This window comes from Trichosurus vulpecula, chromosome 2, assembly GCF_011100635.1.
Source record: "Trichosurus vulpecula isolate mTriVul1 chromosome 2, mTriVul1.pri, whole genome shotgun sequence".
NCBI classification, from domain to species: domain Eukaryota; kingdom Metazoa; phylum Chordata; class Mammalia; order Diprotodontia; family Phalangeridae; genus Trichosurus; species Trichosurus vulpecula.
The window spans coordinates 171472900-171544988 of NC_050574.1; the positions used below are offsets into that span (position 1 = coordinate 171472900).

The following is a 72089-nucleotide window of genomic DNA, read 5'->3' on the forward strand; positions in this document are numbered from 1 at the left end:
ATTGACATGGGCATTGAGCTGAAACTGATGGTTGGTCTTATTTGCTAATGGAATTTTAAATCATTGTAATCATTTATCTTTCTATAGCACTTTCAGGTTTCCAAAGGGCTTTCCTCACAACAACTCCATGAGAAACATAATGCAAGTGTTATTATCTTCATTTTATAGATGAGGAAACTGAGGCTTTGAGGGATGAAGTGACCTGTCCACAGTCACAAAGGTAGCTGGTATCAGAGAATGAAATCAAATCCGGATACCTTTAGTCCAATCCAGTGAGTTTCCCACATTGAGCATACACATACACAGAAAGTCTTTTCTCTATTTCTGCCACTTATGGATGCATGTATGAGGACTGTTTAGATCGTCATGTTGAAAGCCTCTGTGACTAGCAACCAACAGCTGTTTTTAATACTGTGGATATCACTTAGTATACGTTAAGGAACAAACACCATAGTAATAATGAGATTGTGTATCCAATCTACTGGAATAATGAGGTTGAATGAATGCTTGCCTTGTTTCTTTGTGATCAAAAGTTATTTCTGCCATTTGTACAAAAGTATATCTCCTGATGAGACAGCTAGATGGCTCTACCAGAAAGACAGAGTGCTGGGCCTGGAGTTAGGAAGACCTGAGTTTAAATCTGGCCTCAGACATTTACTAGCTGTGTGACCCTGAGCAAGTCACTAAACCCTGTTTGTCTCAGTTTCCTCCTGTGTAAAACGAGCTGGAGAAGGAAATGGCAAACCACTCCAGTATCTTTGCCAACAAAACTCCAAATGGGGTCACAAATAGTCAGATACAAGTGAAAAACAACTGAACAACAAATGTCTCTTGATTTCTATTAAACATAGTTATTTTCCTAGGAATGGAGGAGTACTACCATAGTGACATAGTACAGTGAAAGCCCCAAACAGCTGTGACTCAAAACTGTACTGAGTGTCCCAAAAGTCTTAGTGTAGTTCTAACTTATAAAAAAAATTTAGGAAAGTTTTGAGTTATAAAAGTTTAAGACTGCACTAAAACTTTGGGGAAACTTTGTATAATAAAAAGCTCATCCTTTTTCTTATCAGCCAATCCTCACAGTAAGTGGTTTCTGAGTCATTAACCTCTAATTTGAGGGGCTGTAATGGTATAGTGGAAGGAGTGCTGGGCTTGTATTTTGGAGATCTCTTTTTAAATCCTAGCTCTGACACATTTATAGCCACTTCTCTGTTGTTTACCCTCTGTCTCAGTTTCCTCATTTCTGAAATGAGATGATGATATTTATAATATCCACCTCACAGAGAATAACTTTGAGGAACATATTTGGGAAACTGTGAAGTATTATGCAAATATGAGCATCTACCCTAAGCTAGGAACAGAACTAAACATACTTTCACCTAGGGCAAAAACATTTGGGGAGGGAGGAGATTGGTGGATGGAGGACAGTGTGACTAAAAAGGGTAGGACTCTTGGAAAAGCAAAGAAGAGTTAGGGATGGCTAACTCAAGGCTGGGTGTCAGCCAGACACACTAGAGGAAGTCACAAAGAGAGAAAGAGCAACTGAGGGCCAGTGAAGGTCCGTGCTCCCTCCTACCCTCAAAACCATATTCCCTCCCATTTTAGCACTGAGGTGATGCTTTCAGTAAATTCAGCTTATTAGCCCACAGGAAAAAAATTTCTCCCAAACTTTTATTACTTGTACTAGCCACCAGATGGGAGTCTTGTCCCATAGACCTTTATTTCTGGTTAAAGAAGATTTGGAAATACTTCTGAAAAAGCTCTATATTTAGAGGAAAGGAACTTTAGAGATTATTTAGTACAATCCCCTTATTTTATAGATAGGACCTGAGGGCTGAGATATGATGAGACTTTTCAAAAATCATATGAATACTAAAGAATCAGAATTTGAACCCAAGATCTCTGGTTCTAAATCTAGTTTTCCTTCCACAACATAGTAGCTGCCTCTCAAAATTAATAGTCTTTTATTATCTCCCCAAAGTAACTCATTTTTTTGCTTTCTCTGTATCTATGTCCTCATCTGTATCATTTCTATCCATATAATCTTCATTTATCTAGCTCTATATATTCATCCACCTGTCTCTATCCATCTATCTATCATCTATCTATCTATCCATCCTTCTGTCTGTCTGTCCATCCATCCATCCATCTTTCTATCCATCCATCTATCCATCGATCTATCTATCTATCTGTTTATCCATGTGTCTGGTATCTATCTATCTGTCTGTCTATCTATCTACCTACCTGTCCATCTGTCTATCTATCCATCCCTCTATCCATCTGTCTATCTGTCTGTCTATTCTTCTCTCTCTCTCTCTCATACACACACACACACACACACACACACACACACACACCTGTCTGTCTGTATGTATGACAAGCAGTGTAATATATGAGATAAAGGGATATTCTAGGTGTCAGAATGATCTGATTTCAAGTTCTGTTTCTGATGCAGGTTACTCAATGACCACAGGCAGGGCAGGTGAAACTGACTCATGGTTTTTCTTACACAGAGTGTTTTATATTTTTACCTATCATCTTCCATGCCTGGACTGAGCTCCTTCTTTCCATCTGTCTCTTAGAATCCCCAGCTTCCTTAAGGGCTCAGCTGTAGCACCACCTTCAATAGGAAGCCTTTCTTCATCCTTTCCAGCTGTTAGAGTTCCTTTCCTTATCTCATATCCAGATGTTATGGATATACTCATTATATACATGTTATCTTACTAAATTGTAAGCTCTTTGAGGGTAAGAATTATTTCATCTTTTTGCCTTTATATCCCCCCGTGCCCAGCACAGATGCCTGGCACAAAATAAGTGGTTAATAAATGCTTACTGCTTTATTGATGGACTTCATCTGTCAGACAAATTTTAGAAAACTCTATAAGACACTGCAGCTAGGTGGAGAAGTGGATAGAGCACCGGGCCTGGAGCCATGAAGACTTGTCTTTTTGAGCTCAGATCTGGCTTTATTAACTGTATGATCCTGGGCAAGTCACTTAACCCTGTTTGCCTAAGTTTCCTCATCCGTAAAATGAGTTGGAGAAGAAAATATCAAACCACTCCAGTATCACTGCCCAGAAAACCCCAGGCAAGGTGAGGAAGAGCTGGACACAACTGAACAACATCAGCAACATAAGACACTGAGTTACCGAGTTACAAAGGACTTACTGGTCCACATTGGGAGTTTCCGGAATGATAAAATCACAGGTCTGGACTAAATGTGTACAAGAGGCAGTGTGGCCAGTTGGGTAGAAACTTGGTCATAGAGTCAGGAAGGCCTATCTGTATGTGTTGTTATAATTACATCAACTTGTACATCTCAATCCATTTCTCTTTGTGCCATCCTGGTGAGTGAAACAGAACATGAGATGAATTGAGGGAATTCAGTCTAGGAATAGCTTATTTATTCAAGGTGGCTAAACAACCCGTTCAGGATTAGTAACTGAAAGTTTGGTCTCTAGGCATTGTATATGTGTACATGTTTAGGCACACTCCTGACACACATTGTTAACCGACTCCGTGAAAACATGATATTAGGTGGAACGATGTAATGTTTATGTGTGTGGGGGGAGGTGGCAACGAAGCAGTTAATTCCATAATAGCAATAGTATAAATGGGCACTAAAGCTACGACATAATTTTTTAAAGTGACTGTAGGGAGTGGGGCAGCTAGGAGATACAGTGGATAGAATGCCGTGCTTGGGGTCAGGAAGACCTGAGTTCAAATCTGGCCTCAGACATTTACTAGCTGTGTGACCCTGGGCAAGTCACTTAATCCTGTTTGCCTCAGTTTCCCTATCTATAAAATGAGCTGGAGAAGGAGATGGCAAACCACTCCAGCATCTGCCAAGAAAATCTCAACTGAGGTCACAGAGAGTTGGACACGACTGAAACGACTGAATAATAATAACAAAATGGAGTGGTTCAGTTATAATGCACTAATAATGTTGTTGCAAAATCATATCTCCAGGGAAAACCTTATGTGGGGAATGAATGTCTGTGAATGACATTCAGGTTTTCTTTACTCTCTGCTCTATGTTCATAAAAGAGTCAATGAGGTCGTAATGGATAGAGAACCAACATCAGTATCTCAACTCAAGTACTGCTTCTGAGGCTGGGCAAGTCCTTTAACCTTTTAGGACTTTGGCAACTCTAAAATGGCAAATTGCAGGGTAGTACCAGTCTATATTGATGGAGGGAGTTTCCTCACTGGCAATTCCTTGTATCATTTGAAATCATAGGGATGGACCAACATGTTCAATTTTGTACTTACCCAACTCCTCTGGAGTAGCACTGATTGGAGGGAAAGTTATTAAAGAGGCAAATTTTGATTTGGATGCCACTCCCACTCCTATTTCTGTCTCCTTTCTCCTTTTGCCCTGAGGAAGGGGTGTTGGGCTGGATCTAATAAATCATTAACAGCCTGGTTTAATGCCTAACCCTCCCAGGAGTCTTTGAAGGATTTGGAGAAAAAGCCAGGTTGATGGATTCAGAGTCATGAGATCCACATTCAAATTTAGATTCTGCCAACTATATGGAGCTAGGCAAGTTATGTGGCCCTTCCATGTTTAAATTTCCTGGTTTATAAAATGGGGAGAGGTTGGACTAGAAGACTTCTAAGATCTTTTCCAATTCTAAATCCATGATCTTACAATCTCAAATATTCTTCTAATGGTAAAATTTCAAACATTGTGAAGCTAGGTTGGGGGATATTTTTTTTTGATGGGGGGGGACAGGGAGACTTTGTGGAAGTAGTGACTCCTCCATTACTGAAAATATTCAAATAAAGGATGAGGTTGTTGCAGAGCAGGGTTTTTTAATCTTTTGGTTTGTTTTATTTTGTTTTGTGACCCTCCTCAATAGTTTGGTGAAGCCTATGGACTCCATCTCAGAATAAAGTTTTATTAAATGTATGAAATAAAAATATAGGAATTATATGTGAAGATATAAAATGAAATACACAGGAAACCAATTATATTGAAATAAAGATGTATTTTTTCCTTACCCAAGTTCATGGACTGAAATCTATCTATGAGCCCTTTGGTGGTGGTGGGGATGGTGGTGCTACATCTGTGATTCTTGGTTAAGAACTCCTCTTGTGGGGATGGTTTTTGAATTGAGTGTAAGAAGAGATCTTGAAGATCACTTGAACAAGGTTCCTTGTTTTGTTCAGGTGAAGAATTGAGGACCTGGAGAGGTTGTGTAACAGGTTAGCCAATGGTTGAGTCAATGTAAGGTAGTAGATTGTTGCAGTTCATCCTTCATTCTCAAAGAAGACCAATCACATCAGAAGGGTGATGTCTTGACTTGCATTTAAGTGAGGCAGAGCTGTGCCAGGTAACTCTCTCTTCCAGGGTCATTGGAGTCCAATAGCAAGACATAGGTCAAGGCTACTGGTGATGGCCCCCACGATAGTAAATAGTATGGCAGACTTAGCAGCAGGAAGACCTGGGTTCCAATCTTCTTTCTACCCCTTACTGAGGGAGACCATTGATAAATCTCTGAGACCTAATATCCTCATCCGTAAGATGGAGATAACAATAACGATACCTACAGTACTTCACAGCATTGTTTTGAAGTTATAAAGAAATAATAAATATATGAAGTGCTATACACATGTTAGATGTTATGTCTAAGGCCACTTGGCTAGTTTACTTCAGAACTGAAAATAGAATTCAGATCTCCTGACTCAGCATTTATTCAATTACAACTACTTTTCTACCATTAGGCAGATAGGTGGCATAGTGGATAGAGTACTGGGCCTGGCGTCAGTAGGACCTGATTTCGAATCCAGCCTCAGATACTTACTAGCTATGTGACACTGGGCAAATCGTTTAACCTCTGTCTGTCTCAGTTTCCTCATCTGTAAAGTGGAGATAATAATAGCATCTCCCCTCTTCCCCACCAGAGTTGTGGGGATCACATGAGATAATATTTGTAAAGTGCTCAGTACAGTTCCTGACATATAGCTGGCTCTATATAAATGCTAGCTCTTATTATTATTATTGTTAGCATCATGATCATCACCATCATTGACCTCTTGTCAGTCATTAGCATTTTAGTGTGAATGGGGGATCTAGGAGTAGTTTGTCATAAGAGGCAAAGGAGGAAGGGAACATGAGTTGAGTGCATGATAGCCGTCTTCAAATGTCTGGAGCTTTTGGCTTATGGTACTTGGTCCAAGAAGAGAAAATTAAGAGCAATGAGTAGAGATGAAACATATTTTGGCTACATATAAGGAAAAACCTCCTAACTGTTGGACCTGTGCAGAAGTTGAATGAACTGGCCTAAAGAGGCGTTCCCTATCTCTGGAGGTCTTCAGGTAGACAATGAATGACGATGAGGTAGTTTTGGGAGGATTTATTCAAGTTTTGGTTGGACTAGATGGCTTCAAAAGAACCCTTTAAACCTGAGGTGACTATTATTTCAAGGCTTTCCTTCTTCAAATATCTTCTTTCCCCCCACAAAATAGCCTTCTTCCCAGGGCAGAAAATTTGAGAGCCATTGACAAAATTTGGGTGGCCCTTCCTTCTCATATGATTTGGAGCTGGTACAGGAGGATGTGTGACAGGAAAGGGAAGAGTTTTATAAGTAGGCTACTACAAACATTTTAAACTATCATCAGTCATTTATACCCTAGTATGAATGAAGATCTGAGATCAGGTTTCAACTTATCATAGTCAGACAGTTAGCCATGCTTAGGGAAGACTGTACTAATATAACTGTTTACTTACGTTATCCTTGTTCCCATTTCTTATAGCCTTCCTCTCTCTCCATTTAACTTTAGGCTTCCTTTGGGCTGATGCCTATGATTCTGCCCAGAAATTCCATCTTCAAAGTTTCATTCCTTTACCTTAAGATTTATTTGATCTGTTAAAACTGAAATTAATCATGGGAAGTATAGCATTAATTTATTATACACCTTGTTGTGAATAAAGGCTTTTACAATAGTTTTTATAGTGAGAGGGGATGGAAATGGGGGCACCAGGAACCTAGAATCTAAGGCAGGGGACAGCATCAGGGAGGAAAGGTAGAGGACAAAAAGACTGAAGGATACTACTGTGTTTTCCTACAGCTTTACTTAGAATGTACATTTAATTTATTTCAAATAAACAAACATATGTATATGTATATACGTGTGTATATACATATGCACATATGCATGTACATTATATATATTGCTGTTGTTGTTGTTGAGTTGTTTCAGTTGTATCCAACTCTCTATGACCACATTTGGGGATTTTTTGGCAAAGATACTGGAGTGGTTTGCTATTTCCTTCTCCAGCTCATTTTACAGATGAGGAAACAGAAGCAAACAGGGTTAAGTGACTTGCGCAGGATCACACAGCTAGTACGTGTCTGAGGACAGACTTGAACTCAGGAAGAAGAGTCTTCCTGACTCGAGGCCCAGAATTCTATGCACTGTGTCACCTACCTGCCCTATGTATTCATATATATATGTGTATATATGTGTATGTATATATATTTGTGTGTGTGTGTGTGTGTGTGTGTGTTTTAATAAAGGACCTGTTCTGTGTTAGGCTTAGGGATACAGAAATGAAAGAACATGCATTTTCTCCTCTCAAGAAGCTTATATTGAATTTGAGGAAAGACAAGTATACTGATATCTATCATCCATGGGAGATTATTATAAGTGTTATTAAAAGTTATGCTGACTCAGTGATGCTTGTCAATCGGTATTGGGGGGAGGCATCACCCAGTCTGTATGTTTTTATTACCTGATATTCATTATGTAGTAAGTCCCCCTCCCCTCCCTGTTTGTATTTGGAAATTGTCATGTGCATGCTACCTTGGGGGGATGGCAATTGCCCATCTGCTTTTGCTCATGTGGACCTATCTGGATGGTTTTTATGTCATTATGAAAGTTATCAGTAAAAGCTGGCTCCATCTTGAAGTCACTGCTGATCTCCAGTCATCAGCCAATCAACATGTTGCTACCTTGAAGTACTTTTAATAAACTCCTTTTAATTCTCTTTGTCCTAAGTTTTGTTTTCTTAATCAGGGCAAAAGCCCAAACAAACAATTTCCCTTTTAACGGTGCAAAGGAGAGATCTAGGAAAAGTACCATGAGAAATTAGAAAATTATTGAAGGAAGAGGAAGAGGGGTGGCACCTGAGTTGTGTCTTGAAGGAAAGTTGTGATTTTACTGGGCAGAGTTTGGGGGCAAAGCAGTAACTGAAAAGGATTGGACAAAAATGAAGGGGAAGGGATGGAGAGTAAAGAGTTGTCTAGGTTGGATGGAGTATAGATTACATATGTAAAGGAGAGTAGTTTTAGATAAAGACCTAAACATGAGCTGGATTCACACTGAAGGGCCTTGACGATGAGGTAGTTTATTTGAGTGATTATTTGGTGATTAGGAGAACTACTACAGGTATTTGGTTAGAGGAGTGATATGAGCTAAGGCTTCGTTAGGAAGATGAAGGCAGAAGTAAGGAATTGGGGGCATGTGTATGAACTGGTAGTAGGAAGAACATTTCTGCTTATACCTCTCATCAGTTTTTCATGATGGAGTCAACCACATGGGTTATAGACTTCTCCAGGGTAGAACTCACATCTCAAATTTACTCTCTATACAAGTATCTAATAAAGTGCTGTGTCCTCCACGGGCTTAATCAGTCCTTATTGATGATGATGACAATATTTGTTCTATTTCCTCTGGGAAGAGAAATGATTGCATCAAAAGATGAGGCCATTTGCCTAGTAGCATAGAAAAGAGTAGGTTTTGGCTTCCTTTTCTATAATTTTGTCCATTGAGATGTTACTTCACTTTTCTATCCTCTTTTTGCAAAAAGAACTGAGATTCTTGCCAAAATGGCTCAGATCTTGGTCCTTTCCTTTCCTACTCTTGAGTCTTGCAAGATTTCAGTCATTCTGTTTTTGATGAAAATTTAATTTCTTTGGGTATGAGCAAAGCCTTCTACGCTAAATGCCTCTTGGGTCTGAGAAGTAGAGAGAGGGAAGAGGTCCAAAGAGAGGGATTTCAAATGAAAACTAATGCAGTATTTTGGTTTATGGTGATGGTGGGGGCATCTGGGAATGTGGTTTCTTCAGAGTAGCAGCAGTCCATGTGTGGAAATTCTTTCCACTGAAGCAACTTGGCACCTCCTCTGCAACCTAGTCTTGGAGGCACTGAAGGGTTAAATGACTTGCCAGTGGCTAGGCAGCTAGTATGTGTCATTGGCAGGGCTTGAACTCAAATCTTCTTGGTGCCAAGGCTGGCCTTCTATCCCTTATGCCATGCTAACCCTAGCAGTAATGCAGATACAATTTAACACTTCTGTGACTGTGATTCTTTTCTCACAAAACAAACTGTCCAGAAACAGTAGAACCTAATACTTTTTCGGGGTGGGGGTAGAAGGTGGGGGTGTGTGTGTGTGGGGTGAGCAGCACAAAGTGAATAAGAGACCTAGCACAGACCTAGATTAGAAGTCAATTGGTTCTTGGTAAACTGTTTTTAAACTTCTATAGGAATGGGTATGCATTTTGAAAAGACTGATCTCATAGTTCTCCCCCTCATATACTCTCTCTTCCAAAGTGGCTAATTTGCTGTTCCTGACATAGAATATTCCATCCCTTCTTTGCATGGATTTCCCTGACCTTCCCATTCCTCCTCTCCCTCATTACCTGGAATGCTCTTCCTCAATTCTGCTGCTTGGAATCCCTAGCTCCCTTCAAGACTCGCATGTTACCTCCTACTTGAGGCCTTTCCTAACTGACACCTCTCCCACCCCATTTTTAGTGTTCTTCCCCAATCCCCTGCAAGATTACTTTGTGTTTCCTTATCTATGTACAGGTATCCCAACTCATCTCCTTGGGACGGGTAATTTTTGGTCTTTGTATATCAACTCTTAGCATATAGTAGGTACCGCCAGTTGAATTGAATTATTGGAAGGTGGGGGAAGTGAAAAACATTTAAAGTTTTATCTACTTTTCAGGATACTGATGGGGTTGCTTTGTGTGCTAGGGACTGTCAAGAACAGAAGAACTCAGAGAAAGACTTTCTGACAACTGCAAAGGGTACTAGTTTCCTGTCTCCCAGAGCCTGGACCAAAAACCAACCCCACAGAATCAAATGATTTATGTTTTGTGGAATTCTCAGGATACTCAGGATATTACACTACACACTACATTTCCTTCCTGTCTGTGCTTCCGATGGTCGGGTCTTTGCCATCTTGTCTCTTATCCTGGGACTTCCATCAGCATTTAGAGCCTTGTTGCCCTGGAATATCTCTCCTCTCCAGCTCCCTTCTCCCACTAGTGAAGTCTTCCCTGCGCCTCCATTTTGGGGAACAGACCCACCATGCTTTATTTCCCTCAGGCAGCCTCTGTTTCTGACTCCTAAGACTTTACTCTTTTACACTCTTTTTAGAGTGTTGTCTTCCCCGTTACAATGTAAACTACTTGAGGGCAGGGATTTCCTATTGAGAGAAATGACTATTTCTCTCATGTATTAATAACTAATTCTTGAATTAGGATCAGGTTTTTTCCTTTTTTACTTCCTCATTCAGAATTCAGCCCCTAGAGGTTATTCAGGCTATGTTTGAAGGGCAGGGCTAATAATGAGGGGGAGAACTCAGATTTGTTCAAAAAGTAAAATTAGGTAAATTGATGGATTCTGGCCGATTGTGCTTTACTCAGACAAGTTGGGGAAAATATGTATTCTCCCTTATGTCAAACAGTGATATGGACACATATCTTTGACCAAACCTGAGTGATCAGAGTCTTGCTCCCTCACACCTTCATTAGAATAAGCCCACCTCCCATTATCATATTAATTCTTCTCATTACTTATTAACCAATTTCCACCCACAGGAACACCCACTCTTCCAAGGGCATATAAGCACCTTGTGGGTTCCATGATATGTCTTTGGTCTAAGAGAGATAGCCAAATGACCATCCTTTTACTAATAATATGCTAGCATTATTAATAAAATGATTAATTACCCAGAAACTATGTCTCCAGAACTTTTTATACATCACAACTATCTTTTTTCTTGTATTTGTATCCTAAATATTAAGAACAATGCCTGGCACATAGTAGGTGCTTAATAAATACTTCTTACCTTGATTTTATATTTGGAGAGTGAGCCAAGGCCCAGGGCTGATAGTCTGAGAAAGAATAAAATAAAATATAAACTCCTATTTAGCTTTTAAAGCCTTTCACAACCTTGTGCCAAACAATCTTTTCTGTCTCCTTGTAGATTACTATTCCTCTCTCCACCCTGGCCCATCTCCCATCCAGCCAAATGGACTTTCTCTCTATTCCTACATGTGCACAATCTCTGTTCTTCATGTCTTTGCCTGGAAGATACATGCTCCTTACCTCTGTTTTATAGAGTCTTTCTCTTTCTTTAAGATTCAGCTCAACTTCTACGTTCACCTTTTCCTGATGTCCTGAACTGCTAGTGCCCTCCCTCCTTCCCAAACTACTTTGTAGCCAACAAATTTCTACTTATTCTCTTTCTATTTATTTGGTATACACATGTCTGTACATATATCTCAGCACATAATGTATGATATAAGCATGTAGATACATGTATACACATATGTCACATGCATGTGCTAGCTCTCTCTCAGAACCACGTTTACATCTACTCCTCAGGGTTTCCTTCAAACCCAGAGGGGTTGAAGTGTTTCTCCTCTACCACCATCAGCTTGACCTGGGTTTCCCCTTTTGTTAGGGGCCTGTGATTAACCTCCCAGTTCTATTTAACTACTTCATATCAATTACATTTTACAAAGGAATATTTACTTTGAAGATATAAGGAGAACAAAGTACAGACACTTCCCACTTCCCATTTCCAACACCTCAGAGCACTCTCCCCAACTCCTCCTCAATCTCTGGAGGAGCAGGTTCAAAACTTAGTTTAGTTCCTACAGAGTATTGATCCCATCCAGTTCACATCCAAAAAGGCATCTCTGCTAAATGAGGCCTGGTGTCAGCTGTCTCTTGGCTGGGGTCTCAAAGGTTACTTCTCTCTCATGGTGGTGTTGATGCTGTTCAGGCTGCAAAGTTGTGGACTCTGGAATCCTGGGAAGTGGAGGCACCTGTTCCACTGTTCACTCTTTTCACCCAAAATTGAAAAAGACAAACATAAAAGCCCTTCTCAGATCGTATGGTTTCAGAGGAGGAGAGACTCCAAGGTCCTTCTCTTTATTGCATGGTCTCTCACCACCATAAGCAAAAGTCACCATGGTCCTCCATGAGCAACTGAGGCAAAAGGGGAGGGGGCTGATGCTGATAGGCCTTTTTGAATGTTGCTGAAGTCAATTCCCTCTTCACCAGATGGTTAGTCCACTAGAACCAGTTATGGAATATTTATGCATGTTCCATAGTCTCTCCAAGGCATTCCCTTTGATGTCATCATCATTCTGGAAGAAAGCTCCCTTGAATTCTCCATGTAGAGAGGTTGTATCAGTCCAGCAAGCTGATGAAGTCTGTGCTTGAAGCAAAACTCATTACATACACACACGTATGTGTGTATATGTATGTATACATACATACACAATGCACACATGCATATATAAAGATAAATGCATACATATAAATATAATATGTAGAGATAAAGATATAATGGCATAAAGGAAATATACACAGATGTACGTATATGTATAAAGATGTATGTATGTATGTATGAAGTATGTATAAAGATAGAGATAAGTATAAAGATATAAAGGAAATTTATACAAGCATACATATATACATATATGTATATGTAATACATGTGTAATAAGATAAAGGTATGAAGGTATCGATGAAGGAAATGTACATACACACACACACAGTTGCCTCCTCCATTGGGACATAAGCTCGTCATGAACAGGGATTGTTTAATCCATTGTATTTGGAACCCTGATACACAGAATAGAGGCAGGCACATAGAAGGTGCTTAATAAATGCTTGATGACTGATTGATTGATAGGAGACAAGTGAAATCATAAAAAAAACAGGCTTTCTTCCCTGTCCACCGGCATTCTTGAGGTCTATAGATGTCTTTTTGTTTAAATGCAGAGTATTCTCTCCTTTTTCCTTTTCTCCTTGTCTCTGGTATGAGGAAGTTCCCAACCTTTTGCACTTAGGCTGGTTGAGGGAGGGATGCTTAGTACAGAGATCCCTCCCTCCACGGGGTCCAGTTGGGGAACTTCTGTGCTAAGCTTCCATTGTCTACAAAAACTAGTCCTACCATTTCTTTGTAGTATGAGGTTCTAGGCAGGGGTGGAGAAGTTTGGAATTAGTTAGAGGGTCACACTTGAGGACCCAGAGGGCCACATGTGGCCTTGAGGCCACCGGTTCCCCACCCCTGTTCTAGAGTATCTTTTCTTTAAATACAAGGACCCAGAGAATATAAAAGGCTAAGTGGCTGAGATAGAGAAGACAGAGTTAACATTTTTTTCTGACCAATGGCCCAGGTTTATAATTCATGAGGCCGAAGCAGGGTCTCTAGTTGTTCCAGCTGTTTCCACATCTGGAGAAATATGGGCTAGGAGCTCAGCCAGTAGTGATGGTCAAGAGACAATGAATTGGAGGGCAAGGCAGTCCCTGAAGTCCCCAGGCCACTCCCTAAAGCCTGATGGCTCACATTCTTTGTTAACCTCTGTGGCTTAACCAGGGTCAAATTGAGTAATCTGGATCACCTGTGACTTTGGGGGCTCTTCATGCTCTTGGCAATGACTAATTTTAAAAAATACATCTCAGCTGAAGATAAATTTTCAATCATACTTCATATTAATTTATGTAGGGCCCAATGTAAATTACTATTTGATAGATACATGAAATAAAATTGTTTATCTTAGCAGTTAGGATTCCCTTTAGCTACCCATCCCCTTACTCTCTCAATTATTGTCTTAACCCTCACAAGCAAGCTTGGAGCCTGCTCCTTAACCTTTCTTGATTCCTTTCTCTCATATCATTCATTCATTCTCTGTGTCTTTAATGGTACTGGGATCTTCCACTTGGAATGAAGACAGATGAAGGAGAAATCTCTGTGGAAGGAGTGTTAATAAGAAAGCTGGATGCTAGTGCAAAAAAAGGCACTTTATGAAAGGGTGAACATTAAAAACCTGGAAGAGTAGAAACTAAAAAGTAAAATAATTGACTTTCCAACCACCCAGTTTGGCTAAACCAGGGGCAATCCACTTTGTTTCTTTTCAGAAAAAAAGACGCAGATCCCTCAAGACATTTAGATTTCTAAAGAACTCTCAGAGGGAAGATCAGGATGGAGAGAGGAGGTGACAAAAGGAGTGGGATAAGAGTAGGAGGTGAACTGAGAGGGCTTAAAAATGCCCTTCCTCTGAAAAAGAGTCCATATTGCCATGAGACTACCAGAAGTAGTGGCAAAAATATTTATGTTTTTGTAATTTAAGAAACTCACATGCATACCCCACCCCTTTCTTGCTGGTGTTCAGTTGTGTCTGACTCTTTGTGACCCTATGGATTTGGTTTTCTTGGCAAAGAGTGGTTTGCCATTTCCTTCTCCAATGTGTCCCTATTTTAACAGATGAGGAACTGAGGTAAATAAGGGTTAAGTAATTAGCCTAGAGTCACACAGCTAGTAAGTGTCTGAGAATGGATTTGAAAATCTTCCTGACTCTAGTCCTGGTGCTCTATCCATTGGGACACCTACTGCCCTCACACTCACTTTTACCCCTATCACAGATGAATGGGAAATAGTCTTAGGCTTGGTACTAGAAGGCCTAGACTATTTCAATAGCCTTCCTGCTGACATTCCTGCCTCAAAGTCTCTCCCCATTCAACTCAGTTATCAAAGGGATCTTCCTAGAGCACATATCACCTCATTACTAGTGAATCCCAATCACCTCCAGGATAAACCTGACCCCTTTCTACTTTTCTAGTCTCTTTACAACGTATTCCCTTCCACATACTCTGAGATCCAGTGACACTAGCCTCCTTGCCTTCATCTCCCAATTCCTTCATGCCTGGAATTCATCTCCACTTCCTAGATTCCCTGAAGTCTCAGTTAAAGTCCTACCTTCTACAAGAAGACTTTCCAGGTTCTTCTTGTTCTTACTGCCTTCCCTCTGAGATTATCTTCAATTTATCCTGTATATATCTTGTTTTGTGAACATAGCTGTCTCCCCACCTCAGGTTGTGAGCATGTTGAGACCAGGGATTGTCTTTCGTCTTCATCTCCACAGAGTTTGCCGTAGTGTATGGCACCCAGTAGCTGCTAATAGCCTGACTCATTGAAGAGGCTTAGGTGACTTATCCAGTGATGGTATCTAGCAAGCTTTCTTGACTCCTGAGGCTGGCCTCTATTCCCCTTTCCTCTTTTCTACCATATAATCATTTGGCTGTGTGATGGAGATGGCAGTGAAATCCCTAGGAGGGAGGTGTGGGAGTGGACAGTAGAGTCCCTTACCAGAGCTGGGGAATCAGTAATTACTGCCAAATTCTCTCCTTCAGGGAATCCCAGCAAAATATATAGAGGAAGAAGCAATGATCCAGAGTTTACAGGTATGATTAGGATTTATGAATAGCTTTGATAGAGCTGCTCTTGAGGCAGCTAGGTGGCAGAGCGGATACAGCTCCAGGCCTGGAGTCAGGAGAACCTGAGTTCAGATTTGGCCTCACACACTTGCGAGCTGCACTTACTAGCTGTGTGACCCTGGGAAAGTCTAAGGTAACTTGGCATCTGCCTCAATTTCCTCATCTGTAAAATGAGGATGATAATAGCACCTACCTCGAAGGGTTATTGGGAGGATCAAACCACAAAATAATTGTAAAGCACTTAGCACAGTGCCTGGCATATAGCAAACACTATATAAATGTTAGCTAGAATTATTATTATCCCAATTTATTAGTTGGGGGCCCTCTGGCATAGGCAATAAGACACCTTGTAGGATCCTGAGCAGGCATTTGGATAACTCCCTTGAAAAGTCACAGAATCTCAGAGTTGTATGGAATCTCAGAAGTGACTGAATTCTGCTCATACCAGAACCAAAAATTGACTCTACAACACACTCTGTAAATCGTCATCCAGTTTGCTTGAAGAGCTCAATCTAGTGAAAGGAAGCCCACTTCCTCTCAAAGTTGCTTATTCCACTAAGAATACCTGAATGCACAGCTACCTGGCTTGTTAATAAATTTGTGCTCGAAAGAGAGAGGAAGCTGGGGGAGGGGGAGGGGGAGGGGAAGTAGGGCATTTAGGTCAGAAAGGGTCTCACCCTCCCTGGGGCTATTGCCCTAGTTCACTTTTCCAGAGACACTGCCAAACTCCTTCAAATCAGAGCAAAAGAAGAATTTCTTTGGAAACTTTGTAACCTACCATTAAAACAACTGGGTGTAGGAAAGCAATCGTTTGCCCTAAATAAGTGACTTATGACTGCCCTTGGTACTCTGGATTTCTTTTTAATTATAGGCCCCTTTTAAACATACAAACACACAGGGCCTTTGTAAACTTAAACTCCCTCTTGTATAGACTAATTCTCCTGAACACACACACATTCTTTCTCTTTCTCTTTCCCCTTTCTCTTCCTCTTCCTCCTCCCTCTCCCTCTTCTCTCTCTCTCTCTCTCTCTCTCATTTATAGCATGTAAACCTTGGTCTCCTACTCACATACTAGATTTCAGCCCCTTATCCCTCCAAAAGGGATAGGATCCTAGAATCAATATAGACTACAGAATCTCTCAATTGGTCTCCATTCATATGTAGGTTCCTTTGATGATAGAACTTAGGAGAAAAAAGCTGCCTTGGATAGTGAGTTAGTGAGACCTCTACTGGGCCCTCTCCCATCCAGGTGTGCATAGGAGCAGATACAGTAGGTACATTATGATGCCTTTGGGATTATTTTGCACGCCTACCTCTAGTGCCTCTCCCATACCTTCAATTATGTACAGAGTCATTGTCCTTTTTCTGTCTGGTTCTTCATTAGTGTTTTAACATTCTTGCATCACTTCAGAGGCAATCTATCCCCTGAAAGACTATTTAGGCATCATGGAGCCTAAGTGCACCCTTCCAACAAATCCTTTTTTTCCACTTCTTTTTCCTAGACTGGTCCACAAATGGTGGACAATTCCAGACGTAGATAGATGACCTTAGGGGCTGATCCCTGAAATCAGGATTTCCCTGGCCATTTCCGGTTTAGATTAGGCTCCCACAGTCATTTATTATTCCCACTACACTTAGAGCTTCAACTCTAGCTTACCAATGAATGTCCTTAAAATGTAATTGATACTCTAGACTGAACACAGTATTTTATATACGCTTTGAGGAGGGAAGATTACAGAAGAACAGTTACACACACACACACTTCTGCCACTGTTCTGGAGGGGAGGAGGGGAATGCAACAGTTTTCTCTTTTGATGCCCTCCCTCTTTCCATTCTTGTGCTGGGTGTTAAGTGATGTCTCTGGTTTCAAGAAGACATTATTGCTTTGGGACCATGGTGTGTGTGTGTGTGTGTGTGTGTGTGTGTGTGTGTGTGTGTGTGTGTGTGTGACAGAAAGACATAATTTGCCTAAGAGAGACAGATACAGAGAAACAGACAAGACAAAGAGAAAGAGTCCTTACAGTCTCTGAACCAACTTAGTTACACGAGAAGGAAGACCCAACTGAGAGCTTTGATTGGGAACTGCAAGAGGAATGTCCCCAAAGCTCAGGAGGTGCCATGCTACGAAACACCTACCGGGGTCTAGCTGGCTATTATCTAGGGAAAATGGGAGTTAAGGCAGCATCATAGCAACCAACCAATTTACCCCTAGTTCGTGCTTCCTGCTAGCCTCCCCTCCTTCCCTGCAGAACAGAAGAGTGCAAGTGACTCTCGGCTGTGTAGGCGGGGCCCAGTTCTTCATTTGCCCCAAGAAGCTTGAGGGCTGCAAGTTAGGGGCGGGGGAGGGAGGGGAGGGACGCAAGAAGCATACTTAGGAGCGGTGCGGGCCCTTTAAGAGGGCTCGCCCTGTACAGCGCCTCCAGGGTCTGCCCCTCTACTAGTGGCTGCGGAGGCTCCAATAAGCGTCCCAGCACCTCCCCGCCAGGCCCTGAGCCACAAATCTTAGTCTTCTGCACTTGACAGCGATTGTATATAAAGCTCCCAGAGCGCGCGCTGCTTCGGGAGACACAGGTAGGAGTCGGGGGGAACACAGTGTGCGCTCGCTGCCTAGTGAGCATTTTAGCCCCGCTCTTCCTTTACCAGCTCCAAAGCTGTTGTCCCTCCTGCTGGGTGCAGTCATACCACCGTGCCCAAGAGCAGGCAGCGCTCCTTTCTGGGAGCTCTTCTGTGCACAGTCCCTGGCGCCATGCTCTTGTTAGGCATCCTTGCCCTGGCCCTTATTGGGGCCCCCGCTTGGGGTTCGGACCCTGAACAGGAGATTGTGGTTCCCATCCGGCTGGACCCCGACATCAACGGGCGCCACTATTACCGGCGGGGTCCCGAGGACTCTGGGGACCAGAGACTCATCTTCCAGATCACTGCCTTTCAGGAGGACTTCTACTTACACCTGGCTCCTGATGCCCAGTTTCTAGCGCCCGCGTTTGCCACTGAGCATCTGGGTGTCTTCCAGGCCGGAGTGTCGGAGGGCTCTCCCAACCTCCGCCGCTGCTTCTACTCAGGGGATGTGAATGCCGAGCAGGACTCATTTGCAGCCCTGAGCCTATGCGGGGGTCTTCGTGGTGCTTTTGGCTATCGGGGTGTAGAATATGTCATTAGTCCTCTGCCCAACGTCAGCGCGCCTGAAGCGCAGCGCAACAGCCAAGGTGCACATCTTCTCCAGCGCAGGGGCGCCCCTGGCCGGACACCAGGGGACCCCACTTCCCGCTGCGGGGTGGCCTCGGGATGGAATCCGGCCATCCTGCGTGCCCTGGATCCCTTTAAATCTCTTCGGGCAGGCTCAGGGGAGAGCCGGCCACCCCGAAGAGCAGGGCGGGCCAAACGTTTTGTGTCTGTCCCTCGCTACGTGGAAACACTAGTGGTGGCTGATGAGTCGATGGTGAAGTTCCACGGTGCAGATCTAGAACATTACCTACTGACACTGCTGGCGACTGCCGCGAGGCTCTACCGCCATCCCAGCATCCTCAACCCCATCAACATCGCAGTGGTCAAGGTGTTGGTCCTCGCGGACAGAGACAAGGGGCCCAAGGTCACAGGTAACGCGGCGATGACCTTGCGTAACTTTTGCGCCTGGCAGAAGAAACTTAACAAAGTAAGCGACAAGCACCCTGAATACTGGGATACCGCCATTCTCTTCACCCGGCAGGTGAGTACCGCTGGCTCCTCATTAATACCAAATATTTCCGTAACCGCAGGGACACTTGAAACTTTCTTTTAATTGCCTTTTTAATCCCACTGAACTTCAGGCATCCTCCACCCTCCCCTTGCCCACTGCCCCGTTCAACAAATTCATTTCTGCTGTTTGCATAAAGCCTTACTATCAGTGACCCTATTCAATTTTCTCTTGTTCTGTTTGCAGCCACACAATCCCAAAGGGCTTGGGGAGGAGGGAAAGGGAAGAAAGTGATTTCCGCTTATTTCTGAATCTTGTTACCACCTCAGTTCCTACTTTGCCTCCGCCCTCCAACTAGGTTGAGTCCTCAGGTCACGTTTTGGCAACGCGCTTTAGGGAGGGTTGGTGCTTTAGGGAGGTGTTGCCCCAAGTGGCCAATCAGCGTCGGAGCAAACCAGGGAACTCGGTGGGCTGGAATTTGGGAAAACGGTTGGCTAGTCTCCAATTCTCACTGAGGCCGAGAGGAGGCGCTCTGAGGATGTTTGGTGGAGATCTTTCAAGTGCTGGAGCTGTTAATGTGGGGGTGCAAAAGTCCTCGCCCTGGCGGATCTCCTTCCATTGGTCAAAAGACTGGAGAGTGACAATCTAGTGTCAGCAAGTTGGACCCTCTGCAATTCTGGGGCTAGTAGGGCATCCTACGTCCATAGGATTCCGACGGAAAGAGTTGCTTCCATCCTTTGTGTCTTCTGGGCATCAGTCAACATGAAGGACAATTCCTTCCTAGGGCTTTGGGAACTGTGTCAGACTCATGTCTTCTGCTGCTGCCTTCTCTTGAGCTGGGCTTTTGTGGGTGAGTGTTTCTTTCTCTAAAGGATGTGTCTCGCTTAAAGCAGGCTGTCTGGGTAAGGTACCTGTTTGGGTGCCTGGCCCGGCTTCAGGACTCCACTTGCAGTGGAAGTTGGGGAAGTCCCATCTGATGAGTGTTCACTTCTGTGGCAAGTTCAGCTCTTGACTTTGGCTCTACAGGGCACACTAATTCATATCTGTTTCCCATTGAAACTCTTTAGTCTTGCTTTTAACATCAAAGTAAAAAAACTGCTGCCTTTGTTTGCACCAGTGTTTGAAGTGGACAGATGGAAGAAAATACTTGTTTGGGAAGGAATAGTTGGGGAGAGGGGGAGGGGATGCCTGAAAGGGAACAGAGATACAGGTCAGGAAAATTGCTCTGTGATTTAGAGCCATCTAGTTTTGGACTTTGAAATCTCCAGGCTGGCTAGGGGTTCTGCATCCCATCTATTGGCGTCTTCAGGGAGCAACAATTAGAACCAAATTTGACATTGCTGATGCTTGCAAGAACCCAGCTTTTTTAAGGATTCCCCATACATTGGAGGCTGACTTCAGTGGTCTCTCTGTTGCAACCATCACTAATGCTTCTCTCACTTCCTAGAGAAATATATATATTTTTTGATCCGTGATTTAATTGGTGTAGGGTAACTCCCAAATGAGGACATTTTCTCTATGGGAAGTTCCCTCTACCAGTTCAAGAACTGGCAACTGTTCTGCAGCCTTCAGTCTTAGAGAGGTTAAATGACTTGCCCAGTATCACCAAGTCAGTAGGTGTCAGAGGGTAGGCTTGAAACGGTTTTCCTGACTTTTAGTGTCACTCTATCTATTATACTGTGTTTCCGCTCCTGGCCAGAATATCTGTGTATGAGAACTTCTATTTTCTTAGCATCCTCCTCCCGCCACCTGGTTTCTCTTGGGGCTGCTTGGCCTGTGGTAGTTGTCTTACACGGATTCTTTCAGAAAGTCTGTTTGCTGCATCTGCTGGGCTCCTACAGTATTGACTCATCTTGGGAGACCATACAGGGAGTCTCCATGACCCATTCATAAAACCCATCTCTGTCCTCAGTTTGGTGAGAAATAAAGCAAGGCCAGAAAGAGGATGCCTGTAATGCATCAAGCCGCGATAGTTACATTTGCTTCTGTGCCTCCAACTCGTTAACTCTTGCTGTCCCCTGTAGAGGTCAGTCATGTGCTCTAAAGCAATGGAGATCCTTCTCCGTAGTTCAGAGCCAAACCAGATTTTTTGGAACCAATTTGGAGAGCACAAGTCCTTCTGGGGATTTAGACCATGCAAGACAGAGGGATCCTGTCCTTTGAAGGAAAAGAAATTAAACTGAATGGATTGAGGGCTTCTCAGTGATGTGTTACACCCATGACTTGACCCCAGGATGTCACGTTGACCTTGAATAATGGATACAAGATGCATGACCACTTTGGTCTAAAGCTGCGGCCTACAGTGTATGTGGTTTTCCAAAGCTGCCTTTCCCCAGGAGTCTAGAGGGCAAGGCTGGAGAGAGAACAAGCTCTGTTGGCTATTGGATCATCAAGGTATGTGCCTGAGACTAGAGTAACCTCATTCCCAGCAAATACTTAAGGGCTTGCAGCATTCTAAGAGCCTTACCAAGCCCCTCATTCCTGAACCCCCCTGGGCAAGTACAGTATGAGATGAGAGCTCATACCAAACACAGCTGTGCTTTCTGGACTCTGGCAGCCAAAGTCTCCAGAAACTAAGGGATTGAGTCTACTACCAAAATACTTCAATATAAGAAGTGAGACTTGTGTTTTCCTTTGTAAGGAACATTTGTAAGTAACATTGTTCAATTCAAATGGACCAGTCCTCTGTCTGGGTTCTGTAGTCCTTCTTTGGGCTCTGTGTGTGGTATTAGCAGCATATCTATATTTGGATAAATTTCTTTCTTCCCTCTCTCTCTCTTTTTTAAAGATAACTTGGTCTCTAATTCTAACTCTTCTAAATGTTTTGTATTTTTCTTCCTTGAAATTTTATCCTTCTAGACAGGGACAGCTGAACCAAGCATATTTGATGGAACTGGATATAAAGCATGGTCTTCCCTTCCCTGCTTAGAATTGCCATGTTGACAGTGAACTCTTTTGTATCCCAAGGGAATTAAAAAACTGTCTAGTGACCATTATATATTTTTTGTGACCCTTATTTATTCTGAGATGGGTTGGTGAAGTGACTGACATACTTAGGGTTCATGTCTTTCTCTCCTAGAGAAGATACGAGCAGCAGCTAGTGGCTCCTAGGTACAAGAGATGACCGACTAAATTATGATTTGCTTGTAGTAGGAACTTCCTTTGAATAAAAGCCAAAGCTTCTGTATCTAAAGATGATGGGGTGAATATCCTGGCAGAGGCTATTGTCTTTTTGGGCTGTGTGTAGCATAAACACTGGGAAGAGAAGACCTTGGAAGGATCTGGAGATATTTTGAATGACTGATTATGGAATAAGCATACAGTGGCACATATTCAGAGTGAAGACAGCTTGGTGGACAAATGTCACACATCTGATGTTGCAGAAGGAACCACAGATGTTCTCCTTGTGGATCATGCTGTCAGAACTAACTTTTTCCCTGTTTTTGCAGTGACTAAAGACAGGTGGGGACATCTCTGACTTTGACCAGGTGAGGAATAGTGCTGCAGCCATTCTGGATGAAAATTTTTGTAAAGGGAAGAGTTTTTCATGTGTCTTTGATGTATTGGAAAGTGCGGAGTCACTGCTGACTCAGCTAGATGTGCTTCTGTCTTCTCCTTTTACTTCAGACTAAATATTAATCTAATGCCACATAGGTAGAACATTATTAAAGCTTGGTATCTATTATCAGCCTCTGTTGACTTTGGATGTAGCCATGGGAAACATGTACTAAAGGGGTGGGCAGCAGGAATGCTCTGCTTCCCTGGGTGCTTGTTGGGAATGAGGGAAGGGAATAAGCATTTATGTAGCACCTACTGTGTGCCAGGTACTGTGCTAAGCACTTTTTACAAATATTATCTCATTTGATCCTTACAACAACCCTTTGAAGGTAGGTGCTTTATTGTCTCCATTTTACAGTTAAGAAGATTGAGGCAAACAGAGGTTAAGTGACTTGCCCAGGGTCACAGAGCTAGTAAGTGCCTGAGGCTGGATTTGTACTCAGGTCTTCCTGACTCTGGGCATCATGCTCTATCTACTGCCCAGCCTCACTGCCCTTAGCTATTTGTGTACATGCCTTATTTTTCTTATGAGATTGTGAGCTCCTAGAGTGCAGATTGTATCTTTAGATTTTCCACAATACTCAGGACAGGGCCTTCTTGCGCATGGTTCAGTAAATGCTCAGTGACTGTTGAATGAATCAGTGGTGGCCTTTCTTGTCAGGGCTTACTCTTCTACCTGTGTCCTTGATTGCATCTCTTCCTGTCTCCTCAGGGACCTTTTCCCAGAGGCAATCATTCCCCCTACCTCTTATCTTATTCTCCGTCTCTCTATTCACTCCCTTCCCACTGTTTAAAAACATGCACAAGTCCTTCTCCTCCCATCCTTGAAAAACAAAATAAAACAAAAACCTTTACCTGACCTTACCATCTCCTCAAGTTGTTGTCTTCTATTTCTTCTTCTCACTGCCAAACTCTTAGGAAAAGCTGCTTACTTTCACTGCCTTTATATCTTTATCATCAATTTGCTTTCTGCCTTTTGACCCCAGTCCTAGGTGGCACAGTGGATAGAACCTCGGGCCTGGAGTCAGGAAGACTCCTCTTCCTGAGTTCAAATTTGGCCTCAGACATTTACCAGCTGGGTAAGTCACTTAACCTTGTTTGCCTCAGTTTCCTCATCTGTAACATGAGCTGAAGAAGGAAATGGCAAACCACAGTATCTCTTCCAAGAAAACCCCAAATGGGGTCAGGAAGAATTGGACATGCCTTGAAAGGGCTGTACAATAACTTTATTGAAACTAATCATTCAGAGGTTACCAATGATTTCATCTTTTAAATTGGATGGTATTTTCTCAGGCCTTGTATGTCCTCTCACTAGCTCTTGCCATCCTCAGCTCTCTCTCTTCTCCTCTGCTTCTGTGATACTGCTCTCTCCCAGTTCTCAGTTTTGAGTCTTGCTGCAGAGCACAGTGTCAGGTGTGTGTAGTTAATGCTGCTGGGGAGGCTGCATTAAGGTCTGACACCAATTTCATGAGCTCACAGGAGTGGAGAGCCACCAGGCTACTTTAAGAAGGGCAAATTAGTTCAGATTGGGAAAAGGGAGCAGGTTAAAGCTTCTGTATCAATTGATATTGGGAACGAATTTGGGAGTGGCCACTGTACCGGCCTGGGTAAGATAGGGAGGTCCAATCTCAAGAAACCTCCCCAAAACTTCTTTAAGGCACAATCCTGAACTTATCACTGATCTGCTCAGAGACCTTTAGAGGATCTTTATTGCCTCTAGGACAAAATGCAGATCCCTTAGCCTGGCATTTAAAGCTTTCTCTGTAATCTGTCTTCTTTACTCCAAATGGGTCTGTAAGCTCTTTCCTTCACTGGACATTCCATTTCCGGCCCATGTGTATTTATATATGCTATGCTCCATTCTTTGAATGCATTTTTTCTTCATCTTTCAGAATCCTTATCTTCTTCCAAGCCTTAGAGAAGGTTCCACTTCCTCTCTGAAGCCTTCATCCATCTCTTCCTCTCCTCTGCCCATTTCTAGGGTCCTCTTCTCCAGATTACCTTATAATATACTTAACCTGTGCATGTGTTGTATTCTTCCCCTTCTCTGATAAGATTTCTGAAGGGCAGAGTCCTTACATCATTTTCTCTCTTGGTATTCCCAGCTTCCAGTACAGTGTCTTGCACAAAGTCAGGGTTTAATAACTATTTGTTGTTGTTTGGGTGCTAGTATACCTTCCCCCCTCCAATAGATCCTTCACTCAACTCTCTGGGGTTGAGTCAGCCTATTGAGTGGAGGGGGATGGGTTGAGGTCTGGGGCTTTTTTGGCACTTTAGAAAGTGAACCGGGCACTCTGCCACTGAGGCCGGTACCAAAGGCCCCAGGGAAGGGAGGGGCTCAGGAGAACAACTTGTTTAATCCATGCCTGAAGTTAGCAGATGAGGTTCACTGCAGTAAACGGGGTCAGTGTGTCAGTACAGGTGTTGGGCAAAAAGCCAGGAACTTGGCTAACTGGAGAAGCATGGAGAGTGTGCAGTCTATGCTTACAGCCTAATCCTTCCATTCCTCTCTCCCCAGGACTTAACCCTCAGCTTTTTAACCAGCACCAGCATGTATATGGGGAGGGTAGGGAGGAAAGGATTTCAGAGTCACTTCTAGTAAGCTTCTGATTTCTCTTCCCATTTTATTTTGCAAGAGGAAGGTCAAGGGGGCATTAAGAGATGCCTTTACAGACCAACCCATCTTTGGTGCTCACCCTTGATAAAGTGCTTTCCCAAAGGACACTCAGGCTGTTCATCGTTCTTCACTTTCTCACTTTGGTGATCTTTACTTTCTTATTTATTTCATCTTTTTCCCTATGGTACAATTCTGAGTACCAGTGATTTAAATGCCAGTGAAAACTGATCCTCTAATAGAAGTAACATAATCCTCTTCTTTGGGGTAAATTATCTATTTCCCACTTTCCTTCTCCTTCAAACAACAAGGAGTGATAGAATTCTTTTCTTTTAACATGCAATGACCATCTTTCCTTTAAGAATTACAAACATAGGGGCAGCTATGTGGTGCAGTGAATAGAGCACTGACTCTGGAGTCAGGAGGATCTGAGTTCAAATCCAGCCTCAGACACTTGAAACTTTCTAGGCTGTGTGACCTTGGGTGAGTCACTTAACCCTGATTGCCTCACCTCCCCCCCCCCCAAAAACAAAAACAAACAAACAGAAAAAGAATTACAAACTGAAAAGGGAATGTGGTTTTGGGACTTGGTTAAGGAAATATAAAGATGCTAGGTAGAAATTCAGATTGGAAAGAGCTGAAGATATGTATCTCTCTCTCTGTATATATATATGTATATACATATATATACATATATGTATATATATGTATATATATATACACACACTATGTATACTTGGACATTGTAGTGTCTTACTGGAAGGGGTATCCCTAAATAGGTGGAGGACCGGGGCAAATTACTGGGGATGGAAGTTCCCCCCTGACCCTAACATTTTAATACAAGTGAAAGAGTTAAGTGAATGAATAGATGAATAAGCATTTATTAAACTTATGATATTTGCTGGAGACTGTGCTAGGCTCCGGGGATAAAAATATAAATGTGCTTAGCATAGTGCCTGTCACACAGTAGATACTTAATAAGTGCTAATTGACTGACTGATCTCAAGGATCTTAGATTCTATTATGGGATACAGCGCATTCAAAAATAAATAAGTATAGGATATGTACAGAATAAATAAAAGTAACTTTTGGGGGTGCATTAACAACTAGAGGAATTAGAAAAGGTCTCTTGAAGGAGGTGACATTTGAGTTGAGCCCGGAAGAGATCGAGGGTTCCAAGAGGTAGAGAAGGGGAGGAAGAGCATCCCAGGAATGGGACACTGCCTATGCAAAGACATGGAAGTCAGAGATGAGGTGTTGTATCTGGGAAACAGAAAGGAGGCCAGTTTGATTGAATTGTAGGGGTTGTAAGGGGCAGTAAGGCGTAATCAGCTTGGAAAGATAGCCTGAAACCAAATTATGAAGGTTTTAAAATGTCAGAGGTGTTTGTGTTTTATTCTGAAGGTAATTGGGACTCACTGAAGCTTCTTGGGCAGGGGAGTGACAGAGGGTCGAAAGATGACAGATCTTATGGAAGGAACCTCAAAGGCCATTTAGTCTAATAACTTCATTTTATAAAGGATGAAATTGAGGCCCAAGGAGGCTAAATGATCTTCCCAAAATCACACAAGTAATGAGCATTAGAGGTGTGATGGTCAGAATTAGGCTTTAGGAATATCTATTTGGGAACCGTGTATGTGGAGGATAGTTTGGAAAGGGGAGAAACACAAAACAGAGAGACTAATGACAAGGTGATTACAGTTGTCCAGCTGAGGTGATGAGGGCTAGAATTAGGGAGATGAATGAAGGGGAGAGAGCTGGGAGAGAGGTCAAAGAGGTAGAATAGAAACGACTTGGCAATGGTTGGATATGGTGCTGGGGGTGGGATAAACAGTTGACAGTCTCTGAGGTTGTGAACCAGCATGACCTGAAGCATCTTCAACAGAGACTGGTAAGTTAGAGGGAGAGCTAGGTTTAGGGGGATGAATAGGCTAGGGAAGTCATGATGGGTAGAAGAGAAAGCTTTAGGTAAGTGTGGCTGCCTGATGTAGACGGGCTATCTTGTTACTTGGGATAGAGTTAGGAAGGAAAGTTTCTGTTTTCAATTGATTGTATTCATTCGGTTTATTCCATTGATATTACTCTGGGTAGTCAGTGGGCAGTTCCCAAGGTGTATGGTCTAGGGACACTGATTTCTGGCATTAATTAGCTTTCTCCAAATCTGTTCCATCAATGGACATGGTCAGTTTCTCAGACTTCTTTCCTTTTGGAGGAGTAGAGGAGAAGAAACAAAAATTCAGTAAGTAGTAATGGTCTTCCACTTAAGTCTTCCTTCAGGGCCTTATACGTTAAGTGATGGATCCATTAATTTAACTAACACTTTTTTTTGGTGCCTGTAAGAAGGAATGAATAAATGAATGAAAGTCCTTGCTGTGAACCAAGCACTGTGCTAAGTACTAGAAACACAAATACAAATGAGAAACACAGATACAAATGCTTCCTACTGTCAAGGAGCTTCCATTTTAATGGGGGAAATGATACACATGGGAATGATGGCCAGACAAGTGAATTTTGGTTTGGAAAGTCATGGAGATGATCAGCTGATCGGCCAGATAGTTGATTGACATGCTCTTTCCAGAAGTAATGGTTCTATTGATTTGATCATTGTGCCTAGAGCAAGAGGTGGAAAGGGAAGAGAGTAAGTGCTTGGCAGTTGAGAAGATGGCAAGATGGCCCCTGGGCTAGTGGCTGTATAGATTCCCAAGATGTGGGCTAGACGGAATGTTAAGCATTGTCTTGTCCTGTCTGTCTAGATATAGTGAGCCAGGTGAGTCTGTACTCACTCATTTACTCATCACTCATGACAGCTGTACCGTAGTGCAGGTGTTCCAAAGCTGTGAGTGGCTTAACTTACTATACCAGATGCTGAAGGCTTAGCTAGCAGAACATGAGTTCTGGCAGGGACCAAGCTAGGAAAGACCTTGAGGACTGGCCAGTGACTGACTGTAATTTGTCATCTGAGGACCAGTCTGACTAAATTTAGAGAGGTTCATCACCTAAAGGGTTACTGGGGGATGATCAGTTTTTGCATTGATAGCAATTCAGGAAACCTTTCTGTAAGGCAAGACAAGCTGTCAATCAGCCTACTTTTTAGCCTACAATTAGCCTACAGTTAAGGGCCTACTATATAGGCCTTATTATCAAATAAGATAATATTTGTAGAGCATTTAGCTCAGTGTCTGGCACACATAGACAGTTCTCAATTTACACACATTCACGTTATATAAATTCTACTTTATTTAAAGAATTCTGAAAAAAAATCTGCATTCCAAAAAAACCTCCTATGTTAATTTTACTGTAATGCTCCTGCCTTTCTGCTTGGCACTCCACAGCCTCCTTTGCCTCCAACCAAAAAAAAAAAACAAACCCCAAACCAAAAACCAAACATAACTCTAAAAAACAAAAATAAAAAAAACCCTCCAAGTGAAAGCAGAACCAGATTGAGTGCTTGGCTTGTGACCTCTGGTGCTAAGAGAAGAGACCTTTGACTCCTCCTTGCTTCTCTGTCCTGGGCCTCATAGGTTGTCCTTGAATTGTGTACCTGCCCCCTTCCTCCACTGGGATGGAACCCTGTTCCCAATTCCCTCTCTCTTCCTTTCCCACAACTTCCAGCAAATTCACATTATGTAAAAACCACTTTACTCAGACTGGTCCACTTTGTAAAGTAGTATATATCTATATATACTATACACACAACATCTATATTTCTATATCTATAGTAGGCAATATGTAAATGTTATCAATGATGACGATGATACATTAGGCACTGTGCTAAGGGTTGGGAATACAAAAGGGGGGCAAAAGACAATCCCTGATCTCAAGGAGCTTGCAGCTGGAGACAACTTTCAAACAACTATGCACATGCAAAATGTGTGGAGGGCATTTTGGAGATTTTGGTTCAACAAAGAGAAGGCATTAGCACTAAGGGAGATCAGGAAAAGCTTCCTACAGAAAGTGGAACTTGGGCTGACACTTGAAGGGAACCAGGGGAGCAAGGAGGGGGTGATGAGGAGGGAGGGGGATTCAGGCACGGAAGATAACTAGGGAAAATACCCAGAGTTGGTAGATAGAATATCTTATGTAAGACATAGAAGGAGGCCAATGCTACTGGATTGCAAAGGATATGGTGAACAGGGGTGGAGTGTAAGATGTAAGAAGATTAGAAATGGAGGAAGGGGCCAGGATATGAAGGGCTTTTAAAGCCAAACAGAGGATTTTATATTTGATCATGGAGGCGATTGGGACTCACTGGAGTTGATTGAATAGGGGGGTGACATGGTCAGACTTGTGCTTTAGGAAGATCAGTTTGAATGAGTGGAGGATGGACTGGAGGGTTGAGAGATTTGGGAAAAAGGAGACCAGTTTGCAGGTTATGGACATACTTCAAGTATGAGGTGCTGGGGGCCTGCACCAGAGTGGTAGAAATGTCAGAGGAGAGGAGGGGATGCATATGAGAGATGTTGAGAAGGTAGAAATGATAGGACTTTGCCAGCTGATTGGATGTGGTAGATGAGACAGGGAAGGGTCTAATATGACTCCTTGGTTGGAAGCCTGGCTGATTGGGTGATACCAACTCAACAGTAATAGGAAGATAGAAAGAGGGGAGGGATTTTTTTTCTTGGGCGGGGGAGAAAGAGAATGATTTCAGTTTTGATCTTCTTTGGGGGATCCTGAATTACTGGAGTAAGCCATAACGCTGCATAGTTGGGTAGTTAGGTAGTACAGTAGATAGAACTCAGGACTTGGAGTCTGGAAGATTTGAGTTCAAGTATGATCTCAGACACTGAGTAGCTGTGTAACCCTGGGCAAGTCACTTAACCTCTTGCAGCCTCAGTTTCCTCCTCTGTCAAATGGGGATAATAATAGAACAACCTCCTAAGGATGTTGTAAAGATCAAAAGAGCTAACATATCTAGGGATAGGAGGGTGGGTGACTAGAAGTGTTTGCTGGAGGCAATTGGTTGTGTCCTAAGAGCGGGATGGGAATGTGCCGGAGAAAGTATACATGTGTCTGGGAACTCTGAGAAAGGTGGGCTGTACTGATGAATAGGTTGTAGCCAAATAAGAAGAGCCTTTGGAAAATGATGTTTCAGGGCTGTGTAGATTCCCTGGCCACCAGGGGCCTTACAAGGATGGACTGGATAAATGGATGATGCAGGAACAGTGGAGTTCTTAACTGAGATGGAAAAACCATCCTGTCTGGACTGCTCCTGATGGGGCCATCCTGAAAAGGGGACAGCGGCAGTAGCAGGGAAGATAAATGGTAAGCAAAGAAAGCAGGAGGATTGTCAGGGAATATTCCTGCCAGCCTGTGGGAGCCATAACAGATTCCATTCCTGAAGACCTGGGACTAGACTGAAGGGGTTAAAGAAACCAGAGTGCATCTGGAGTTCAGTCCAGATGGGCGGAGGCATTCGATGCTGTATGTGAGGAAGAACTGGAACTGGATGCTCCTGGGACTCTGTACGACTGCTGTAGGCGTGGAGAGCGCATAAGGCTTTGTGCTCGTCCGTCATATCCCCCTGATGCAGGGGGATCTAGAGCCTGGGCCCCAAACCGGTGCCTCTCCCTATGATGACATGAGTTGTTGATGGACAGCAGCCCTCACGAAACCGGCCAGCTCTTCTTTATACCCTGGTTTGAGCCATGGGAACAGGGATTTCTTGATGGAAAGAACAGGTTGCTCACCAGCCGGGAAGACTCTTGTAGAACAGGAAAACCTCTTTTCCTGCCGTCAGTGCCCTGAGGCTGCTTCTAGAGACAAATCTTGGTTGATTTGTCCTAATAGAAGAGGCAGAGCATGGAAAATCCAAAACAGCAGATAATCCCCAAATCTTTGATATTTGGGTTGGGAGCACATTGTGTTATCATTTGTTTATTTCTCCCAGCATACTTAGCCTAAGCAGAATTCATGAGGGCAACACGAGAAGTGATTTTCATTTCCTCTGTTCACCAACTTTCTTTTGTATCTTTATTTCCCACTGCTGCCATCCTAGTATAGGCCCTTGTTTGCACCGGCCTGCACCATTGCAATAGTTTCTTTACAGGCTTTCTTGCCTCTGCTCTCCCCTGCTTCTTGTACAGGAAAGAGGGAAGGAAGGAGGAAAGGAGGAGAGAGGGAAAGAAGGAAGGGGGGAAGGAAGAAAAGAGGAGGGGAAGGAAAGAGAAGGAAGGAAGGAGGAAAGGAAAGAAGGAAGGAAGGAGGGAGCAAAAAAGAAAGTAGAGAGGGGAGAGAGGTGGGAAGAAAGGATGGAAGGGAGAAGGAAAAAAGGAGGGAGGAAAGAAAAGGAGAAGAGGAAAGAGGGAGGGAGGAAGAGAAGGAAGGAGGAAAGGAAGGAAGGAGGGGAGAAGGGAGGAAAGAAAGGAAGAAGGGAGAAAGGGAAGGAGGCAAGGAAGGAAGGAATGAGGGAAGAAGGGAAAGAAGGAGGGAGAAATGGAAGGCGGGAAGGAAGGTGGGAAAGAGGGAAGGAGGCATGGAGGGTAGGAATGAAGGAGAGGAGGGCAAAGGTACTTATTAAGTTCCTACTATGTGGCATTCACTGTGCTAAACATTTTACAAACATCTCACTTGATCCTCACAACACTCCTGGGAGCTAGGTGCTATTATTATCCCTACTTTACAGCTGAAGAACCTGATGTAACTTCTGGCGTTATAGCAGCCAGAAGAATCTTTGTTCTGTATAGGTCTGCTCTTAACACTCTCCTGCTCAAAAATCTTAAGTGGCTCCTTACTCCCCAACACATAAAGTACAAACTTTTCTGCCAGGCATTCGAGGATCTCCCTTATCCAGCTCCGTCAGGAAGACCTGGGTTCACATCCCACCTCTGACACATACTGGCCGAGTAATCCTTGGCAAGTGACCTGCATCAGCGGAGATAGTTTCCTCACTCAGGAGTTCCCTGTATGAATGTAACCCAAGTTTCCAACTAAATCTGGGTTCTTTTGGATGCTGCTGCTTAGGTGGGACTCTGTAATGGTGGAAAGAATGGTGATGCAGGGCTGTGTGAGGGGTGGAGCTATTCCTAGAGCTTTGGAGAGGAGAGACATTTCTCATTCTTTCTTCAAGGTTCACACGTGGTTCCAAGTCTCTCTTTGGGACCGACTCCAAACACACAGAGAGAAGAAAGACTGTTCAAGCTGCAGACATGTAGGGGAAGTCAGCTCCTCAAAATGTCCCTGATTTCCAGCTTGTCTCCCTAGAGACTTTGGGGAATTTTCCCTTGGGTGAGGTCAGGGCCTCTCTCTTGGTTGAGCTGAGATCTCAATCGCACTCTTGTGTGTTTTCTAGTACATTTTAATCTGTCTAATGTCTCCAATTTCTGTTTGCTATCTGCTTGGATAAATGGGTTTGCTCACTATTCACTATTTGTGATTGGTCCTTTGTTTAACCAGTGTTGGTGAGAAGGGCTCAAGCTGGTGAATGTAATCTTGGCAACCTACCTTGGCAACCCTACTCCCACATGAGCTATTAGGAAAGTGGCTTTTTGTTTTGGAAATGATTGTATCTCTAGACCAGCAATATTTAGAGGCAGATAAATATAATTCTAGTCCAATATCCCTTTGTGGACTAGAAGAAAGCACCCAGCCTGGCATTATTCCAAGGGCTTTCCGGCCTCTCCTCCTTAGCTATCTTATTGGCTTTCCTCCTCTCCTCAGGGGCAATCCAGATCAATCAATCAGCGTTTATTAAGTGCCAGCTATGTGCCAGGAACTGCTTATCTAAATGTATAGAAATCCCATGTGGGTATACGCATAACCTACATGGGCAGCATACCTCTTATGCCAATGAAATCACAGACCTACTCCCTATCCCTATATTTGTACCTTATCTCCCAACTAGACTCTAAATTCCATGAGGGTAGAGACTGTGTTATGTAAACTATATTCCCCCTAGATCCTAGCAAAGTATTCTTCATGTAGTGATTAGTTAATAGATGTTTGTGGTGGTATGTGTGTGTGTGTGCATGTATGTGTGTATGTGTGTGCATGTATGTGTGTGTATGTGTGTGTGTGTGTGTGTGTGTGTGTGTTGGGGGAAGAAGAGCCCATGCACTAGTCCAGGATTTTAAATGGCCAGTGGGTGATGATTTATCTACATATGAATAACCATATGTGTATACCTACTCAAGAATATTCCATAAGAGTTGAGTGTCCTTGAATTCTGGGTTTCATGTAGACAAACTTACCGGTGGATGGGTATAATCTTTTTCCTAGAAAGGATTTATCCACTATGACAGGAGAGTTTTCTTTCTTAAACTCTCTGCAAAAGAGATGAGAATTTTGAGTTCCAATATCTCTTTCCATCTTCTTAGCTCTCAAGTGATCCTAGAGATTCACATCTGTCCCTACTCAGGGCCAGGCTGAGATGGGTTGCCAAGGGGAGTGGCAGATGAGTGGGCATCCCAAGAGGCCTTGGAGTCTGGTGTGGTCAAGATGCTTGCTGAAAATGAGCTCCTCCCCTTCTTGCCTAAAAATTCAAAGCTCTATTTCAAGCTGCTTTTATTGGAAAGGGGACAAAGAAAAATGGGTGAGTGATGAAGAATCAGAGAATGTTAGAACTGGCAGGGACTCTGAACACTTTCTCATTGAACCCCTTCCTCTTGCAGAGGTCCATAAAGGAAAAATCACAAGCCTAAGGTTACCCAGAGAATGGTTCTGCAGAAGAAGTAATAACTCTGCTGCATACTATTTGTGTAGCTCTCGGCAGGTCCCATAGCCTCTTTGGGCCTCAGCTACTTCAGGTGGGCTAGATGACCTCTTGAGTCTTTTCCAGCCTTCTTTCTATGATCTATGACTTAGAATGGGAAGCTAGGTGGCACGGTGGATGAAGTGATGGAACATTCTTCTTCCTGAGTTCAAATCTGTTCTCAGACACTTATTAGCTGTGTGACCTTGGGCAAGTCACTTAACCCTATTTACCTCAGTTTCCTTATCTGCAAAATGAGCTGGAGAAGGCAATGGCAAACCACTCCAGTATCTCTGCCAAGAAAACCCCAAGTGGGATCACGAAGCGCTGGAAAGGACTGAACAACAATAACAGCAAATGACTTAGAATCCAGGTGTCCTAATTCCTTAGCCAATATTTTTTCTACTACCCCATACATCTTCTTTCATCCCTCCCTTCTGCTACATCCTTTCCTTCCTCCTGCTTCCTGGCTTCTGGATATTATCTAGGACTAAGGGCTAGCTAGATTGGCAGTTGGGAGTAACATGCAGGGGAGTTCATTGAGAGACACTTTTGATGTTACTTTCATAAATGCACACATTTTTAATGCCAGGAAAAATTTCATTCTTCATGACATATAGGTATTTACTTTGTGATGTCAGGCCACAGCAGGGGACAGTTAAGGCTCAGAACCTTCTGTGGATGGCCATATGCAGGGAACATAATTTCCAGACCTTGCCTCAGGTTCCCAAATGCCTTATCCCAGCTCTGCTCCAGGTGACCCCTACAACCTGGTCTGTGTTATTTATCTCCTTTCTGTCATTTGTTCAATAGCCGTCCTCCCCTGCTCTGCCTCTTCATGTGACTTCCTCCTTGGGATGCTGATTCCAGCAGAGACTCCCCGAGCATGGGAAGCTGTAAGGACTCCAGCTGTGGGGTCCATAGATTGCTATGCACAAGCCACCAAAGAGTCTGCCTCAAGCCATACTCCTCTTTTGTCTATGTCCAACGGCAGTTGAGTCATTACAAAGTGTGACTAGCACATGATCATGTGAACCCAAGTTTGACTGCTCCAGTGATAAAACTTGGAGAAACTTGAATTAAATCATGTTATATGCCTCCTCTGGCTCCCCCCTTCCCCAATAAGGCAAAGCTTAAAGGGAAATAGGATTGAGGAACAAGAAGGAGCACAATTAACACAACTGGAGGGAGGAGAATTATGTCACTGTACCTTGGACTCCCATTACAGAATATCTGTGTGTGTAAATGAAGTATATATCCCTTCTAATTCTCTTCCCATAGAGAAAAAAAGGAATTTAAGAAAAACTGGTATGTACTATTGTATACAGGTGGGGGAGTCAGGAAGACTCATCTCTCTGAGCTCAAATCTGGCCTCAGACACTCACTAGTTGTATGACCCTGGGCAAATCACTTAACTCTGTTTGCCTCAGTTTCCCCATTTGTCAAATGAGCTGGAGAAGGAAATGACAAACCACTCCAGTTTCTTTGCCAAGAAAACCCCAAATGGGGTCACAAAGAGTCAGACATGACTGAAGGGATTGAAAAACCAACTGTTGTATACAATTTGCATCAATTAAATCAACCAACAAACATTTGTTAAGCACCTAGTATGTGCCAGGCATCATGCTCAATGATATGGAAACAAAGGTGAAAGTAACATGAGGCCCTGCCCTTAAGGAACTTATATTCTAGCCAGGTGAGGACGGCTACCTGATGTAGAAGTGGGGAAGGGGCTTCATATAGTTGCCTTATAACAGGGGGCGAGGGGGGAGATAACATGTGTGCATATGGGTATGTATAGAAGAGATGTGAGGTAATTTGGGGAGTCTTTGAGAGGGGGCTATCAGGAAGAGCTTTATGTAGAAGGAGACCTTTGAGCTGAGCATTGAAGAAAGCTAGGGAATCTTAGAGATGTTGGTGGGGAGGAGGAGGAGAAGATAGTGCATTCCAGACATGGGGCAAAGGCTTGAAGATGGGAGATGGATGTTGTGAATGAGAAACAGTACGTCTGTTTGATTGAGCCATATGGTGTGTATGAATGTTCTCAGGGAGGTGAAAGAATAGATACATGTAGATGTATCTATTTTACATGTAGATGTATCTGTTACTGACTCCAGGCCTGGCACTGTATCCACTCCATTACCTAGGTGCTGACCTCTTCCATAGAGCTGGCTGCTGGAAGACCTTAGCTGTCTGTAATCACAGGACAGAGATTCGACTCTGAGCTCCATCACTTACTGCGTGACCTTGAGGAAGTCACCTAACCTCTATGGACCTTTGTTTCCTCATCTGTTAAATGAGAGAATTTGACTTCTAAAGTACATTCTAGTTCTAAATCTGTGATCCTTTGATCCTAAATCTCAATGCAAACAGAGATGACTTTCCTGCCGAGTGCACTGCCCGGGTCAGAATCCATCATTTCTTGTTATAATCTGCTTAAAACAATGATCCTCTTGAACTCCTATAGCCAAGTAGAATTATCCCTCACTGTTGGCTTCCCTCAACTCTGGCCTCTGTCTGACTGAAGTAAAGCCTCATCTGGCATGTATAGGAAGTTTTTTCTTTTTGCTTGGTGTTCAATTGACTAAAGGTCTAGCTCACTATGAGATGAAGATCTGACAGGAGCTTCTTTTTAAAAAATTTATTTTACTTATTTTTTTAAACATTCTTTTTAAAAATAAAAATTCGAGTTTCAAATTTTCTTCCTTCCTCTCTTCCCTCCTCCCTAAGATGGTAAGCGACTTGATATAGGTTTTTTATGTATATATATATATATATGTATATATATACAATCATGTAAAACATATTTACATATTAGTCATGTTGTTAAAGAAGAAACAGAACAAAAGGGAAAAAAACTATGAAAAAATAAGGAAAGTAGAAATAGTATGTCTTGACGTGACAGAAGCTCTACAGCCAAATATTGACTGTGGAGGTGGAGTATACACACCTTCTTTCTACTTTGTCCAGCCTCTTTGGACACCAAGGCCTCACCCAGATGAAGAGCCACTGTCCCGGTAAACTAGAAGGGCTTTCTCTATGTAAAATGACTCTCTGAATTTATTTTAAACCTCCTAATTTTGTCCTAGGATAGTGCCCCAGACAGAAAGTAGGCAGAGCTTCCTTGGCAAGCCACAAAACAGCCATCATAGGGCTGTCCATCCATCCATTTAGCTTGGCCTGACCCCTTTGACATCTCTGTAGTAGCTTCTCCATCCCTCTTGGCAGGAGGCAGAAAAGAACCCATTTAGAAAAGGACTGATAGGGAAAGATATTGAATTTGTTAGGGGCAGGAATGATGGTGAGCAGATATGTTCTAGGTGGTTTTATTTCTCATCTCCTCCCCCTTCCACAAGGTCACTGTTGTCTCTAATTTCTGGATCTCTGTTTCTTCCTTCTCCATTGCAGGATTTGTGTGGTGCCACCACTTGTGATACCCTGGGAATGGCTGATGTGGGCACCATGTGTGACCCCAAGAGAAGCTGCTCAGTCATTGAGGATGATGGACTTCCATCTGCCTTCACCACTGCCCATGAGCTGGGTAAGTCTGGAGAACAGTGTGTAAGTGTGTGTGTGTGTGTGTGTGTGTGTGTGTGTGTGTGTGTGTGTGTGTGAGAGAGAGAGAGAGAGAGAGAGAGAGAGAGAGAGAGAGAGAGAGAGAAAGGATGGAGAGGGAGGAGGAAGAGGAAGAGAGAGAATGAATGAGGAATTCTTCTGCTCCTGGGTTTGCTCTGAATGTTTCTGAGCTCTTTTAGCATTTGGGCTCAAGGGGGACCCTTTTTAACACCTGCATGTCCTATGGCACTGAATGAGTACCTACTATGTGCAGCATGCTTTTATGGGACACTGTGACGAGATGCAGAAAAAGACAACTCACAGCCTGACTGGGAGTGGGGGCGGGGGAGGGAGATTGGCTGCAGGCATAAAAAGGACCTGAGAATACTTATAAAGCAGTATGGAACCAATTGTAAAGGACTTGGGGGAAAGAGAGGGACTGAGCTTGTGAGGATTCCACCATCTTTCTCAGCTATCACCCTATGCATCTCAGTTCCTCCAGGCTGCTTCTTGGCCCGACTTTCTGCCTCTGGCACCAGCTTTGTGGGGTCCCTCCCCCTTGACATAGAAAGCTATTTTTCATGGTTGTCCCGCATTTCTTCTTATCTCTGCCTGTCTTCCTTTGAGTGGTCTGCTTCCCTAGCCTAAACAACCACTTTCTCTTGTTTTACCCACCCAGGTCATGTGTTCAACATGCCCCATGACAATGTGAAGGTGTGTGAGGAGGTGTTTGGGAAGCTACGGGCCAACCACATGATGTCCCCTACACTCATCCAGATCGACCGTGCCAACCCCTGGTCAGCCTGCAGTGCTGCCATCATCACTGACTTCCTGGACAGTGGACATGGTGAGCAGGGAGAATTAAAAGAGGGAGGAAGGAAAGCCTCACTGGGAGGCCATATGTTGTTACCGAAGGGTTCCAAAGAGGGGCCCATTTTGTAAACTGAAAAATGCCATATAAATAGGAGCTATCATTGTTACTAGCTAGCTTGCTGGACCAGGGTTCTGATCTCCAACTGTAGGCTTTGGACAATGGTAGGAGGTGCTGTGGAACAGTGAAAAGAACACTATCTCTGGAGTAAGAGGTTTGTTCAGTCATTTTTTCGGTCATGTCTGACTATTTGTGACCCCCTCTGGGGTTTCCTTGGTAGATATACTGGAATGGTATGCCATTTCCTTCCCCAGTTTATTTTACAGATGAGGAAACTCAGGCAAATAGGGTTAAGCGACTTGCCCAGGGTCACGTAGCTAGTGTCTGAGGCCAGATTTGAACTCGGGAAGATAAGTCTTCCTGACTTCAGGCCCAGTACTGTATCTCTTCTTCAGTGTACCACCTAGCTCTCTTTTTGGAGTAAGAGGACCTGGGTTCAAATCCTACTTCTGACTCTTATTTCCTGGATTACTTTGGGAAAGTTGCTTAGTCTCATTGGGTCTCTGCTTCCTCATCTGTGAAGTGGAGTTAGACTAGATGGCCTCTGAGGTCCACTCTAGGTCTTCGATTGTATGATTTTAGGCAATGGTCAGTCATCTTTTCATACATTGTGCCTCTGTTGGGGACTATGATTTAATTAGCTTCTAGTAATAGCCCAGAATAGTTTCTTTTGCAAGAGGAAAGCTATTCTTTATGTTGGAATCTCTTATAAAAGATCTTCCCAGAAGTCAGGAAAAGAAAATTATTTATGTGTGTTCACCTTGCTGGAGAGAGTGGCTATGATATAGGGTGAATAACAGCAGGAAACACACCCCTGGTCAGCTGATGTTTATAAAAGTTTATAAAAATTTTTTTATAAAAGTTTATGTTTATAAAAGTAAAAATCTAAAATAGGAGCCAGGAATAAAAATCCTTGGGCTGTACAGAGAGGGCAAAAGTATGGGTAACAAGAAAGTTGAACTACAGAGCTTAATATAAGGTGGCAGATTTTACTGCAAGTATCACTAAGGCTTGGTGGAATAAGTCCAATGACTGGAATAAAACTCTGGAAGGATAGACCCAGTTCAGAAGACCAGGACAGGTAAAAGCGTGTGTCTCTGTGTGGGATGCCATGACATGGAGTAGCATTATATATAAAAAAGTTATATCATGTGAAGAAGTTTAGGAACCAAGGGAGTAGTTGGGAGGGGGCATGGTGAAGATCATTAGAGGCCAAAACAGAAGAAATATTGTCATTGGAATATACTACCAATCACTGGGACAGGAAGGAAATAGATGAAGAGTATGGAAAATACATCATGAGCTGGGCACAGAGGCATGACATAGTAATGGTGGGAGACTTCAATTATCCACATAACTGTTGGAGTTCCCTCTTTACCAACAGCAGAGCAGCTAATAATTTCTTGTCTTGCCTTAAGTATAATTCTATCCTTCATAAGGTAGATGTACCAACAAAAGGAAATTCTATTCTAGATTTGATTTTGATCACTAAAAAGTTAGGAGGTACTGGGGTGAAAATGATGAGAACCTAGGGGGAAATTACCATTTTATTTTTGAATTTGTGATAGAGAAGAGGAAACCAAGAATAGTGTTATATGTACCCTACATTTTGAGAGAGCAGATCTCAAAGGATGCATGGAAAAGATAAGAAGGATACCATGAACTAAGATTCTACAGTAGAAATTAGGACATGAGTAATGGGAAGCTCCCAAGAATAAAATTCTGAAGACATAAGAAGAAGCAATTCCAACGAGAAAGAAAAGAGGGAATTGTGTATAGAATCCAGTGTGGATATGCAGGGAGCTCTCTGATCAACTTAGATTTAAAAACAAATATCTAGAAGATGGAAGCAAAGATAGGTAGTGGGGATAAATATAAAAGTGTAGCATGACGCTGTTAGGGCAGCTAGGTTAGGGTGTTTAGGTGGATAGAGCACCAGCCCCGGAGTCAGGAAGACTCATTTCCATGAGTTCAAATCTGGCCTCAGACACTTAAGAGCTATATGATTCTGGGCAAGTCACTTAACTCTGTTTGCCTCAGTTTCCTCATGTGTAAAAAATGAGCTGGGGTAAGAAATGGCAAAGCACTCCAGTATCTTTGCCAAGAAAACCCCAAATGGGGTCACAAAGAGTCAGACATGATGGAAACAACTTAAAAACAATGACACAATCCTATTAGAATTGTGTCAGGATTGCTAAAGCTTGTAATGAGCTGTGAGGCTGGCTAGGAATCCTAAGAACAACAAAAAAGTTTAGAGCTATAATTGGAAGGTCAAAGAAGGGATAGGATAGCTGTTTGGGGGTGTACGTGATAATGATAATGGATGATGGAGTGAAAGCATAGTCGCTCTACTCCTTATTTTGTTTCTGTTTTCTCTGCAAAGAAGGATGATCTTTGGATTGTAAAGGATAGAGCAGAGGTAGCCAATAGGGAGTTAATACCTGGGACAAGTAGGGTGATAGAACTCCTTGCTGCTCTTGATGTATTCAAGTCACCAGACCTAGACAAACCTAACCTACTGAAAGGACTGGGAGATGTCACTGCCATGCTAGCCTCAGTGATTCTTGGAAGATTGCGGAGACCGGGAGAGGTACCATAGGACTGGAGAAGGGCAAACATTGTCTAGATTTAAAAAAGAAAAAGGATGAGAACGGAGTCTCCAGAGGATAGGCTAGTGAACTTGACTTAGATTCTTGGCAGAGAGCTAGAAGGTATTAACAAAAGGATGATAAGTGAACTTGTGGGAAGTGATAGTAGTGTCACAAAGAACCACTATAGCTTCTTCAGGAATGGATCATGTCAGACTGATCTTATTTCCCTTTTTGACAGGACTAGTAGACAGGTATCGAGAAAAAGCTGTAGATGCAGTTTTCCTGTGTTTTAGCAAAGCATTTGACAAAGTCTCTCATCCTATTGTGGAAAATATGGAAAGATATCAGCTACAGAATAGTGCAGTTAGGTAGAATTAGTGGAATGGATAGCTCCAGAGAGTGGTCATTATAGCACATTTTCAATTTGGACAAAGGTCACTAGTGGAGTATGCCAGGGAACTGGGCTTGGCCTGGAGTGTTTAATATTTTTTATCAGTGCCTATCTAAGACATAGTGAGCATGCTTATCAATTTTGCAAGTATCATAAAGCTAATTTGTTGGGTGAGAGAGTAATCGGAAAACTCTAAACAGGTTAGAACTCAAATGGATCTTTGATCCCATTGATGTGCATGTTCTCTCCAGTGATGCAGATCACAATTCTTTCATGCCTGTGCATTTTGTATGACTCTTGGCCTTATCATCCCATAAGTTTACTCAGGAAGAGTACTCAGTGTGCTGGGGGTCTTTCTTGCTTTCTAGTTCTTAGAAGTTCCTTATCTGTTATATACTACATTCTGCTCATGGTCACCATATAATTTTCCATTTGCCCTATGAGTTGTACTATTTTAAAAAATTCTTCAGAGACTGTATTTGCAGTTATACAAACTTTACATAAAGCTTGGCAAGATACTCAAGTAGGCAAAGTCACTCCAAGCACATTTGAGGATGAAAATGGAAAGATGACAATAAACAGAGAAAAAATGGAAAAGATCTGCAAAAGCTTTCCATAACAGACTCTTCAAATCAGTGAAGATGATAAAGCCACCACACTTGGACTCTATCATCACAGTCTCAGAAGCACTTAGCGAGGTTAGAGATGGTGTTAGAGAAAACAAAGACAAGAAAAGCAGCTATGTTAGATCAAGTATACAAAGAGGAAATCATTGCTGGAGGTCAGTCACACAGTTGTGAGAGTGCTGAAGAATCGATTCACAAGGTATTTAAAGATACCAAAGGGAAGAGAAAAAATTCAGATTTTATCAATGTCCTAAATCCTAAATTGGAAATTTATGTTTATTTCTGAGTATAACATTTTAAGAAGGACATTGATAACCTAGGTGTCTAGAGCGAGGCCACCAGGATCATGAAGGGCCTCAAGTTTGTGATCATTTAATGATCACTGAGGGAACTGGGAATGAAAGAAGCTCCTTCAGGAAACATGATAGCTGTCTTTAAATATTTGAAAGATTATTATCTGGAAGAGGGATTAGACTTATTCTACTTGAACCCTCAGGGCCGAACAATGTGGATAAAAGTTAAAAAGGTAAATTTAGGCTTGATATAAACAAAAGTTGTTGTTGTTTAGTTGTTTCTTATTTGTGTCCGACTCTCTGTGACCCATTTTGGGGTTTTCTAGGTAAAGAGACCCATTTCCTTCTCCAGATCATTTTACAGATGAGAAAACTGAGGTAAATAGGGTCAAGTGACTTGCTCAGGGTCACGCAGCTGGTAAGTGTCTGAGGCCAGATTTGAACTCAGGAAGATGAGTTTTCCTGACTCCAGGGTCAGTGCTCTATCCACTGGGCCACCTAGCTGCCCTAGTATAAGGAAAAGCTTCCTAATAGTTAAAATGATCCAAAAATGGAATAGTCTATCATGGGAAAGAGTAGGTGCCCCTTGTTAGAGGAGTTCAGACAAAGGCTGGATGCTCAATTGTTGGGTGTGTTGCAGGAAGGATTCTGCAGGTATAGGCCGGATGAGGTGGTCTCTGGGATACCTTCCAGCTAGATAATGTATGGCATAATGAATAAAGTGGGTGGACTTAGAGTAAATAAGACCTGAATTCAAATCCTGCCTCAGACACTTACTAGCTTATAAGACCCATGGCAAGCCCTTTAATTTCTCCAAGCCTCAGTTTCCTCATCTACAAAACGGGGTTAATGATAGTACCTAAGTCACAGGATTGTGGCAAGGATCCAATGTGTGCTTTTCAAACCTTGAAGAGCTATGTGAATACCAACTGTTATTCCAGCTCTCAGATTCTGGGATCCTGAGTTAGGAGACCTGACTTACAGCCCTAGTTAAGGTCTACACTGAGGCAGCTGGTTGGCATGGGATAGAGTGCTGGATCCTGGGTGGCAGAGGATAGAGTGCTGGGTCCTGGAGTCAGGAAGACTCATCCTTCCAGCCTCAGACACTTCCTAGCTGTGTGACCCTGGGCAAGTCACTTAACCCTGTTTGCCTCAGTTTCCTCACCTGCAAAATGAGCTGAAGAAGGAAATGGCAAACCTCTCCAGTATCTTTGACAAGAAAACCCCAAATGGGGTCGTGAAGAGTCAGGTGCGACTGAAACAACTGAACAATGGCAAGCTCTTCGCTTGCCACCTCTCTTGGTAAATCACTAAATCTCACCTTTGTAATGCTTTGACTTCCTTGTCTATAACATGGTTAGAACTGTTCCTGTCCTCTGTACCTCATATGAGTATGAGGGCAGAATGATATGACAGGAGAGAGAGTTCTTTGGAACAGGTGGACCAGAGGCAGGGTAATGGGCTAAAAGAGCTCTAATAACAACCCTTGGGTGTGGGGGCAGAAAGCTCTTTTCCCTCTTCCTCTTTTGGCAAGTAGCCGTGGACTGCTGCAAATTCACCTCAAGCATCCGGCAGTCCCGGCCTCTCTCACCTCCCCCCTTCTCAACTACCTTGGCTTTCCACAGGTGACTGCCTCTTGGACCAACCCAGCAAGCCCATTTCACTGCCTGAGGATCTACCGGGATCCAGCTACACTCTGAACCAGCAGTGTGAGCTAGCCTTTGGTGTGGGCTCCAAGCCCTGCCCCTACATGCAGTACTGCACCAAGCTGTGGTGCACGGGCAAGGCAAAGGGCCAGATGGTGTGCCAGACCCGCCACTTCCCCTGGGCAGATGGCACTGGGTGTGGAGAAGGCAAGTTCTGCCTGAAGGGGGCTTGTGTGGAGAGGCATAACATCAGTAAGTACAGGGTGAGTACCACAGCCTGCTCTTTGCTGGGGACACCAGTGAGTGGGGGGCAGGGTAGAGTGCCTCTTGTAATTCCTTTCTTTTCTTTTTTATTTGTAATTGTAAAAATTTTATACTTAAATACAAAATATGAGAAGAAAAAAGAAACAATACTGAAACTAAAATAATACAAAATAAGAAAAAAAAGCATTGCCGTATGCACAGCAGAATGTGAGAGGATTCAAAATATACAGCAATAAATTTCCATTTCAAGAAAACCTATGTAATAAATACTAAGCATTGTTGAGAGCTGTCCATCTTTGCTTCCTTGTAAGTTTTCTTTTGTTCTCTGCTGTGCACTTTTTACTTTGTTCTTTTCCCCCACTTCTTCCCCAGAAGCTGTAATTCCCTTCTGTAGGGACCCAGTGTCTAGGAAGAAACAAATGCCTCCATATGAGAACCAGGGATCCAGATTCTATTTCTTCCACTAATTCATTGTATAACCTCAGGGATGGTGTTATTTTTTCAATGAACCTCAGTTCTTCTATCTATATCCCTCTCTGCTTCCTAACTTTTAAAGAGTAGAGAGAGGATATAAAGTAAATTCAAGGAACTTAATGGGTTTTACTGAATGACTTGATGAAAGAACCTTCCAGAGGGAGTAGGTGTTAGGACCCCATATTTTGTGTCCTCTTTTAGTACCTTGGCAAACCCTAAGCTTGACCCATAACCCTTCAGGGATCGTTCTTTCTCCATTAATGTCACCAAGTTGGGATTCTTTCATTCATTCATGATTCAATGAATACATACTTATTAAAGGCTTATTAGGTGGTGGGCACTCTCCTGGGTGTTGTTCTGTGCTGTACAAAAATGTACCAGCTGTGCCTCTGTCCTCAAGGAGCTTCCAGTCTAGTAGACTACTAGTGATAGGCGCTTAAATTGAGCCATGAGTTAAAAAACCTGAATGAATCTCAGTGGGTTTGCTGAACCCAGAACCAAAGGTCATAATTGATTTTTACAGACCTGGAATTCCCTTCCACCCTTTGCAATCTCCCTCCAACCTTTCAAATCAGAACATCACCTTGCTTAGAAATCACCACCTCATTTGCTTCATGTCCTTGGCTAGTAAAGGACTTGATGACCCTCAAGGGAGGCCCCCACAATGAATCCACTCTCTTCTTTGCCATGTTAGAATACCCTTCTGGGTTACTGAGTGAGGGCTTGGCTCTATTTGCTGTGAGGGTGAGGCTTGTTCACCAAAAACAACATTCGCTTAGGGGCCAGTTACTTGTATTGGCCTGGAAGTTGGACATAGCCCTGCCCTCTTAGGGGCTTGTAGTCTGAGGGTTACTGAAGGATAAGGAAAATAGAATAAACATGTTGAGTAAATACACAAAAAGGTTTAAGCCTTTCTCTTTGGGTATGTAAAGTGATGTCATGTGGAAGAGGGATTAGGGTTGTTTTGCTTGGCCTTAGGGGGTAGGGTTAAATAGCTAATAGATGGCATTGAAAGGCACTTTTTAGCTACATGTAAGAACATACTTCCTAAGAGTTAGTGGGACTTGGCCTCAACCCTTTTTCTTCCCTCCCCCTCCCTCTCTCCTCAACTCCCAGGATAGCTTGCTTCTGGCTTCTCCTTCTCTGAGCTGGAGTGGGAGTCCAGGTTGCCAGATAAATATGTGACCCTCACTCCATTGTAATCCCTGGGAATGTGTTGCATCTGAAGTAGCAGGATCCCCCTCACTGGAGGGCTTCAAGGGCTGGTTAGGAACACTTGTCAGAAATGTTATTCAATAAATTTCTTTAAGTTGAACAATATGAGGTTCTTCCAGCTCTAACTCTGTTCCTAGGATCTATCACATATAATTTAAGCTAAAGAGAGACAGCTTGGCATAGTAGAAAGAGTACTGGGCTTATGGTTAGGAAGAAGTGGTTTTAGATCATGCATCTTATACTTGCTAGCTCCATGACTTTGGACAAGTTATGTGACCCCTTTGTGTGCCTCAGATCATCCCATAGGACATATTGACTTATAAGTCATAGGGGGGTTGTGATCTTCATAAGAGCAAAGGCATGCCATTCCAGAACTTTCCTATTCTGATGAAATCACAGCTACTTTTTATTTTTGCAATATTTTACATTCCAGGCTGGCACAATGTTGGTTGGATGGTACGTGCTTAGGGATTGCAAACTCATTTTAAAATATCAAAAATGCCAGGAAAACATGATTTGGAGACTAAATTTACTGTTCCTTCTCTCCCTGGGCCCTAAACAAAATCAAACCCTCATTCCACAATCTGTCTCAAAGTTGAAACGATTTTAGGAGTGTGGGAAGCTGAATATTGTCAGTATCACTAATCCTATCCATTAGCAGATTATACTGTATGGTATAGTCTAGCAATTTAACCTATTTGCTTAGAGTTATAGTGTGACCTTATGAATCTAAAAGCACCTCTTCAAATAGATTAAATAGGTGCTTTTAGATTCATAAGGTCACACTATTTTTTTTCTTTTATACCAGTATCACTTCTTAATAACTCTTCACTCCTAAGAGAATAAAAATACAACTATGCAAAATAAACTGACAGGTTGAGCTTGTCTGGCAGTGTATATCCTTCATCCCACATCCATAGACCACAACCTGTCCACTGAGAAGAGGCAGCTCTGCTTTGTCAACAGTTCGCTGCAGTCTCTATTGGTCACTGCATTTTTCGGAGTTCTAATGAGTTTAAATGTTTCCCTTTATATTGTTGTGGTCATTGCATAAATTGTTCTTCTGTTTCTACTTACTTCATTTTGCATCAGTTCATACCAATCCTCCTAAGTTTCCTTGAATTCTTCATGTACATATTCTTACAGTGCAGTCATCCATTATATTCTTATATGAACATTTATTCAGCAATTTCCCAATTGATGGGCACTTACTTTAAGACAAACTGTTAATGGGGGAAATGGAGAATATTAGGAAAGACAGGAAATGATATAACTAGTAGCAGTTTGTGTTCAATCCTATGAATGTGATGTTGGCTTTAGTTTTTAAAAGCATAGTTATTTACCAAAGTTACATTCTTAATTTGCTTAGCCAACCCTTTTTTCTCTATAGCGAGTGCAAAGATAACTTCTAGCTGGGGACGTGCTGGTAAATGTTTAACAACTGGTTCTCTGAAAAAATGTATGCAGGAAATGTTTTTAAGTTTAGTTTGCATTATTAACATTTTCTCCAACACTTTTTCTTTTGAGGCCATCGGGGTTAAGTGACTTGCCCAGGGTCACACAGCTAGCAAATGTCTGAGGCCAGGTTTGAACTCAGGTCCTCCTGATTCCAGGACTGTAGCTCTATCCACTGTGCCATCTAGTTGCCCCTGCATCACTTTTTAAAGGCTAGACAGCCAACAAAACAATAAATAAAGCTCTGATTTGTAGCATTTACTGATTTCTGAGGTACAAATATTCACACCGAAAATTTAACAATTCTATTTGAGTCGGCCTAAGCAGACAGCTGCTTCCAGCCCAGCACATGGGAATTCTGGGAAATTTTGAACCAGTGGTGGAGTCTAAAAACTAATATTGCTTTACTTGAGGATAAATGCACTAGTGGGTTGTTGAGTCAGGGGGATTTCATGGATACTAAGCAGTCTTGGTCTTTCCAGGTGGATGGTTCCTGGGCCAAATGGGAACCTTATGGCCCCTGCTCTCGGACCTGTGGTGGAGGTGTGCAGTTGGCCCGACGGGAGTGTAGCAACCCTGCACCTTCCAATGGGGGCAAATATTGTGAGGGAGTGAGAGTCAAGTATCGATCCTGTAACTTGGAGACATGCCCCAGCTCAGGTGAGGAGGAAGCAGGAGCTGGATCTCTAATCCTGGGAATGTGGGAGTTGGGTCTGGATGCTCAGTCTTCTAAAACATTAAACTAAAGCATCAAAACTACTCTATCCAAGATGGCAACTGTACAATTGGCAATGCTTAAAGGGTTCTTCTGATATCCCTCCTCTTGCCTCTGGGAAGAGGGTTTCTACACTGAGCATGAAGGGTCTCCTGAGCATGAAGGTCTACCACCTTCATTTGCAAGTCTATCCCTCTCCCTCCACTACATAGCGAATCATCAACTGGCCTACTTTTAAAAGTTTTGTGGAGGGAAATGCCAGAACTTCTCTTAGTTAAGGGCGCTAAGATTTCCATATTCTTGTAGTAGAAGAGAGACTGTGGGAAAGGACCAGCACATTGGATGTGAAGATGGGGATTCTAGTGGCATCTGGACCTGGAGAATTGGGAAAAGTGACCCTGGAGAATCTAATTTACGTCTCTGCCAATTTTTTGGGAGTCAGTTTATATCAGCCTCAGTTTTAGCTTTCTGTCAAATGGGGGAGAATGATGGGCAAGGCTGAATGCAGAGAATGAATTTCTTATGGCTAAAAATCCCCCAGGAGTCTTGGCCTGCCCTCCCATCCCATCCATCCAGATCTCTTTCTGAGACTCCTGTGTTTGCTTCCCCCCACCCCAGTCTCTGGCAAGAGCTTCCGGGAGGAGCAGTGTGAGGCTTTCAATGGCTACAACCACAGCACCAATCGGCTCACCCTCACCATGGCCTGGGTGCCCAAGTACTCGGGCGTCTCACCCCGGGACAAGTGCAAGCTCATCTGCCGAGCCAGCGGCACTGGCTACTTCTACGTGCTTGCGCCCAAGGTGAGCAGAGACTAGATGGGGGAGATCACAACAAGGGTGTCTTTCTATAGAGAAAAGCTGAGGGAACATGCCAGCTCATCTCTCTGTCTCTCTCTGTCTCTCTCTCTCTGTTTCTTTCTTTCTTCTTCTCTCCCCATGGGGATTCCATAGGTGGTGGATGGTACCCCATGCACTCCGGATTCCACCTCAGTTTGTGTCCAAGGCAAATGCATCAAGGCAGGCTGTGATGGGAACTTGGGCTCCAAGAAGAAATTTGACAAATGTGGAGTGTGCGGGGGAGACAACAAAAGCTGCAAGAGGGTCACCGGACTCTTCACAAAACCCATGTGAGTTTTTTTGTTTGTTTGAATATAATAAGCCTATAACTAGAAATTCTAATTTAAAGTTTAAAATTTTTTTTTAATAAACATTTATTTTCTCTTCCTCCAAAATCTCATGGCCCCACTGGGGGAAAATAATAGCGATAAAATCCCTGTGACAAAAATACATAGTCAAGCAAAAAAAAAAATAAAGTCCTATATTGGCCATATCCAAAAATGTATTCTGCACCCTGAGTTAATCCCCTTCCTCTGCCAGGAGTTGGGTAGCATGCTTCGTGGTCAGTCCTTCAGACTCATGGTTGATACAGAAATCTTAGATCTTTTTAAATTGTTTTTCTTTATGCTGTTGTTTTAGTGTGAATTGTTCTCCTGGTTCTGCTCCCTTTATTTTGCATCAGTTTATTCAAGTCCTGCCAGGTTTCTCTGAAATCATCTCCATCATTTCTCCATATTGTTCTGTTACATCTACATATCATGCTTTGTTCAGCCATTCCTCAATTGATGGGTGCCCCTCTTAGTTTTCAGTTCTTTGCCACCACCAAAAGAGCTGCTATAAATATTTTTGTATCTATAACATCTTTGATTTCTTTGGGGTATAGGCCTAGTAGTGATATCACTGGGTCAACGGGTACGCAGTTTAGTAACTCCGGGGGCATGTTTCCAAACTGCTTTTCCAAATAGCTGTACCGATTCATCACTCTCCAAGAATGCGTGAATGTGCCTGATTCCCTAAAGTCCCTCTGGCATGTGAATTCTAGGCCTAGCAGCTGTTGGAGGGGGTGGTAAAGGAGGAAAGCACCTTCCCCTTCTCTCCCCCCGTACCCTAGCTGTGAATGAAGGAATTCTAGAGTGACTGAGACAGATTCCAGACCCTGCCCAGTACTCCCAGCCATAATAATAATAGCTAGCCTTTGTATAACACTCTAAAATTTACAAAAATGTGAACCTCATGATGGCCCTATGAGAGAAGTGCTATTATCATGCCCATTTTACAGATAAGTAAACTGAAAGAAGTTAAAGGACTTGACCAAGGTATACTGCTAGCAAAGTCTGAGACGGGTTATAGACTCAAGTCTTCTAGGTTCCAAGAACAGCACTCAAAGTATATATACTTTGCCACCTGGCTGCCTAGCACATAGTGCTTCCCTTGTCCCCAAATCTTTGAAGTAAATTTCATAAGTATTTATTGAATGCCTACTATCTGTAAATGGTAGGTGCTTCAAGTGATTAAAAACAAACAAAACCTAACCAAGATGGGGTCTTTGACAATGGGAGATCAGGGGAGCATACAGTTTGGGCAGACAGAGGATGTGTCCTCTTATAAAGGCTCCTATCTTTCTCCTGGGCTTTCTGACATTTCTTCAGATTTGGGGGAAGGTTTGAGGTAAGGGAGTTGATATGAACTAGAAGAATAGCTTCGGAGTGGGGACCAATGAGTGGTGTGGATTTTCATTACGCAGAAAATGGTGACTTGAAGCCCTGGCTTCTTCTGAGATCCTGGCTCTATGGAGCCTATTGACTCCAAAACTCTAGGGCAGAGGTTCCCAAACTTATTTGGCTTACCTCCCCCTTCACAAAAAAAAATTTCTCAGTGCCCCACGGAAATCTACTTTATTTAACCCTTTAACTTTTTTTGAAATTTGCATCATTTCAAAAAATATAAAATATATGTATTTTAAAAAAATGACACATCTTAAATTTAACAATTTATTGTAAATTTGTGAGGTTTTTCCTGCATTGAAATTTTGATGACACAATATTGCATCACATAACCATATAGTATCGTATTGGAAACAAGTCATCACACGCACATATTCCTGCTGATGCATGCTGAACTTCCTGACAACATGCTTGCCTCCAACACTTGCTTGTTAAGACCTGTCAGCGGACTTGACCACTGATGGGTTAAAACTTGCATTTTGTGTGTTTATTTGGAAAATAATGTAGTCACTATGACTTTAACTTTGTTGCACAACAGATGAAACACATATGAACAGTTTTTCAAATGAACACACTGATGCCAAGAGCAGTCACTTTTCTCAAGTTCAGGTCTAGTTAGAAGTCTGTTCTTTGACAGTCTCTCCCCTTTTGCTATCAAAGTCTGTTTTTTGCGGGGAGCACATACACAATGGTTGACATAGGGATACATTGACCCTGAGAACTTGAGGCTCTTAAGCCTTGGCCTCTGAGGATTGACTCAGTTGCCCTTTGGACTGAGCACTCTCTGAGTGCATACTTGAAGTGAGAGAAGGACATTTGGTTGCTGTATTCAGGAAGCTAACAGGGCCAAGTCGCATATGTGGCAAATGATACAAACAAGTAATACAAAAACAAGAACTATAGGGAGTAACATAGAGTTAGCTCACAGTGACCCAAGTGGAAATTATCCATCTGAAGGATGATCTCTGGCATAATTTGGCTATGAGAAACTCTACTTCTGAGTCATCTCCCCTAGTTAATACTTGGTTCTATGACTGCAAATGCCTTTTAGTCTTAGTCTAACCAAGCCACAATCAAGAAGGTAAACCCATTGTTGTGGAAACAGCAACAACATCCAAACCAACTGAGTCCTCCCCCACAACAAAAACTGTAAGTCAAAACAAATGGAAAATTAATATCTGGTTATCTAGAGTTCTGTATAATGCAAGCTTCAGTCCATTAGTATAGATATGAAGAGGTGATGGTAATGAATGCTGGGATGTGGTTGCTGCAATGACTGGTCTGTGTAGGATTGGTTAGTTTGGGAAGGCTGTAGGATTAGGGATGCTTCCAACTCAGCCATCTTCACAAAGAGGTAGGTAATCATAAGAATAGGGCAGCTAGGTGGCGCAGTGGATAAAGTGTTGGTTCTTGGAGTCAGGAAGCCTCATCTTCCTGATTTCATATCCAGCCTCACACACTTACTAGCTGTGTGACCCTGGGCAAGTCACTTAACCCTGTTTGCCTCATTTTGCTGATCTGTAAAAGGAGCTGGAGAAGGAAATGGCAAACCACTCCAGTATCTCCTCCAAGAAAACCCCAAATTAGGTCACAAAGAGTTGGATATGACTAAAACAACTGAACAAAAACAAAAATCACAGGAATAGGTGAATATGGATTGGGTCTATGATTTTTTTTATGCCAATGCATGTTGGGACCTTCTCTGCAACTTACAGTTTTAGAGAGGTGCCTAGAACATTTAGAGATTAAGTGACTTGATCAGAATCATGCAGACAGTAATGTCAGAGGTGGGGGTTTGAACAGCGGTCTTCTTTATTTTGAGACCTACTTGCTATCCACCATGCCATGTGGCCTCAATTCTAGGGATATCATAATACCAGGCACATAGCCGGTAGGTGCTTGTCGGTTCATTTGTAAAATCATTTACATATATGGTACTTTCAGATTTGCAAATTGTATATTATCACATTTGATTCTCACGACAACCCTATGAGGCAGGTGGTGCAAATATTATTATCCTGGTTACAGATGAAGGAATTGAGGCTCAGAAAGGCTGAGGGACTTGTTCATGGTCATACAGCTAAGTGGTGGTCCCTGAGCTCTAAATCTTATGCTCCAAAGTGTCAGAGCTGGATTTTGAACCCAGGTCTCTTGACTCAAAGTCCCAGTTCTTTTCATGATACCATGAATATATTTTTTATTTTGTTCAGACTTATGCTATCATTGGTATGGAGCAAATTCCCTGGTTAGAAATTGCTTCCATCAATGCATATCAGCAATTTGTATCTTATCTGCAATTTATAGTCTTAGAATTGCCGGGAGGCCCGCCAAATATAATATATGTCAGAGATGGAAGCTGATCTCAGATCTTCCTGACTCCACTATATCATGCTGCCTTTTGCCATGAACAAAGCTTAACCTAAATGAGAATTATCCAAAATTATTAGTGGCTGCTATTAGGGTGTTAGGTTTCCCTTTAATGGAACTCTTTGAGGAAAGGCTGGATTACCTGTTGGGTACAATGTTCTGGTATAGGATGGACTAGATGGGCTCTGAGGTCAAATCTGTGAAGTGGCACAGGGCTTAATTTTTTCTTCTGATTTAACCCGAATTAAACAGGAGCTGAACAAACTACTTGTCAGGTGTATCACAGTGGAGATTCCTTCCATGTATGGGTTGGATTAGATTGCTGCTGAGGCCCCCTCCAACTGTTAAATTTAGTGATTCTGTGAACCCTTACCCTATCAAAGCTTGTCTCTAACCCCTATTCCATTTTTTTTCCCCTCACACAGGCATGGCTATAACTTTGTGGTGGCTATTCCAGCAGGAGCCTCAAGTATTGACATCCGCCAGCGGGGCTACCAAGGCTTGATCAATGATGACAACTACTTGGCCCTGAAGAATGGGCAAGGCAAATACCTGCTAAATGGGCACTTTGTCGTGTCCGCTGTGGAACGGGACCTGATGGTGAAGGGCAGCCTGGTCCGTTACAGTGGGACCAGCACAGCAGTAGAGAGGTTGCAGGCATCAAGGCCCATCCTGGAGCCTTTGACTGTGGAGGTACTCTCCGTTGGCAAGATGACCCCACCTCGCATCCGATACTCTTTCTACCTACCCAAGGAACCCCGGGAGGACAAGTCTGCCTATCGTAAGGACAATCGAGGATCTTCTGTGCTCAACAACAGTGTCCTCAGCCTCTCTAACCAAGTGGAACAAACGGATAACAGACCTTCAGCTCGTTGGGTGGTGGGCAGCTGGGGGAGCTGCTCTGTGAGCTGTGGGAGCGGACTGCAGAAACGTGTGGTGGACTGCCGGGGCTCCCCAGGGCATCTTGCTGCTTCTGCCTGTGACACGGTCCAGCGGCCAACAGAGACAAGGCCCTGTGGGGAGCCCTGTCCGACTTGGGAGACAGGTGCCTGGTCTCCCTGCTCCAAGAGCTGCGGCAGGGGATTTAAGAGACGACCTCTGAGGTGTCTAGCCCATGGGGGACGGCTGCTGTCCAGGGACCAATGCAACCTTCGTCGGAAACCCCAGGAGTTGGATTTCTGCACCCTGAGACCATGTTGAATCAGGCTCTTTCTGCCACCCCCTCACTCTCCCCACCCTCACATTAGGGCCATCAGCATTCTGGTCAGCTGGCACAGTGGGCACTGGCCAGGGGGATCACCTCAGGACCCAGCTCACATCCAGGAGCTAAGGACTATTGAACAGGGGTGAGTGGTTCTCCTCACCCTCCCTCACTTGAGCAGAGTGGTACTAAACTCACAGTCTACCTCGTGCCAGGCTCCTCCAGTGCCCAGGTGCGGGGGGGATAGGAGGGAGAACCTGAGAGGAGAGCATGCTGGGCATGGACGGATCAGAGCCCAGTTTAAAAAGAGACCTGGAGATTAGGCATCTCCAGGGCAGAACTTCAGGTACTGTGGCACTGCCTCAAAGGAGGCCGCAGGCTGCTGGAAGAGCCGAGGCTGGCAGCCTGGCACCCTCAGGGGGGCCTGAGGGCTCTCGCACCATCTCTGAACAATGCAGGTTTTCACGGTGCTTGCGACCCACTTTTCTTTTCTGACTGGTAATGGGAAAAAAACCAAAAACCAAAAACCCAAACCCAGCAAACTCAAAACTGCAGGATAAGGAGACCCTAAGGAAAAGGGGAAACAATTAAATACCGTAATGGTGAGGTCATTTTCATCATGGGGGGATGGGGATGTAGAGGGAGTCTTCAGGAATTTCCCAACTTTCTCTTCTCCTTCATGGTCCCCCAAAACATTCCCCTCCTCTCAAATCCCCCAGGTTTGTAGAGTATTGTATTCATTTGGGGCTGCAGGTGGGGCAGAGGAATCATCTTTGAGGAATAGCCGCTATAGCCTTGTAGGGATGACAAGTCCTTAGAGTCGAGAACAACGTGAGAATATGGAAGTTGAGAAAGTCTAGATCCTCCTGAAAGAGGGATTGGACCAGAAAATAAAATACAATCACCTTCGGGATCCTGGAAATTGTACCAGAACCAATGCCCAGTGTAAGGAAACCTAAGGGGTAAACTCCAGACAGGAAGCTGCTGTCACTGGGGTTGGAGGCTGTTGTACTTGTGTCTCCGGGATCTCTTTGCTTTAAGATTCTTCTGGGTCTTGCCCAGCAAGGGTGCTGTTCCCCCATAGTGAATGACCCTTTCTCTCCAGAGGGGCCCACCTTCTACATTAGCCCAGACTGCCCTCAGATTGACCGTAGCGGCATATCCCTGGAGACAGTGATGCCTCAGAGAAGAGATGGTGTGGCCCACTGGTCAGGACCAGAGAAGGCTTAGGATGGCAGGGTGCTTAGCATTGAGGTGCTTTCCCTTTCTCTGACATCAAGACTGCTGTGTGACCTTTGGCATGTTTATTTGCCTCCCTGGACCTCAATTTCCCCACCTGTTAAATGGGGTTAATTGCTACCTCAGGTTCTACTTTCTGGGTACCCCTATTCTCCTTTCTTCCATATCCTCACTGCACACTAGGCAGTGGTGACATCCTATCCTTGTGCTGAGTGCCCTTCTCAGAAGGTCATGCTGTATGGGCCATGAAGATGAGTAGATCTGTTTGGGGTAGATGCTGGTACTCCAATCCAGGTTTCCTTAGGGGCTAATATCACGAAGCTTGTAGTTTCACCTATGATAGAATTTCAGAGTTGACAGATCTCTGAGAGGCCATCTAGTACAATCTGAACACAAAGCATGAATTCCCCTGACTTTTTTTTAACCTAAGAATAATTTGTAGCCTTGAGGGAAGGTATTTCAGCTAAATTCGGAGTCTGCAAATCAGATGGCCCAGGTGATCCATGCCAGGGGAGTAGAAAGCATGTTTACATTCTGTGGGCCCCAGGGCCCCAAAGAGATTTGGCTGGCTGTGGGTTAGAGAGAAGACTATGGTGTTAGGGATGGAGGCTCATTCGTAACTACATAGAATTCTTCTTCAGAATAAATCACCCCAGTCTTCTATGTCTGATTGCTTAGTGATGATTTCTTTAAAGTTGAGACCTAGATCCAAGTGGAGGGGGTTCCCCAAATGAGATTAAAGAAGGTGGGGTTCCTAGGGAGAGGATTTTGATTCCTCCAACCACTCAATTAACCATTAAATGAACTTTTGCCCTCTAGCCTCTCCTTAGGGCCTGAACTGAAGGGTAGAATTCCTTTAGGAGGGGGAAAAATGTCCATGGCCATTGGGTGGTGAAAAGTAGGGATCTTTAAAGGGGACAAGGACTACAACCAGAGGTGAGATGGGGGTTCAAAACGCAGAGCAGGATAATCCGTTTTTAGTGCATTTCACTAGGAGTCAGGGATGGGGTGGATGCTGTGAAGAAAAGGCAGGGGCATGGATGAGGGTAGGTGGATAGTAGTGATGTCTCCACTGAGCTGACTGGCCTCTTAGAAGGAAAATCCTTGTTATCATTCACTTCATGTGGATCTTTAAGGAGGAAGATACTTTCTTGTTCCTGACACAAACCAGGTCCAGAAGTTGGTTTTTTTTCCTGGTTGTTGGTATTTTTTTCTTCTTCCTTACTAAAAAACATGACCAAGGTAGCTTATTTAGAAGTTACCCTTGACTATGAACATTCCACTAATCAAACTTTGTCTTCCAGGACTGAGCAGAGATCGAATTTGAGACAGATTTTTGGAGGCCAGGTCTAGGAGGGCCCCTCGAAAAACCAAATTTTTTTCCCATTGGTTTGGGGACTAATAGGAATTGGGTTTAGCTTGGCCTTGTCCCCTTTATCCTTCCTGTGCACTGACTGTAGGAGCCTGACCCTAGCACTCACCTTACTGACCTTGTGCTGTGGGACAGGGGGGAGGCAGCAAAGGGGCATCCTGAGGGACTGTTTTTGTTTCCTCTACCTGATGATTGGCTCCCCCAAAATACCAGAACTTGTCACTGTCACTTGTGGAATTTGTTTTTTGTTTTTGTTCCCTTTGGGGGGCGGGCGGGGTATGTGTGTGTGTTTGTATGTGTGGTAAGTTTGGTTCGTTTACGCCCTGCGTACTGCAGAAGGACAGTGGAGCCTAGGTACTGGCTGGGCTATGTATACTGTGTATACCTGGGAGCTGGCTAATGAGTTGTGAACAGCCGCTCCTAATAAAGTTGTAAGGATTTAAAATCTTTGCCGGGTCTCAGTGTTTTTATCTCTTCATTGGACATTTCCTAAAGCTGACTGAAGGATCCATTCAGTTAGGAGAAGAGGCTGGTGTTCTAATTTAACTCTGGTGTAATACATTTTAAAAATCACTCAGTTAATAAGCATTTATTAAGTGCCTATTATGTGCTAGGCTAAAAGTGCCAGAGCTACAAAAAAAGGAAAAACAGTCTCATGGCAAGGACCTCATAGTCTAATAGGGGAGACAACATGCAAAGAACTATGCACAAAAACTATACAAAAATGCACAAAACTATGCACAACTATGTACAGAATAAATTGGAAATAATCAGTAGAGGGCAAGGCACTAGCACATTAAGAGGGACTGGAAAAAATATATAGATTCTATTCTGGTTCAAACTGGTTAACTGGGTGACTCTGAAAAACAAAGCAAATAAGAAAACCCTTTGATTCAGTAAAAAAGCATGTACATAAACACACATATACCTATGTGTTTATATGCATGTATGCATATATGCATATATGTGTTTATATATGTATGTGTATATATGTTATATATTTGTTTATTTTAAGGGGTTACCATGATGAAAAATTTCATCACCCATAGCTAACTTATTGGTGAGCCTTTTGTATTCAGCTAAGCCAATCCCCAAATAGCAGAAAGGGTTTGTTTGCTGCCCAGTACTTGCTATCAGGTCGCTTAAAAGGTGCTAGAACTTCATTTTACATAGCCTTTGAAAATTCAAGGTCGTTCCCACACTGAAATAAAGTATTGGAAGTTCAACAGGCAAATGCAGTAATTTGCAGAGTTTGGGTTCCCACTTCTGCTCCTAACTCCCAGCATCTGAGGGCATGGGCTCATTTTCTTATTCCTAGCCATCAGACACAAGAGACAAGGGTTTCTTTGGCCTTTTAGAGAGAGAGCCTTCAAAGACAGAGGTACTGTGGGCCTCATGGCCATATCTATTGCTCTGACCATGCCCACTTACTAGGGCAGCTAGTGGAGTGTAGAGTGTGTCATACTCAGGGTGATGAAGACCTGAGTTGGAGTACTGCCTCAGACCTTTAATAGGTCTTTGGTCCAGGGTGAGTGACTTAACTTCTAGTCTGTTTCCTTGTCTGTTAAATGGGGATAAGAAGCACCTACTTCACAGAGTTGTGGTGAGGATGAAATAAGATCATCTATGTAAAGTGCTTCATAAACTTTAAAGTGCTATGTATGTTAGCTATTATTAACATACATAATTAATGTTTTGATGTTATGTATTAATTATATGAAATTAATAATTTAATATATTAAATAACATAATTTAATATTACTAAATATTAACATTTAATTAAGTTGCTAATAACAATTTAATTAAGTTGCAAATAGCATTGTAATTTAGGTTTTGCCAAAGGAATAACCTTTGTCATTCCACGTACCCTGACTTTTTTGGGGGGGGAAAGGGTACTTTGGAAAATATCACCATAGTAACTGGATAATCCTAGGCCTGGAAGGAAACCTTGAGGTTTTTCAGTAGATCATCTCCATGCCTCCAGGCAGGATCATACTCAGACCATCTCAAACAGATGAGAAGGCCTTGTTTTGAAAGCCCTCCAGGAGGAGAGAGAAATTTCCTAATCATGACTGGATCTTGGAAGGAGGCAGGAACAATTTGCTCTGTAATCCATACTCCAGTGGGGGATGCTTCCTTTGCCCCAGGAGAGAAGTAGATTTGGTGATTGCAAAAAGCATTTTTTCCCCCTCCCTCGATAGTGCTCTTGTGGCCAAGTCAAGTCCTGGCAACATGCTCAGCAGCCTGAGTTGGCACGCCAATCTGCAATATGTGTGACCCCGAATAGTCTCTCCATTTCTTGTTGGCTCCTCCCCAGCTCTTGCTGAATGAGTCAGCCACAGTGCTTAAAGTTCTATCAACAAGCCCTAGAAGAGCAAAGCGTCTTCCTTTTGGCCTCTTTGGAGACTCACCCATGAGCCAATGGCAGCAAACTATAGTTTCAAAGAAGATCTTCAAACTTTCCAAAGCACGTGACTACAAGAGAATCAAATTATGTTGCAAACCCAGTTGCAGTGCCAGTAACCCAACAGCCATCCATCCATCCTCTCCCACTCAAGACAATCAGATGACTTCTGTGGCCCCTTTCCTCCTCCCCCCTCTGCTCAGGAAATGCTTCCATTTCAGTTTTTGAGGTCTCCTTCTCTTCTGGTTTGATTTGAAAACCACATTCCTAATGTAGACCAGAATGCCAAAGGAGATAAGAGTTCCTGGTTTCTAGGGACATTCCAAGGAACAGGCAGACCTATTTGTCTCCAAAAGAGCACAGCTTGGGAGGAAAAGAGGGTAGAAGGAGACAAGAGGCGGGAAGTATCCTTGCAGCAAAGTCTTTGCACATCTGGGCAGAGTAAGGAAAAGTTCTAATGGGGTGAGAGGACCTCACTGATGTCACCCTCTTGAGACTCAGGTCACTTATGCTTCCTTTTCTTCTGGAAAAATACAGATTCTCCCACAGTTCATGGGCCATCTGCCCAGTTAATTGTGAGGGGTGGTGGTGTAGCATTTAACCTTTGGGTGCAGAGGAAGGCAGACCAGGTAAATCCTGGCAGCACAGCTGAATTATTTGTTTGGCTCCATGTAATGATGATTTCTGGGAAAGACCTCCTTTACCTTTAAGGGAGCAGAGGTGTCCATGAAGATGAAATGATGTTATAGAGCCTCTTCCTGCTCCCTGTAGCTAACTATCATGGAAGTCTGGGCCAGAGAGTAGGGAGGGATTTCACTGGAAACATCCATCATAATAAATGGGAGAAACCAGCTCATCTCTTAAGACAAAGGAAAATAGAATTCAGAGCTGAAGGAGGCCTTAGAGATGACTCCTAGTTCAGCCCCGCCCATTTTTTCAGAGAAGAAAACTGGACCCCAAGGTTGTGGAATGATTGGCCCAAAAGACTCCTAAAAACTGATGAAGAACAAGGTGGACAAAACTGGAACAATTTATACAATAACAACACTGTAAAGAAAAACACCTTTGAAAGATTTAAGAACTCTTGTCAATGCGATGACCAAACATGATTTCAGAGGATCGATGACTTGTTTTACCCACTTGCTGACAGGTGAAGGACTCAAGATGCAGAATGTGATGTATTTTTCAGACATAATCAACATGAAAGTTTTTTAATCATGCATATCTGCTTAAAGAGCTTTGATTTTCCTTTTTTTCCCCCAACTTGGGGGGATAAGAGAGGCAGAAGGTGAGCTAATCATAGGGTTGCAAAAAAAGGAAAGGAAAAGAAAGAAAAGATTGTTGTTGAAATGTAACATTCCTTTGGTCTCCCCAATCCTTAGCGTAGGAGTTCTTGCCAGGGTCTCTTTGGGGAGCGGGTAGTCCAGGTGATGGACAAGTGGCTACTTTTCTCAGCTGGGCACTGTTGGGCTGCTACTGTTACTACCAGTTCTAGTTGCCAGTGAGACATCTCTGAGAGCTTTCATGGGCGTTTGGGTCTCATCAATCACCTGGACACTCCCCTTTCTGGATACTTGATTTGTCTAACACCAGGAAAGAATAAAGACAAAAGAAATAGAGGTGTCATTTGTTCAGTGATAAATGATGGCAGGCCACTGGAATAAAGCACCCAGTTTCTTCCTCACTCAAAATCCACCCAGGGAACAGGGGGTCTGAGGAGTAGGGGTCACTCCTTTATTCTATACACCAAGTTCTGGCTTAGTAGCCAATTAAAAGATTTTTTTGTCACCATAAAGTAGGAACCCCTTAGTTATCATGGTTGACAGGAAGTAGTCAGAGGATCTCTTCACACGCTCTGAAGCATGTGTGGGGGAGATCCCTTCCGTTATAATACCTGTACACTCCAAGTTTCCATGTAGCTGTCAACTACACGAAAAGTTTCCATGTAACTTTCCCATGTAGTTTTCAACTACACGGAATGACAACTGAGTATGCCCCAAAGTTGGGGATGGTATGTAGAGGGTGCTAAAGAAATTTTTAAAAATACACAAGAGAGAACAGAAGGAAGGCTAGAAGATCCATTGACAAGCAGCTTAGAAAGTTACGTGTTGAATTTATTATATACTTAAAAAGAAAAGCAAGCTATATATAATATAGATTCATGCTTTCATGAACAATTGTCTTTTTTTGGCTCTACTTCACATGTAGAAATGCTCATTTAATTTGATGTTTTTAATTTTGGAATGATTTTTGAAAATTGACTTACCCAAGGTCACCACCAATAGACTAGGGGGAAATGGATTACATGTTCTTGGGAAAGGTTGACATTATTATTGTCAGTTCCTGGGCTGCTGTGAATGGTTATTTCAGAGGAGGCAATGTGCCCTGCTTCTTAAGCAACATTTTTTCCCACCCACCTTCAGATGACAGAAAATAGCCAAACTTTGCTTGAATCTTTCCTTAGTGGGAAATCCGTTCACTCTTGGTTTGTTGCCTTTTGGGGATTCTCCTGAGGGCCTTGGGCATGACATTCAAAGCCCCAAACTGACTAGCTACTACATAGATGTGATTAGAGTGGGAGGAGCTAAAAGATTGAACCTCGAAGAGCTTTAGTCAATATAGAAGGTAAAAGACTATTAAACCTTTTATTATTATTATTATTAATTAAACTTTATTTATTATTATTGAAAGGTTATTTGAAAACTACAAAATACTGGACCAGGAAGGGACTTTAAAGAACACCTAGGTTGGGAGATGGCAGGAGTCAGTCAGTAAGTTAATAAACATTTATTAAGCACCTACTATGTGCCAGATACTGTGCTAAGATAAAATAGATGAACATTTTTAAAAAAAGATAAAAAAGAGATTAAAAATGCAAAAGATGGTACCTGCCCTCAAGGAGCTAACAATCTAATTTTCAGAATCAATCTCTGAATCTCAGTTGGTAGGGACTTCAGAGGTCATCTAGTTTAGCCTCTACTAGAACAATAATTACCTCCACAACATACCTGACAACTAGTCATTCAGCCTCTCTGAACACCTCTGGTAAGGGGGTACCCACTACTATCCAAGGCTGCCCATTTCACTTTCATATACCTATTACTAGGAAGTTTTTTCTTGCCATCAAGACTAAATTTGCAACTTCCACTCACTGTTCTTAGTTCTGCCTTTGGGAAGAAGAGGCCTTCTTCAACATATCCCTGGAAATGCTTGAAGGTAATTATTTTGCCTCTCCACCTCTTCCCCTTTCCCATCTCAAATCTTCTCTTTTCCAGATTAAACATCCCCAGTTCCTTCAAAAGACCATCCTAAGGCATTGTCTTTCATCATGTTGGTTGCCCTCTTTCAGATATGCTCTGGTTATTGATATCCTTCCTACAACAAACATTTTCCAGATATGATCTGATAAGGCCAAATAAAATAGGATCTGCTCCTTACTAATCCTGGACACCTTTTTTCTATCTATCTATCTATCTATCCTCTATCTATCATCTATCATTTATCTATCATCTATCTATCTCTCCCTATCATCTATCTACCATCTGTCTGCTATCTATCTATTATCTATCATTTATCTATCATCTATCTATCTATCCCTATCTATCATCTATCTATCTGTCTACTATCTACTATCTATCTATCTATCATCTACCTATATATCTATCTATCATCTATCTATCTATCTATCTATCATCTACCTATCATCTATCTCTATCTATCTATCTATATCTATCTACCTATCTCTATCTCCATCTCTCTCATCTATCATCTCTCTCTCTCTCTCTCTCTCTCTCTCTCTCTCTCTATCTATATCTAACTCTCTATATCTATCTAGCTATCATCTCTCTCTATTTATATATTTTCCCCAATTAAATGCAAAAACAAATTTTAACAATAATTTTGAGTTCCAAATTATCTTCCTACCTCCCTTCCCCCCTCCCTGAGATGGAAACAATTTGATATAGGTTATATCTGTGCAATCATGCATAACATATTTCCATATTAGTCATATTGTGAAAGAAAACAGACAAAAAATCCCATAAAAATAAAGTGAAAAATAGTATGCTTCAATCTGCAATTTTGATCAGTTCTCTTTCTCTGAAGGTCAATAGCATTTTTTCATCATGAGTCCTTTGGAATTGTCTTGGATCATTGTATTGCTGAGAATAGCTAAGTAAGTCATTCACAGTTGATCACTGTACCATATTGCTCTCACTGTGGACAATGTTCTCCTGGTTCTGCTCACTTCATTTTGTATCAGTTCATGTAAGTCCTCTTGTCATTTCTTATAGTACAGTAGTATTCCATTACAATCTTATGCCACAACTTGTTCAGCCATTCCTCAATTGATGGACAGCCCCTTGACCTCCAATTCTTTGCCACCACAAAAAAAGAACTGCTATAAATATTTTTGTACAAATAGGTCTTTTTTTTGGATCTCTTTGGGATACAGACCTAGTAGTGGTTTTGTTGGATCAAACAGTATGCAGTTTTGTAGTTTTGGCTATTCTTTTAATGTAGTATAATATCATAGATGGAAGGAACTAGGTCTAGAGATGGAAGGGACCTCATAGACCAATACCTGAGGGCCCACAGGTAGTAAGCTTCAGAGGTAGGATTGGAACCCATGTCCTCTCATTCTAGAGCCAATGTTCTTTCTGCTGTTTTTTTTCTTGGTTGTCATTTTAATATCGTTGGTTCATATTAAGCTTGCTCACTGAATAGTGGGCTATAATCTCAATACTACAGTTATAAAAGGATTGGAAAGAGATTGTTGGTGGTGGGTTGGAGGCATAGCCATGAGAAACACTTTGAAATATGTTAAAATCCCTCTGAGGTAAAGGAATCCAAGGAAGGATGACTTGAACATTTCTGGTAGTACAGATTAGATATCAATACTTTCAACATTAATCTAGTTTTCAAACATTCTTAAGCTGGAGGAACTGGCATTTGAAAGTTCGATTCTGCCTCAAGTCAGGGGAATAGATTAGTTGCTACTGATTTTTCACTTAATGCCTTCTGTCCTCTTGGCTAGTTCTCTAGTCTCTTTAAGTCCTGGCAATAAATATATTATCTTACTCCCCTCTCCCACCCCAAAATGAGTACTTTATGCATATCTTGGAACCAAGAAGCCACAGTCGTAAAGGGCAAGGGAGCCTAAAAACAAAATAGAGAGAGCAGTGGGAGAAGATGGAAAGATTGTCCACAGACATTAGTGTGAAAGCAACTACATGGTATTTAAAATGTATTTCAGCATAGGTCATAAAAAGAGGTTTATTTTTTAATATACCCCCTGTATCTTTCAGTCATACATGCGTTGTATATAATATATTTCAATGCACATATCACAGGACAGGAATAGCAGAAACATATGTTAAACAAAGTTATATTAACTCCAGGGACAACGTCACTGGGTTACAGGGTATTATGACTCTATATGCTTCAAGAACACGTGTTACCCATAATGGATCCAAGGCTTTAATATACTGGGCTCAATTGGAGGGGCATGTTGGAGATGGGTAGAGAAAAATAAAGTTCTCTTGAATATATACTATATCAGAATGAATGAACCTTCACAAAAGGCACAGGGGAATCCCCATGTTGCCAAACTATTATACAAGGAAGAGTTTCCAAAGGAAAAGATCACTGTTATTTTCTTGACACTGTCCTGGAAAAAGAGTTAAAAAGTACAGATTGACTTATAAGAACCCAGGCAAACACAAGACTGCTCTAACACAGAATCACAAAATCTCTATTAGAAGACATATTAGAGCTTTTCTAGTCTAATTCATACATAAACAGGAATTCAGGAGTGTGTCTGATTGAAGTCTCAGACTCTTGGTTTATTGCATTGAGGCTCTGGGCCTCAAGGACAAGTCCAGTTAAAATTCTCAGAATGAGATTTTTAGGGAAATACTGTCTAAGACACAGGGATGCTTGTATCAGGAAGGCAACCAAAACTGTTAGGATGGGAGAAGAAATACTTTATGGATAGACATCAATAGTGTCCAGGAGGCCTACAAGTTCTGACATACTCTTATGGAGCAAGGAGATGAAACATTTAGCCTGTGGAGGGGTGACAAGCCAAGGAATGCTCCAACTGGAGAAAAAAATTGCTTCACGGATGGAGCTGCTCAGACTCAGTCCAGTCACACACAAAAATGCCAGACCTTTCAGCACCTGAGAACATGAGTCTTTCAGGTGGCTGTAGCAATTTTCAAGTTCTAGGATGTCTGCACTGAAGCCCAAATGCACATCTTATGTTGATTTAAAAGAGAGAGGCCTTTCCACATTTTAGAAGTATGAGTCTGGGAGATGCTGTTCTCCTAGGAAACTTTGGTGAGAATTGGGAATGAGTTTGTCTTTATAAGGTTGTGGGTATTAACAATAACAGTAACAAGCATTTATTAAACACATACTATGTGCCAGATGCTGTGCTAGACGCTACAAAGAACACCCAGATACACATACATGCACATGTGCACAAACACACATACACAAAGCATGTATGTAGTTTGGCTCTTTAGAAACAAAATAAAAAAATAGTTCCTGTCTTCAGGAAGCTTACATTATACTGGTGGGCTACAGAATGTATATAGATAAGTAAATACGAAGTAATTTCTGTGGAAAGAAGTGTCAACGATTGGAGGAATCAGGAAAGGCCTCCCATATAAAGTGGGGCTTGAATTAAGACTTGAAGGGATCCAGGCATTCCAAGAGGTGGAGGTGAGGAAGGAGAACATTTCAGGCAGGGCCTTGCAAGGATGTGGGAGAGGAGGAAGGAATGTCATGTGCAGGCAATTAAGTATTTCCATTAAATATTATAGTGTAAAAATGCATGTGCCTTGTCTGGTCTCCCAGTAAGGTGCAAACTAAGTACAGATGATTTTAATGGTTTCAGGGGGAACTGAGATGTGTGCTTAAGCCAACTAAGACACATTTCCAAAATTAGCCTCCACCGAAGCCAATAATTCACATGAATCTAGAATTGAGGGGAATGCCAGCTACAAATATTCATCTTTACACTCATTGAAGACTTCCAGTGACAGAGAAACCACTAGCCCCAGAGGCAGTCTGTTGCACTTTTGGATGGCTCTAATTATTAGAGATTTTTTTGTTATATTGAGATGAAATCTGGCCTTCTACGAATCCCACCTGCTGCTTCTGGTTTTGCCTTCTGTGGAAAAGCAAAACAAATGTTCCACTTGATAGGCCTTCACCTACAACGAGGCAATTATCATTTCCCTACTCCATCTTCTCTTCTCTAGGGTGGAGAGTCCCAGTTTCTTCAAATGACCTTCATATGGCTTGTTCTACAGTCTTCTCACCAATCCTGGTCATCCTTCTCTGGACAGGCTGAAGCTTTTCAATGTCCTCCCTAAAATGGGTCACTCACAACTGAATATACTGCTCCGGATGTGATGTGACCAGCGGGGCATTCTTATCAATTCAGCTTTAGACTCCAACCCCATTAGTTCTTTTTGGCCACTGTATCATACTTTTGTCGTTGTACTATATCAGTGAACTATTTTATGGAACCAACAATGCTATAATAATTTTGCTATTCTCCTTCAAACTCTACATACTTATATACAATCTCTGAGTAGAGCAAGGGTCTCAGGGAAGGACTAGAGGCATTGTGGTGAGATGGAAACTGAGAACTGGGAGTCAAAGGATCAGGATTCCAGACCTAGACCTCAGTTTCCTTATCTATAAAATGAAGGAGTTGGAGTAATAATCTCTAAGGTCTCAAAATCATAAGATAGAATTGGAGAGTCATATAGTTCAGTCCCTCAATTTGCAATTGTTTTCCTCCCAATGATCCTGCGAAGTGGCAGCATACACAAAATAGAGAAACAATAAACTTTTTGAGGTTATGACTCATTTACCATCTGTTGTTTGTCTTCGTTTTCGAAGAGGACCAATAACATCACAGGGCAATGTCTTGACTTGGGTGTGAATTGGATTTAAGTGAGGCAGCATTACACAAAGTCATTAGCCTCACCTTCTCTTCCAGAGGCATCAAAGTCCAGTGGCAGGACAAAAGTCAAGGCAACTGGTGATGGCCCGGAATGCAGTGGATGACCTTGGCATTTTTGATATCTGACTAAGCTCTAAGTGTTCAACAACATCTGCTTCAGTTGCCTTTATGGCAGTTGGAACCAATTGTTCTTATCTGCCTATCCTTCCAGGGGAAGTCTTCACATGCATGGGGTAGACATCCCCCTAACTCAGGTCTTTTTGACCAGAAGTTTACCTATCTATCCACTATCTATGCTATCTACTCTATCTATCCACTATGCCAGGTGCAGCTATTTGCTCAAGCTCATACAAGCTACTGAGAAGCAGAGTTGGATTAGATCCCAAGTCTTTTGACTGTTTTCTAGTACTATGATTCTATGAACCCTGCATTTCAATCCCAAGAGGGTTACCAAGAGTCATTCCCAGTCCTACCTCAGAGAGGAATCAGCAAAGATAAAACTTTGTGACTTGGTGACTTCCAAACTCTTTAATTCTCTATGAGAAGTTCACCTTCTTAATTTTTCCATCCATAGTCAATCTCTGCATGGAGAGTAAGTTATGAAAATGTCTTAGGGAAATTCAATATGTGGCTTGGGTGTTGCCTCTGGTCTTTCTTAGGTTAAAATGAGAACCAATTGTGTTCAAGGTACAAAGACCTTACATACATTTTGTTTTACATCCCTCTGATTCACTTATCGTGTATCATAGTTACTAAACTGTAAGGTCCCTGAGGACAGGGTCTTCATCTTATCTGAATTTTGTATCTTTTCCAGTAGCTACTACAGTGATCTGTTCACAGTAAGTGTTTATTGATAAATGTTTATTAAATTGAATTCAATTGAACTGCTAGAAGCAAGTTTTATAGTGGAAATAATACTGGGTTTGGAGTCAGATGACTTAGGTTTGAATTCTCTCTCTGCTACCTACTCCTGGGTGAAGTTGGTTGGGTAAGTAATTTAACATCTAAACATTTAACATCTCTGGTTTTAGTTTCCCTATATGAGAAATAAGGGGTTGACCAGATGATCTTCAAGGTTCCTTCCAACTTTATGTCCTATGAATTGATATTGGGACACTTATGGGTAAGGCATTGGTGAAATCCAAACCATTCTGGAGCTCTGCACTGACCCCCAGTGGTGTCCTGAACCACTGCATTCTCATTATAACAAATCCTGGGGGAAAGGAGTCAGATTTTTTTTTTTTTTTTTTTTTTTTTAGTGAGTTATGGGTGACTTCAGGCTTGAAGTCAGTTGAGAGGGAATCTTTTCTTTGGACATTTGAACAGCTGTTATTACTTCAGTCTCAGTTTTAACTACTACTCCATCCCAAGCATCAGACAATTTAACAAACATTTGGATTTCTATCATGTATAAGGCACTGTGCTAGTTGATACAAAGATAAAATATGACATACATAATCACTGCCTTTAAGGAGCTTACATTCAAAGGTGTGTGTTCAAAGGTGTGTATGTGTGTGTGTATGCGTGTGACATCACACACATGCTTATATATGTGTATAAAATTGCTGGTTAGTATTTTCAATTCAATTTCAATAAGAAAGTATTTTTCTTTCTGTGTAAGGGTATAGAGCTTCACAAGAAATAGAAGACATAGTTCTTGTTCTTATGTATATAATATTCTGCTTTAAGAAATAGTCTATATATTCAGGAACTACTTGAAAGGTAATACAAGACATAATTAAGTAAAAATGTAGAGTGGTAGAGACAACATAGTAAAAATTCAGAGATGGGGGAGAACAAGTGGAGATGAAGAAGTCAGGGGAGACTTCATGGAGGAAATAAGATAAGCTAGTTATGGAAAAATAAGACTGGCTGGGGTTGATGAACTAGACTATGGAGGACTTCGAAAAACATGTTGATAGATTTTGACTTTATTTTGAAGGCAGTTGGGAGCCATTGAAGGTTTTAGAATAGCAGAGTGATGTGATGAAAGTAATATTTTGTGTGTTGTTCTTTTCTTGGTTGTGGTAGTGAGGTATAGAGACAACAAGTATTCTAATATAATCAACATAAATAACGGGTTTTTGCATTAGTGAAGATCTTTCCCCTTTAAACTACTTGAAACCAGCTCTGGAAAACTTTCCACTGATGATATGCCATTGCATTTCTCTACCAAGAAATATTCCTGGAGGGATTTTAGCAATGATAACAAGCAAATTGTTAGGATAACATCACTTCCAGGCAATTTGGCCTCTCCATGTTTAGAGGCCTTGTTTAATGAAACCAGAAGATGACCCTTCCCAAGCAGAAATTAAAGACAGAAGAGGATCCAGTCGAGGATTCTCAGTTTTCTTCCAGCCCTGAGCACCAGGCTGATTTTATTTATTTACTTATTTTAGCTTTGCCTCTGTAAAGAAGGTCAACTATAATCTGAAAAACAAAACAGAGAACTCAGTAAATTAGGAACAAGGAGGCCAAGTTGGTGCAGGGAAAGAGCAAGAGATAGATTGTTATTCAGTCACGTCTGACTCTCCATGACTCCATTTTGGGGTTTCTTGGCAGAGATACTGGAATAATTTGCCATTTCCTTTTCCAGCTCACTTTACAGATGAGGAACTGAGGCAAAGAGGGTTAAGTGACTTGCCCAAGGTCACACAGCTAATAAAGTGTTTGAGGCTGGATTTGAACTCATAAAGATGAGTTTTCCTGATTCCAAGTCCAGTGTTCTATTTACTGTACCTCTTACCTGTCTGTCAGAGATAGATTACTTAAACTAAATACATGGGAACGCCCAAGCTCTTTGAACTTGCTCTTTTAGCGTTTCTAAGTACAGGGCCTTGAGTCCCCAGTAGGAAGACACTCACTTGTTCATGAGTCAAAAATGGCACAGTTCTCTTTGGATTTATTGAAATCCTCAATAAAGTAAAATGAGAGAGGAGAGGGGGTGGGAAGGACAATTCAAATATAGGGGTATGTAAAGGATGGGAGCAGAACCTGGACAGAGCAATGTTGGGGAGTGCAATGCTACTGGTTGTTTTTTTTTCCCCTCTCATAAAACTAACAATAATGTTGATTAAAGGCCTATTTTGTGAAAAGCTCCATGTTGGCAATACAAAGATTATTTCAAAAAGGAATTGATTCCTGACCTCAAGGAGCTTTCAGTCTAACAGAAGGAATATGACATATATACAAGTAAATATGATAGAAACTACCCCTGGTGAGCCATTTATGAAATGTAAATGCTTTTCTCTGATGGAATAAAGCCAAAGGAGAGATCCAGACAAAGTAGTCTAGGAAAATTTAAGGAAGGATCACTTTTAGTTGTAGGTATCAGGGAAGATTTCATGGAGCAAATAGTACTAAGCTGAGACTAGAAAGAAGATAAATATTTCAACAGTCTTTTACAGGCCAACGCCTTTGGCTGGATTGCTCTCCCTATTCTTCTTGGTCTCTTGGAATCCATAGCTTCTTCTAAAGCTCCGGTCAGGTGCTAGCTGAGGTGTTTCCTGTTTCACTCAGTTATTGTTTTTCCCATCTCCAAATTACTTTGTATTTACTTTTTATATCTTTATTTACTCGTGTTTGCATTCGTTTTCATTTTTGTATCCTCGGAGTAAGCCTTTAATAAAGTCTGTTGAATTGAATTGACAAATAATTTGGGTTGAGGAAAGAATATGTTCGAGGTACAAATGACAGAGGTAGGAGAGTGAGGATGAAATTGAGGACTTTCATTTATCTCTGTTTTATTTTATCCCCAAAGAGGTAGTATCCCATAGTGATTAGAAGGCTGATCTTGGAACCAGGAAGATCTAGGCTCATGTCTGTCTTCTGACACATCCTGGTTGTGGGACTCTGAGCAAATCACTACACCTCTCACTTCTCTAGCTCTCTAAGAAGGAGCTGACCTGCACTGGCAGAAAGAGCTTCCTTTCCTGTAAATTCTCTGTATCAGTGAAATCAGTGGGCTGGTTCTGTTCCCTCATTAGATCAGTCTTTCATTCTAGCATGCTGAGATTTTTAAATTTTGGATCTTGATTTTCTCATTCAACATGGTAAATATTCCTCCTAGTTCTGTGTCATCTGAAAACTTGATAGGAATGCCATCTAAGCCTTCACACAAGTCCTTAGATAGAGCATTGATAGTTCTGCTCCTTTTCAGTTAGTAAAGTTTATGTATGCATTTTTGTATATGTGCTTGTGTATAAGCGTGGTGTGATTCCCTCTCCCAACATAGTTGATGTAGTTACAAGATTTAGTTATACATGATGAGGTTTTAATGTGGCAACAAGATGTTAAACTAATTTAAAAATGGAAGCTATCCCTGGTGAGCCATTTATGAAATGTGAATCTCTTTCTCTGATGGAATTAAAAGGAATAGCCTCATTGGGTGAGCAAAAAAAGAGGGCCATCTTCGCACATTTTAAATAGTTAAGCCCAAGAGAGAGTTTGTCAGATCAAGACAGTAGGAGAACCTGGTCCCTTGAGAGGAATTCATTCACTCTTGAAGGTGGGGATGGGAAGAGGTAGGGATTTCCTCTCCCCCCTTCCACATTTCAATTTGGTTTAGCAACTAGCAGCAGAAAGGGAAATGCCCCATGCAACAGCTCAATAATCCTTTGGTTTGACAGAGTTTAAATATAGTTGAGAAAATAGACAAATGGACACAGAAAGGTAGTTGCTCGAGGGTGCAAGGACCTTCAAGGAACAGGACCTCTGGCAGCAGAGAAGACAGTTGACCATGGAGAGGAAC

General features: G+C 42.4%; 1 protein-coding gene across 1 annotated transcript; it reads left to right on the forward strand.

Moving 5' to 3' along the window:
- Positions 1-18277: 18277 nt before the first annotated feature.
- ADAMTS15 (ADAM metallopeptidase with thrombospondin type 1 motif 15) lies at positions 18278-54370 on the forward strand. The gene is made up of 8 exons (XM_036746654.1): positions 18278-19234; positions 37468-37600; positions 38294-38461; positions 44072-44355; positions 47983-48160; positions 48834-49015; positions 49166-49341; positions 53568-54370. Exons 1-8 carry the CDS (start codon positions 18278-18280, stop codon positions 54340-54342), a joined length of 2853 nt encoding a protein of 950 aa, XP_036602549.1. The 3' UTR covers positions 54343-54370.
- The last annotated feature ends 17719 nt before the right edge of the window (positions 54371-72089 follow it).

Bases quoted from the DNA above. Each gene is read 5' to 3' on its own strand.
- ADAMTS15 (XM_036746654.1), top strand. From the start codon at position 18,278: ATGCTCTTGTTAGGCATCCTTGCCCTGGCCCTTATTGGGGCCCCCGCT. The intron at 44,356-47,982 runs GTGAGTACCACA...TGGTCTTTCCAG, and splicing joins ATAACATCAGTAAGTACAGG to GTGGATGGTTCCTGGGCCAA. The intron at 49,342-53,567 runs GTGAGTTTTTTT...CCCCTCACACAG, and splicing joins GGACTCTTCACAAAACCCAT to GCATGGCTATAACTTTGTGG.